Source organism: Papio anubis, chromosome 14 (genome assembly GCF_008728515.1).
Source record: "Papio anubis isolate 15944 chromosome 14, Panubis1.0, whole genome shotgun sequence".
Classification (NCBI taxonomy): domain Eukaryota; kingdom Metazoa; phylum Chordata; class Mammalia; order Primates; family Cercopithecidae; genus Papio; species Papio anubis.
This window is the reverse complement of record NC_044989.1, coordinates 45,390,811-45,462,899: the sequence shown is the minus strand read 5'-3', so window position 1 is coordinate 45,462,899 and position 72,089 is coordinate 45,390,811. Positions and strand designations below refer to the sequence as shown.

The 72,089-nt window shown below is 42.9% G+C and overlaps 1 protein-coding gene across 1 annotated transcript; it reads right to left on the bottom strand.

Annotated features, from left to right (window-relative positions):
* Positions 1-19,052: 19,052 nt before the first annotated feature.
* Positions 19,053-36,769, bottom strand: LOC103876914 (collagen alpha-1(I) chain-like). Its single transcript, XM_021924511.2, has 3 exons — positions 36,728-36,769; positions 35,839-36,562; positions 19,053-20,882 (listed from the first exon to the last, which is right to left on the bottom strand). The coding sequence occupies exons 1-3, from the start codon at positions 36,767-36,769 to the stop codon at positions 20,851-20,853; spliced, it is 798 nt and encodes a 265-aa protein (XP_021780203.2). The 3' UTR covers positions 19,053-20,850.
* Between the last annotated feature and the right edge of the window lie 35,320 nt (positions 36,770-72,089).

Sequence of the window (72,089 nt, the reverse complement as noted above, 5' to 3'; positions counted from 1 at the left end):
AGCATTCCATCAGGTATAAGTGCTTCAGACATCTTGGTTTCATCTTTCCGTCCATCCTCTGCTGAACTGTTAAAGCATTTTATTCCACAAACAAATCTGATCTTGCAACTGCTCTGACCTGAAGCTTGCTGCGAGGCAGAAGAATGGCAGGAATGCACTGGGATCAGTGTTACTGTGGGTGCATTGCAAGAGAAGGGCTGGGGTTTGGCTGTAGCATCAGACACTGGAGGCAGACCCAAATTCTTAAAGACCCAAGGCAGCAAGGCCATGTCTCGGGCTCTCTTTCTCCCAGGAACAAGAGGATCATGATCAAAGTTCGGGAAGGTGCTTCACAGAGTTTTTCCCCTGTCAAGGAGTTTTAAGATGCTGGTTTAAATTGCTGCCCTATGAAGAATTTCCAGATTATTGGTGGGGCTTTCTTTTTCTGAAGAAAAATTTCAAACATTGTTTTTCCACCTTAGTTTTATGCATTCAGGTCAAAGTTTCTGGCTCCTCTTTTTGGTAGAATGAAATATCCCAACCTGGCTGAATTCAGGATGGAAATGTTTGTGGAAATTTTGGCCTGGCCCCGCTAAGAGGAGCATGTGGCTAGAGAGGCCCCCAAAACCCAGAGGAACTGGCTACCGACCACCAGCGGGCTTGGTCATGTGTCCATCTGTCCAGACAGCAATTTTTCCTCCCTGGCTTTAGTTCATGCTTTCTGGTTTCACAATATGTTCCTGTCCCTCAAGCCCTTCCCAGTCCTTTCCATGAAGGCTTCCACAAGCTCCTCCAGGCCACAGTGGCTTGTATCTGCTCATACAAGAGTCAGACCATGTACAGTATGATCCAGGACTTAGTTGAACATTCTCGCTGCTTACCAGTGAGCCTCCTTTCCCTATGAAGATGGAAAGCTTGCTGAAAGCAAAGAGCATGTTTTGTCAGCATTGGGCTAGTATACAGTGTAGGTGCATAAAATATTAATTATACTGATTAAAAGATGGGTCAGCCAAGGCCTTTCCCCAGGATGTTGATCTAATACACACACACACACACACACACACACACACACACACACACACACGATGGAAAACATATTTACTGGATTCTTCCCAGAGACGTGAAGGGGAAGCAGTAAACTCTGATCTATCTCATGAGAAGCAAAGTGTGGCTGGGAGAGATGCTCAAGGACTCCCAATAGACAGTGGCAACACATTTTTTCCTAAGGGGTTGGTAAGTTTTGCCCAGAGCCAAACTGATTAGGAAGACAGAATGAAGACTTGGCTACTCTTTCCCTTCACCAGGCAAAGCTCAGCATGACCTTTAAATGCATGTGCCCAGATTTGTTTGAAGAGCGTTGTCTTTAGTCTGTTTTAGCTGCTATAACAAAATGCCATAAACTGGGTAGTTTATAAACAGAAGAAATTTATTTCTCACAGTTCAGGAGGCTGGGAAGTTCCAGATCAAGGCATGAGCATGTTTGGTGTATGCTTATGTCGAATAGGAGTGGTGAAAGTAGGCATCATTGTCTTGTTCTAGTTCTTAGAGGAAAGGCTTTCAGCTTTTCCCCATTCAGCATGATGTTAGCTATGTGTATGTCACACATGGTCTTTATTATGTTGAGGTATGTTCCTTCTATGCCTAATTTGTTGATAGTTTTCATCATGAAGGATGTTGAATTTTATGAAATGATTTTTCGCATCTACTGAGATGGTGGTTTTTGTCCTTAATTCTGTGGATGTGATGTATCACATTTATTGATTTGTATATGTTGAATGAGCCTAGCATCCCTGGGATAAATCCCACTTAATCATTATGTATTATCTTTTTGATGTGCTGTTGGATTTGGTTTGCAAGGTTTTGTTGAGAACCTGTGCATCTATGTTCATCAGGATATTGGCTTGTAGTTTTCTTTTTTTGTTGTTGTGTCTGTGTCTGGTTTTGGTATGAGGATAATGCTAGCTTTGTAGAATGAGTTAGGAAGAATTCATTCCTCTTTAATTTTTTGGAATAGTTTGAGGAGAATTGGTGTTAGTTCCTCTTTATAAGTTTGGTAGAATAAAGCTTCATTGCTTTATTCTACCCAGTCCTGGACCTTTCTTTGCTGGGAGACTTTTTCATTACTCCTTATGGTTTGTTCAGGTTTTCTGTTACTTCCAGATTCCATCTTGGTAAGTTGCATGTGTCCAGGAATTTTTCCATTTTATCTAGATTTTCCAGTTTGTTATCTTGTAGTTGTTCATAATAGTCTTTGAGGGGTTTTTTGTATTTCTGCAGTATCAGTTGTAATATTACCTTATTCATTTCTGATTTATTTTACTTTTTTTGAGTCTTCTCTCTTTTTTCTTGGTTAGTATAGTTCACAGTTCATTAACTTTGTTCATCTTTTCAAAAAACAACTTCTGTTGGTCCTTTTTTTTTAGTCTCTATTTGGTTTAGTTCTGCTCTAATCTTTATTATTTCTTTCTTCATGCAAATTTGGGGTTTGGTTTGTTCTTGCTCTTCTAGTTCTTTGACATGCATCATTGGGTTATTTATTTGAAATCTTTCTACTTTTTTAAATGCAGGCATTTATTGCTATAAACTTCCCTCTTAGCACTGCTTGCTATATCTCACAGGTTTGGGTATGTTATGCTTCCATCTTCATTTATTTAAATATTTTTAAATTTTATTTATAATGTCTTCCTTGACCCATTGGTTGTTCAGGAGCATGTTGTTTAACTTCCATGTATTTGTACTGGTCCCAAAGTTCCACTTTGTTATTGATTTCTAGTTTTGTTCTACTGTAGTCTGAAAAAATACTAGGTATGACTTTTGATGTTTAGGAGAATTTTTGAGACTTATTTTGTGGCACAACATATGGTCTATCCTGGAGACTGTTCCATGTGCTGATGAGAAGCATGTGTATTCTGCAACTGTTGAATAAATGTTATGTAGATGTCTGTTAGGTCCATTTGGTTTAAAGTACAGTTTAAATCCAATATTTCTTGGTTGATTTTCTGTCAAGATCATCTGTCTAATGCTGAGAGTGGAGTGTTGAAGTCCCCAACTATTATTGTATTAGAATCTATCTCCCCCTTTAGATCTGATAAGATTTGCTTTCTATATCTGGGTGCTCTGGTATTGGGTGCATATATATTTAGAATTATTAAATCCTCTTGTTAAATTAATCTCTTTATCATTATATAGATGACCTTCTTTATTTCTTTTTACTATTTTTGACTTAAAGTCTTTTTTATCTGATGTAGGTATAGCTATGCCTGCCTGGTTTTGGTTTCTATTTGCATGAAATACCACTTTCCATCCTTTCACTTTCAGACTATATGTGTCTTTACAGGTGAAGTGAGTTTCTTATAGCGTATAGTTGGGTCATGCCTTTTACAATTTTAATCCATTCAGCCAGTTTGTATCTTTTTGGTAGAATATCTTATGCTTTTACATTCAAGGTTATTGTTGATATTTGAGGACTTATTTCTGTCATTTTGTTGTTTTCTGGCTGTTTTGTATAACCTTTGTTCCTTTCTCTCATTGTTTATCAATTTGATTTGGTGTTTTTTTGTGTGTGGTGGTAACATTTGAATTCTTTCTCTTCCTCATTTGTATGTTTGTTCTACCAGTGAGTTTTATACTTCTGTGTGCTTTCATGATGGTAGATATTGTTCTTCTGCTTCCAGGTGATGGACTCCCTTGAATATTTCTTGTAGGGCTGGTCTATGATTTCCCTCAGTTTTGCTTGTCTGGAAAATATGTTATTTATTCTTTATTTTTGAAGGAAAACTTTGCTGAGTATAGTATTCTTAGCTACTAATGTTTTTCCTTCAGCACTTTGAATATATCATCCCATTCTCTCCTAGGCTTTTACTGAGCAATACACTCTTATATGTAACTAGATGCTCTTCTCTTGCTGCTTTTAGAATTCTTCCTTTGTCTTTTACTTTTTGACAATTGACTATAATGTGCTTTGGAGAAGACCTTTTTGGGTTGTATCTATGTGGGATTCCATGAACTTCCTATATCTGGATGTCTAAATTTCTTGATAGACTTAGGAAGTTTTCAGGTATTGTTTTGTTAAATAGGTTTTCTGAGCCTTTGTCCATCTCTTCTCCCTGAAAAAATCCCAAAACATGAATATTTGGTCAGTTTATAGTGTTGCTTCATATATCAGTACTCTTTCTTCATTCTCTTTTATTCTCCTCCCACTTTTTTATTTGGCAGGGGAGGGGTCTGATTGGATTGTTTCAAAAGACCTGTCTTCAAGATCAGAAATTCTTTCTTCTACTTGATCTAGTCTATTTTTGAAGCTCTTAATTGTATTTTTTATTTCATTCATTGAATTCTTCTAGGATTTCTGTTTGGTTCTTTTTTATATCTATCTCTTTGATGAATTTCTTACTCATATCCTGAGTTGTTTTCTGCTTTCTTTGTACTATTTATCTGTGTTTTTTTGTATCTCACTGAGCTTCTCTAATATCATTATTTTGAATTCTTTTCTAGGCATTTTATAAATTTCTTTTTCACTGGAATCTGTTGCTGGAGAATTATTGTGTTCCTTTGGAAGTGTCATATTTCCTTGCTGTTTCTGTTTCCTGTGTTGTTACATTGATATCTGTGCATCTGGTGTAATAATAATTTCTTCCAATTTTTTGAATTGGCTTTCATGGGGAAGACTCTTTCCTATAGATGTATCGCTGGTGTTGGTTGGGTAGAGTACATTAGCTTTGGTTCTGGGTGCATGCAGGTGTGTATTCTCTGTATGATTTCTTTGGCTGTAAACAGTGTCAGTGACGTCTGTGATTTCCTCAGTGACTTAGGCTGTGGTTGTTAGCAGAGGCCATGGTGAGGCTTTGCTGGAGACTGAGGTGCCAGGTAGGCCAGCTCTCAGGCATACCTGAGTAGTGACAGTAGTGGACCAAATGTGCCTGTCCTTGAGTTCCCAGGTAGTATACATGGACACCACTGTTAGTGGGCCCAAGTGAGCTGATTCTGGAGCTTTCAGACAGCGTATTCAGCTGCCATTAGTGGCAGTGGTGAGCCAGGCAGATGGGAAAGTCCTGCGTCCCCTGGGCAGCATGTGATGGCAATAATGGTGGTGGAACAATCCTGACATTCCCAGGTGGAAGGTGCTGGTGTTAGTAGTGGCAGCAATGGGCTGGGTGGGCCAGTCTCTAAGGCCCCAGGTAGCATGTGTGAGTTGGTGCCAGCAGTGGTGGCAGGCTGGGTGGGCCCATCCTCGGGCCCTAGGAGGAGTGCACAGATCCCCACAGTGGTGGATGGGGTGAGATGATTCCCAGGTCCCCAGGAAGCATGCTTGGGCACTGAGAGGGGTGGTGCCAACTGGGATGGGCCTGTCCCCAGGCCTACATGGGTGCAGGCTGTAATGGGCAGGGTAGGGAAATGCCCCCATCCCCAGGCAAAGTGCTTGGATGGTGGCAGCAGATGGGGAGAGCCTGTCCTCAGGGTATGTATAAGTGTGCTGCAGCCCTGCTGCTGGGGGTTGGGGTTGCTGTCAGTGGCAGTGCCCCCAGGCAGGTGACTCTCAGGTGCTGGAGAGCATGACATTCAGTTCCCTTTGTCCTGGGGTAGCCTCCCCAGTGAGCTGCAAAGTGCAGGACACTAGGTGTGCTAGAGTGTTGGTGCCCCTGTCATACTGCTGGGTCCAGCTGGCTTCGTGCCACTGCAGTCCTCTGGGTGGATGTAGGACGATGTCAATGGGGCTCTAGGGACGTGAAGACACAGCAGCTGTTGGACCCCAGGACAGGATGCAGTCTGATGGGGTCTGGGCTCTCAAAATGGTGCTGTGCTGCAGCTGTTTGGTCTTAGGGGTGTATGAACTCACCCACCATAAGCTTCCTCTCTGAAGTAATGCCATTGCATGGATTCCAGGCAGCTCCATATACTGGACTCAAGGCCTGCAATGAGTCTTTATTGAAACACACTATGTGCCTAGTCTCAAGGTAGGCACCGTAGAAAGGAAAAAAGCAGAGGCAGGAATGGTAGGAAAGGGCCCACACTGTGGATTTCAGTCCTACACCCTGCTCATCCCTCCCTGCACAAGCTCTCACTGAGGCGTAAGCTCTTGCCTAACTGCATTCACTGTAGTATAGCCCCCGGAGTGACACCAGTCACATGGACAGCCCTTGTTTTCAGCAAGAACAAGTTATCAAGATTGAGCTAGCAAATCTTCAGGGAAGACAACCTGGTCCTAACTTCTGTCATAACATTTTTCTTTGGTGATAAAGCATCGCTGGGTTTGCTGAAAGCTCATTCAGTGTTGCTAACACTCAAGCACTCAGGCATTTCTCAGGTCCAAGCAGAGGATTAGGGTGGGGAGTAGGCAGGCAGTTCTTGGCCAATTAGCTCAGAGGCACAGCTGTGCTGTTGAAGTCTATGCTCCCTACACTGTATCTTACAAGTAGAGGTGTATTAGAATACTATGCATAAAATTGTAGATTCTGGAGTCAGACTGCCCTGAGTTCATTTCTAGGCTCTGCCATTTGCTGGCTATGTGACCTGGGCGAGCCTCAATTTTTAAGCTATTAGTAAAGTGATACTTTGCTTCCTGCTTAACTTGGATATAGTCCAATTTATCTTATTTTCTTTTGCAGATTGTGTTTTTGGTTTTGTATCTAAGAAATATGGCCCAAGGTGTCTTAGTCCAATTTGGGTTGCTATAACAGTATACATGAGATTGGGTAATTTATAAAGAAGAGAAATTTACTTCTTATAGTTCTAGAGACTGGGAAGTCCAAGATCAAGGCAACAACAGGTTTGGTGTCTGGTGAAGGCCTGGTTTCCACTTCCAAGATGGTGCCTTGAACACTGTATTCTCCAGAGAAAGGAACATTGTTGCTCACATGGAAGAAGAGTGGAAAAGCAAAGGGAGAGAACCTACCCCCAAAGGCCCTTTTCAAGAGGCATTAAACCCACCTATGAGGGTGGAGCCCTTGTGGCCTAATCACCTCTCAAAGGCCCACCAATACCATTACATTGTCAATAAATTTCAATCTGAGATTTGAAGGGAATATACATTAAAACCGTAACACAAGGTCACAAACAATTTATCCTATATTTCATGCTAGATATTGTAGAGTCTAAGGTTTATATTTAGGTCTGTGATCTATTTTTAGTTTTGAATATGCTACAAGGTAAGGAGGGTAGTGAGAGGTTCCTCCTCTCTCTTTTTGTCTTTTTCCTCCCTTTCATCTTTTTCTTTCTTTCTTTTTTTTTTTTTTGAGTATATGAACATGTAATCGTTTCAGTACCATTTATTGAAACGGACATTCTTTCTTCATTGAATTACCCCTGCACCTTTGTTGAAAGCCAATCAACAGTATATTTATGGATCTATTTTGGGACCCCCTATTCCGTTCTACTGATCTACACATCTGTTCTTTGGTCAAGAAGACTATCAACTTTGTCTTTCTTTATAAAAAATGTATTGGTAATCCTAGGTCATTGGTACTTTCATATACATTTTATAATGGACTTATTAATTGTTACAAAGAGAGCCTACTAAAATTTCACATAGAATCTATAGACAAATTTGGGGAGAACTGACATCTTGACAACATGGAGTCTTGTAATCTGTGAACACAGTATATTTCTCCATACATTTATGTCTTCAACTTATTTCAGCAATATTTTGTCATTTTCAGTGTATAGGTCTTGCACATCTTTTGTTAAATTTATTCCTAAGTATTTTTGTCATTTTTGTAAATTAATGGTTTTCAATTTCATTTTCTAAGTTTTTGCTGCAAACTAATAAAATATAAAATCAAATTTTATATATTCACCGTGTAACATGTGATCTTGCTAAATTCATTCATTAGTTCTAATTGTAGTTTTGTAGATTCTTTAGAATTGTTTGCACAAAAAAATTATCGCCTGCAAATAGACACAATTTTACTTCTGTCTTTCTGATCTTTAAAAGCTTTATTTCTTTTTCTTGCCTTAGTGTAATGGCTGGGACTGATAGTACAATGTTGCATAGAAGTTGTAAGAGTGGGCATCCTTGCCTTGTTTCCAGACTTGCTAGGAAACCATTCCATATTTCATCATTAAAGATGCCCTTTATCAGGTTGAAGAAGTTCTTTTCTGTGCTAGATTGCTGAGAGTTTTTATTGTGAACATATATTAAATGTTGTCAAATACTTTTTCTGCATCTATTGAAATAATTGTATGGTTTTTCTACTTTATTCTCTTAATGGGGTATATTAATTTTTTGAATATTAAACCAACCTTGTATTCCCAGGATAAGTCTCCCTGCTCATGATGTTTTATTCCTTTTAATATATTGTTGGATATAATCTGCTGATATTTTGTTATAAATTTTAGCATCTATGTTCATGAGGGATGTTGGCCTGTAGAGTTCCCTTTTGCAATGTCTTTGTCATGCTTCGGTATTAGAGTTTTGCTGGTACCATAAACCAAATTGGGAGGTGTACCCTGTCCTCCTCTAGTTTTTAAAAGTTTGTGAAAGTTTGATATTATCTCTTCTTTAAATGTTTGATAAAATTTATCAGTGAATTACCCGGGCCTATAATTCAGATTCTCTATTTCATCTTGTGTAAATTTTGATGATTTATATTTATATAAATTTGTCCATTTCAACTATTTTGCAGAAATTATTAGTATAAAGTTCCTTAAACTATTCTTATATTCTCTTTTTAACATTTTAATGTCTGTGATTTCTGTGGTGATAAGTCATCTTTCATTCCTGATATTAGTAATTTTTGTTCTCCATTTTTCTTACAAAGTCTGACAAAATTTATCAGGTTTTATATTCTTTACAAAGAACTAACTTTAGGGTTTACTCATTTTTTTAATTGCTTATCTGTTTCTTATTACATTGACTTCTGCTCTTTATTATTTTCTTTGTTTTACTTACTTTGGTTTACTTTGGATTTGAGGTGGAATTTTAAATCACTGAATTTAAACCTTTCTTCTTTTCTAATGTAAGAATTCAAAGCCATAAAACTCCCTCTAATCACTGTTTTAGTTTATGTTGTAGTTTCCCTATCATTAAGTTTTAAATATTTTATCATTTCTCTATGATTTCTTCTTTCACCTATGGATTATTTAGAAGTGCAATATATTTATTTGGATTTGTCCTAGATAACTTGTTTTAATTGTCCTAGATAACTTATTTTAATTGATTCCTAATTTAATTACATTGTGATCAGAGGATCTATCCTACTATTATTTCAATCCTATAATTTATTTTAGGATTTGTCTTACAGCCTGGGATATGGTCCTTGTTGGTGAGTATGTACAGCTGGAAACAATGTGTATTCTCCAGTTGCTGGGTATAGTGTTCTATAGACATCAATTAGGCTAGGATGTTGATATGGCTGCTCAGATTCCCTATGACTTTACAGAATTTTTTGTCCTGCTTTCTACCAATTGCAGAGAGAGTATTCAAATACCCCACAATAATTGTAAAATGTTCTATTTCTTCTTTTATTCTGTCAAGATTTGCTTTATGTATCTTGAGGATCTATTGTTAGGCACATATGCATTTATGATTATGTCTTCCTTATTAATTGACTCTGTTTTTAAAGTTCATCTCCTCTAGTCAGCACAGAGTTGGATCTTGCTTTTTAAAGAACAGTCTATTCTGGTAATCTCTGCCCTTTAATTGGGATATTTTGTCCACTACCATTTAATGTAATTATTAATATAATTGTTAATAGACTGCATTTCTTTTTTGCTGTCCACTTTGTTTTTAGTTCCTCTGTTCCCCCTTTCCTACCTTTTTAAATTGTTTGAATACATTTTATAATTTTGTTTTAACTTATTTGTTAGATTTTTAGATCTATCACATTGGATTCGTTTTTAAATGGCTGATCTGATTATCACACAAACATCCTTCTGTTTTCACAGTATATTTAGTTAATATTGCATTTCTTTATGTAAAATGTAGAAACCTTGAAACAGTGTAAGTCCATATATCACTCCCTCACCACCACTAATAGTCCATAGTCATTTGAGTCATGGCCCCATAAGTGATGGGTCATTTTTCTCTGGGTACTTGCAAGATTTTCTCTTTATATTTGGTTTTCAGGAAGTTAATTATGATGTGCCTAGATAGGATTTTATTCAAAATTATCCTGTTTGGAATTCACTGTGCTTTTGGATCTATAATTTATGTCTTTCAACAAATTTGGAAGTTTTTCAGCCAGTATGTTCTCAGATATATTTTCTGCTCCATTATCTTTGTTATCTACATCTGGGACTGTAATTAACTGCATATGGAACATTTGGATATTGTCCCACATGTCCCTGAAGCTTGTTCATTTTTTCAACTTTTTTTTCCTCTTGTCTTTAGATAATTTCTATTGATCAATCTTCCAGCTCACACACTCAGCCATTCATTAGGAGAGTGGACTTACATTCTACCAGGCCTGTTTTCTGTTTAAATTTGAGGCCACAGCTTAGGTGTTAAAGTACAATAGAAGTTTATTATGCTAAGATTTAAGAGTTTAATAGAAGTTAAAAGTTTTAAGTTAAGAGTTTAATAGAAGTTAAATTTTTAAAACTATTTAAAAGTTTAATGGAAATATAAAGTACAATAGAAGTTTATAATGATAAGATTCATTAATATTAACCATGTAATAACATGATTTCAAATAACATGATTCAAAATCTATCCTCACCTTGACTCCTCTTTAAAGAAAAGGCTGAGATTTGGCAATGAGTTTGTAACTAGGAGCTAGGGATCTGGTTAGGAGATAGACACTCAAGCAGAGTATACAACATGGTGTAAGCAGGTGCAAAACTCTAGACATGAACAAAGCACCATGGGAGCACAGAGGTGCACTTTGTTGCCACTACCCCAGGGAGTCAGGGAAAGCCTTCAGAGAGTCGGTATTTTATTAGACAATTTAGATAGCAAGAAAAGCCAGGCTTTGCCAAAAAGAAAGAAGGACACTCTAGGTAGAAGGGCTCTGGGAAAGGCCTGTCATGGTTTGGGAAGAGGGAGAAAAGGGAAGGACATGATGCTCATGTCCCCCAAAAGGGCAGTGATGGTGTAGGAGGCCAGAAGAATAGCCTGTGTCAGGCTGCCCTGCACTGAAGACTAAGCAGAGAAGAAGTATGTTCTTGTTGCATCATATGAAGGTTCTGATGGTGAGGAGTAGTGCTCCTCCTTTATCCTGTGAAGAATAAAATAAGCTCTTTGTTCTCAAAGAACTCTCAAACTGCCTAAAAAAAACCAAATCAATCTATGTGAAACAAAAAGAAGCAGAACACTCACCATCATTCCAATTCTGGCCACCATCTCTCACTTTGGCTGCAATACCCTCTGAAGGGCCTCCCTGTTATTACCTTTGCCCGCCTCCAGTTCATTTCCATATTTGCAGAAAATCACCTTCTTAAGACATAAATCAGAATATGCCCATCCTTGGTTAAAATCCATTCAGTGGCTTCCCACTACATGTAGGATGTTCTGTGTTCGTGCCACTGCCCAACCTCACTCGTCACACTTAGTCACAACAGCCTTCTGGCTGATCCCAGTCAGGCCACACTCTCATGGGCATTAGAGCTTCATGTTGCCTATGGCATCTGTCACTGTTGCCACTTTCCTCCCAGCTCTGCATAGGGCTGGCTCCTTCTCTGCCTTTAGATCTAGCATAACTCTTCTCCTCAGACAAACCTTCCCATTAAAGCCCATTCTAATGCTCAATGTATTCCATTCAAAGCATTAACAATTTGTGGCCCTTTCATTTATTTGTTTACCTGATTCATGTCTACCTCCCTTACTGGGATTTAAATGACAATGGCAAGAACTTTGTCTGTCTTGTTCTTCATTAAATCCCCAATGCCTAGTATAATGCCCAGAATATAGTACTCAACAAATACATGTGAATAAATGGTTAAAACTCAATGCTAAGGTGGTGTTATCTACTCTGTGTGTCACAGAGAAGGGAAATGACTGGGGGTAAAGGATCAAAGCCGGGAGAGAAAATCCTATTTGAAGCAGGTGGCCCTAGTTGCCACATGATCTTGCTATGGGTTTTGTAGCTCCTTAGGGAGAGGGAGTAGCTTTGCCTGTTAAAATGATGCTTTGGGTAGACATCCACCTCTCCTGTTTCCCAGGCACACTCTGTTATACACAATTCAGGATTCCACACTCTCTAGAAGGCCCCTTGATTGCAAGTTCATTCTACCTTCCCCTCTTCTTGCTTCTAAGCCACGGGATCATTTTGAAGAACTTGCATGCTCCATCTACAACCCAACTCCTGGGAGAGGAAACCAATTCTGTTTCCTGGGAGTTTACTTCTTACTCTTGAAGACAAGAATAAGAGAAAAGATGTCATTCTTGAATCATTGAGTTGCTGTCTTTAAAAAACCGTTGCTATTTGTAAAACTGGAATACATTTTTTGAGCTCTCCTGTCTGAAACCCAGGCTGAGAAATGTAATTAGAAAATGCACACTTACCAAGAGTTGGAAGCCTGGGAGAATGCCTTCATCCATCCATCCAGTGCACTGGATAGGGAGAGACATAAACAGAGCACGTGGTATTGGCGTGCACTTTTATTGAGTGAGATGTGATGTTCAGAAAGTCTACAGCACATACGTACCCGAGTGGAAATTCCTTCAGTAACGGTGCATTAAACAATCCAGCCCTCTCTTCCCACATACCCCCACCCCCACCCGAGCCTTTGCTCTTTCTTACACATGGTTTTAGAAGAGCATCTCTCCATGGCTGGGTCAGAGTAGGGTGTCACCTTCTTGAACCCCTCAGGGAATGTTTGCAGTATATTGCTATTTTCTCTGCTGGGTGCACTTGTGGTAACACCACAGAGGCCCACTCTACCCTGCTGTCTCCTTGGTTTGCAGGGCTCATGTTAGACGCCAAGTCTTAGAATATTAAAATATAACCAACTCCTTCCTCCTTCCTTCTGCCCTCCTTTCTCTTCTCCAAGCAAGTGCTTATCTACAATCTATTGGTAAAGGGTTACTCCCTGGAATGGTGAATTTCTCTTTCTGAATGTGTTCTCCCTGCCTCGGGTTCCCTGGGTCTTTGGCATGAAGAGTACGTGTCAAGGGCAGATCAAGGCAGCTGGGGTCAGAGGCAGCCGTGCCCGTCCAGCGAATTTTCAAGCTGCCTGGCTTTGTGCCTGGTGGGTCTCCGAGCAGTTTAGATGACAATATGGGTAGCCCCAGAAAGCACTGGCAGTGGTCTTGCAAGGGGCAACAGAGCTCTGGAGGCCCTTCTGAAGCAGGCCAGGAAGCCCTCCTTAGGTCTCACACTGGACAGTAGTGACAGAGGCAGAACCATCACTGAGTCAATGTCACAAAGGTCTGCTACTGCACATCAGTGTAGTTACAAGACCTAAAAATGAACGTGCAGGGAAAGAGCCCCCTCTGTGCCTATCTGCCTCCCACTCCCCACCTCCCACTGTGCAAATGATCCGATGATGCTGATACGGTTTGGCTCTGTGTCCCCTCCCAAATCCCATCTTGTCGCTCCCATAATTCCCATGTGTTGTGGGAGGGACCCGATGGGAGATAAATGAATCACGGGGGCGGGTCTTTCCTGTGCTGTTCTCGTGATAGTGAGTAAGTCTCACAAGATCTGATGGTTTTAAAAAGGAAGTTTCCCTACACAAGCTCTCTTCTCTTGTCTGCCACCATGTGAGGGCATGACTTTCACCTTCCGCCATGATTGTGAGACCTGCCCCAGCCACATGGAACTGTAAGTTTATTAAACCTCTTAAATTGCCCAGTCTCGGGTAGACTTTATCAGCAGCATGAGAACGAACTAATACAGATGCCTCTCTGAAATTTTAGAGGTTTGTATACTTGCTAGGAAAGTTAGAAAAAACAACCAATCTTCCCTTTCCAGATTCTTCCTCTGAGTGGACTGCATGAGGAGATGTCTGTAAGAAATTGTGGGTAGATAGCTCAGACAGAAAAAAAAAAATGCACTTTAAATTGACAAATCAGTCCAAACCACGAAGGTTATAACTCTTTTTTTTTTTTTTTTTCCTTTCCAGAAGAACAGTAAAACAGACTTGTTACTGGCAGCCCATTAGTGCTCAGGAGAGGCGGTCTCCAGCATGACATCAGCCGGCCGCTCGACCCAAATCTAGTATTTCACCAGAGAGCCTTGCGCTGCCGGCTTTCCAACTGTGTGGAAGACGTACATGGGGGAGAGGGAAGAAGGCATAAATAAGATACAGACTGGAGACTTTTTGATGTGTTTAGCACATTTTTGTGATTTCCTTTAATACGATAGGCCTTGCATAATCCCCCATTAGGAGAACAAAAGACAAGCCTGAGATGGGATGGAGAGTGGGTGGAGAGGGGGATCCATGCCATAAAAAGTTCACTTTGACTAATTAGCATTTTTAATCCAAATACTTAAAAGGGGAGGTGAATTGGGAAGAGAAGAATGAATGCCACAGCCGAGTGACTGCAGATATAAAAAGTCCCTTCATTAATTCGGTTGTTTTTTAATTCCTAATTGAACTTAAATAAAGAGGACCTAGAGGCAGCTGTTTCTAATATCGAGTCCCCACCGCACATGAAAGACGCATTTATTCCTGCAGCAGCCTCCCTACCCTTGGGTGTTATCAGCTGAACATGTTTTGAACCTACCTAATGCATTTGAGGTAGCTTGGGTTTATTTTTCTTTCAATAAAATAAATGGTTTTGTAATTAAATTTCTGCACTGCCTGTGCTTAATGGTTACATTGACAAGTGCTAATGTATGGCAAGAGAATGAGTTTGAAATGAAACATGCTGTTTTCGAATCTGCAAGCAATTTTGCAGTGGGGCAATCAAACCCCTCATGCCAGCGAAACATTTTCATTAATCTGCTCACTCCGCCCCTGCCCACTCCGGCCGGGTGAGGACACTTTTTAGCTTCCCCTTTGCCCAACCCCCACCCTTGCCTTTTTCTAAACACACACACTCACGCACACACGCGCGCGCGCACACACAAATAGCATGAAGCGAGCCGTTGTTTGAAACCATTTTGTGGTCCCTGGCTGGCGGGCCTGTGGAAATTCGCTGACTTTACACCGTGAAATGTTGCAGCTGTCTCTCTTCTCCAAAAGGAAGGCCGGCCTCCATGTTTCAATCCCTGGCAGCGAGTCAATAAGAAAATCTGTCCTTCTGTTTTCCTTTTCTTTTTTTTTTTTTTAACTTTCCTCCCCCCTTAGCTAAATTTATTTTTGAATAAATCTTCTCATAGAAAATAGCGAACAGCTATTACATATCTGGACTCGGTCTGCGTAAACCACTTCAAGCCACAGCAAAGGAGGCGAAGTTCCAGCCTTGAGCCTGTAGAAGGTTCATGAATGGAAACCTGGATGGGTGGGTTGTGGTCTTGGCTGGCTCCACTTCTGCCCACAGCCCAGGAAGGGGGCCCTGTGTCTCCTGCTCAGGCTTGCACAGGTACAGACGGGGGACACAAGACTCTTGGCTCTTTCTCTGCCCCTTCCCTGGAAGCCTGCGTTTCATCTGACCGCTAGAAGGATGGCTTCCCAGGGTGGCGGCTGGCTGGAGCCTGCGAGGCCCCCTCATCAAAGGCCAAGAAGTGGGTACGAGGCCCGGAGCTGACTGAGGCATGGAGAGATGGAGAGCAGCAGGGGAGCCTCTGGTTCCATGGCTGCCCACAAGGTGTGCGACTCAGCATTTTCTCCCTAGGCTGGGGGAGGAGAGCCAGAGGGCTGACCACATGAGTGCTGACTCACCCGTGGGACGGGCCAGAATCACAGGCTGTCCTCCCCTCCGCATGGCTCCCTCTTGCTGCTTTTAGGATGGTATTTAGGGGAAGGGCTTCTGTGTGGTCCCGGCCTCCCTGAATTTATTGCAGGGCAAGATAAAGGAGAGAGACAGTTGCTTATGGCATTCAAGGAGCAGGAGGAAGGATCTCAGTCCCTCAGAATTCCCCTGCCCATTTCCGAAGTCCTGAATTGCCTTTCCTAGGAGACGATGCCTTTCATTTTATCATTCAAAAAGAAGCTTGGATGCAGAAGTCCTTGGGAAGCAGACATAGGGACTGAGATCTCCACTTAGGTGTACATGACGGGCAAAGCAAAGCCCATCATGAGAGGGAGAAAGAAAAAGAACTTGGATTAGCTGGTGTGTTAGTCTGTTCTTGCACTGCTATAAAGAAATACCTGAGACTGGGTAATTTATAAAGAAAAGAGGTTTAATTGACTCATGGTTCTGCAGGCTGTACGGAAAGCAGCAGCTTCTGCCTCTGGGGAGACCTCAGGAAGTTTCCAATCATGTCAAAAGGTGAAGGGGGAGTGAGGCTTCTACATGGTGGGAGCGGGAGCAAGACAGAGTGAGCGGGGAGGTGCTGGACGCTTTTAAACAGCCAAATCTTGTGAGAACTCACTCACTATCATGAGAACAGCACCAAGAGGATGGTGCTAAACCCTCGTGAGGAAGCCGCCCCCATGATCCAGTCACCTCCCGCCAGGCCCCAGCTCCAACACTGGGGATTACAATTTGACATGAGATTTGGTGGGGACACAGATCCAAACCATTTCAGCTAGTCTGTGAATGGTAGGAGGGGAAATCTTGGCCAGGGCAGAGGGCAAAGGGAACAAGTGTTAGGGCTAACAGACAACTTCACAGCAGCCCTGTGAAGGGGGCAAAGTTCCTCTTTTAAATGGCTGAAGATTAATGAAAGTCAAGACTTAATCTTATCCAGAGTAAAGGGGCAGAGAGGTCCAGCCCCAGGAGGAAGAATGGACAGCAGTGGGGAAGGGAAGCTGGGAGGGCTGCTCTGTGGGCCTTGGCAGGGTCTTGGCTATGCTCCTGATAAAACTGAGCTATTAATATGTGAAAGTGCTGTGATCTGCCACTCAGCATACCATGAAAGTTATCATAGTTACTATACCCATAAAACAGTGCAGTACTTCATTCATTCCTTCAGCAAATAATAATTTCACTTCTCACATTCATTCATTTATTCAGCAAATAATAAGTTGCCACTATCAAATAATAATAAGAGCCATATTGCTAGGCTCTTTCAGGATACAGGCATAAAAAAGACAAGGATGAAATAAGTCCTGTGATGGAGAGACAGGCAAAATGCTACCTGACTTCAGAGGAGGAAGAAGTGTGCTGTGCCAGGAGGAACAGGAGAAAGCTTCATGAAAGAGGTGAGCCTTACAAGCCAAATAGGATTTCAAAAGGGGAGGATAATGTTCCAAGGCAAGCAACCAGCAAAACACAAAGGAATAAAAGTAAAAATTGTATCTGGGGAATGATGAGTGGTCCCAAATTAATGGAGGAGAAAGTTAAGCACCTGCGGGGTGTGTGTAGGGGGTGTGTGTGTGTGAATGTGTTGGTGGGGGTGGAAAGTGGAATTAGGAGTTTTTAGATGGTTTGTTTTGCAAACTGGAGATAACCCTTAAAAGTTCTGGAGACTTGCGGATGGAGTGAGTGGTGATACAACCCAACCTATATATTCGTAATTGAACCTGTAAGCCATAAAAAGGACAAGCTGAGAAGGGATGATATTAGAGGCAGGTGGACCAGAGGCTATTTCAGTAACCCAGGTCAGAGAGGAGGACAGGCAAGGCAAAGGCAGTGTTCCTGGAGGGAGGGGATGGGTGCTGGGGAAACTGCAGAGGTCAGGGGCAGCCAATCAGGTGTGGTGGGAGGAAGGGAAGTGCCATCAAGTAGTCTGCTCTCTTCAGGGTGCCTGAGAAGGTGACCATGGGCAGGACAGAGACTGGGAACTCTGAGAGAGAAGTGGATTTGGGGAAAGGGAAAAGAAAACACTAGTTCCAACTGGACACATGGAGTTGGAGTTGGTAGTGGTGACTGTCATGAAGGACTATCCAGGGAATAGTAAACAGATAAATGGAACAAAACAGAAGGGAGGCAGAACTCTGAGGAATGCCCACATCTAGGGGAGCCAGTGCAACAGACAACACAGAATGGCAGGGTTAGTAGGAGACAGGCCATGAGGAAAAGGGAGGGAAGTTCCAAGAAGAAAGGCTGGAAGGTATTTCTGATGCTTCAAGGAGACCCAAGAAGGGGAGATCGTGAGGCAGTTGGGTTGGGCAATAAAGGAGAAGCTGAGTAGGGTGTGAGAAGTAGAGGCAGAAAGATTTTTGCACCTGGCTTTAAAGAATTTTCACCATGATGACTGCATGGAAAGTTTTCTTTGGGTGATGGGCCCTTGATCAATATTTAAAGAGGAATCATAAGGAAGGAGAGATTGAAAGGCACCCAAGAGGGGACTCTGATGGAGCAGGATCACGGGAGGGGCAGGAAGGGGTGGAGCAGGTGGGCTTGCAAAGCAGCAGGAAGAAGGTACGATAGACCAGAGAACAGTTAAGGTAAACACAAGGGGTGCGAGGGTGCAGGCAGCCTCCTGGGGAAGGAAACAATGAGATCCTGTGCTGAGTGAGGGGTGGGGACAAAGGTGACGGGAAGAGAGAAGTGGCTTGGAAATTTGAGGCAGGGAGGACACGGAATAGAAAGTCAGGCAGGAATGAATAATAGGGCATTGAGAAGCTGAAGATGGAAGCCTGGCTCTGCAACAGCCTGGTCTGCACAGTCATGACATTTGCTCCAGCCTTTCTGGGCAGTCTGGAAGCAGAAACAGAAGCAAAGAAGCTAGTGGTGGGAATGCTCCAGCTATGGACAGCACTGCAGCCGCAGTGGACAGCCAGAGACACAGGACCTTAGAGGATGATCAGAGAGAATTTTACAGCAGGAAGCCTTTTTGTTGATATGGGTGACCTTCACCTCCAAGACCGGTACAGCCTTGTCTTGGGTTAAATTTGGAGACCAAATTTGAAAAAGTTTTACATAAAAAATATATACCGGCCAGGAGCGGTGGCTCACACCTGTAATCCCAGCACTTCGGAAGGCCGAGGCGGGTGGATCACGAGGTCAGGAGATCGAGACCATCCTCGCTAACACGGTGAAACCCTGTCTCTACTAAAAATACAAAAAATTAACCAGGCATGGTGGCGGGCGCCTGTAGTCCCAGCTACTCAGGAGGCTGAGGCAGAAGAATGGCGTGAACCCGGGAGGCGGAGCTTGCAGTGAACCAAGATTGTGCCACTGCACTCCAGCCTGGGCAACAGAGCAAGACTCCGTCTCAAAAAAATATATATACACACACACACATACACACATATACACACACACACACAATCTTTCCCAGAAAGAATTGTGAACCAGGAATGAGAATAAATTCCTGTTGCAGAAGAAGTTGTTTTTCTTCTTTCCTTTGGCTTTCCTGTGCTGTGTGATCCAAGCAGATGACTTAAACTTTTTACCTATTCCTCCTATCTGCCTGCCTCTGGGACACATTCTGCTGATTTAATAACTTTCTGAAAGAAATTGCTGCCTAAACTAAGGCAATTGCACTATAGAATTCTGTAGTGTTTGCCCTCTCCTTACAGCAGTAAAACAAAACAAAAACAAACAAATCCAGTTTAGTCAAAACCTCACTGGTCTTTTGACTTGTTCTTGATGTTCAATGGGGTTGTTGAAGCTAAACAGATATTAAACAAATTCTACCCAGTTTAGTTTGGGAAATTAAATGCTGTCAGCCATGGTCAGGTCTGCACACTCCATGCGGATAGAGAATGCTAGCATTGGTTACAATTGCCTTAAGTGCTTATTCTCTGATCAAGAGGCAGCATCTTAGCCTCTGCCAGAGTGGAGAAAGGACTGTACCATGGGTACCATCCACCATGACCCACCTTACTGACAAGAGGCAGTGATGCATGGGATCTGTTCTTCCTGTACCCTCTTCAGGCATCTCCACATTCCTCCCCAAAGCCCTAAGGAGACTTTTGAAGCCACTCTTGGTCTCCTATTAACTTAAGGCTTGGGTGCTGGCTGTTAGCAAGCCAGGGTGGGGCAAAGAAGGCCAGAGCCCGAGAAAGGCCTCCCTGGCATCAGCAGCCCCGGGGTCTGTCCAGCCTAGAATTCATGACTACTGAGACACTCAGGTGTGGCTTGGGGATGGGACTATGAGGAGCCATCTCCACAACCCCAGAAGGCAAAGCATGGACTGAACATTCAGAGAAACAGCTATCATGGTGTAGCCAAATATTCCTGTGAGCTCTTCATATTTTTCCCTCAGGGCCACATTGAGGAAGAGTTAATTTCATGAATTGACTTCCTACTGTCTTAAGTGGATATATCTTTCTCTCCTAGCTTCCAACGGAGCCATTTTACTTTTACCAACTCGAATTTGATGACCAACCAAAGTGAGAAAGAAGCAAATGACTACTATGAGGAATCTTTGATGCACCCTTTGCTAAATGTTCACCTTTGCTAAATTGTTTCACTGCATGCCTATTATTTAGGGAGTTTTATCTCCATTTTACAGATGGAGAGTTAGGCTGTAATATTTGCACCACCTAAGTTTGTTCTCCACGTTTCATCTGATTGCCTAGCCTATAATACCATTATATGTTGCCCTATTGCAACTTCTGTCTTTCCAAATTAAAGAATCGATACTCCATGTCGGTGTATGTGGGGAAGAGGGATAGATATCTAAACATATTGGCTGGAAACCACTACATCTTTCATCAAGTATTATTAAGACCTATAATATGCTCAGCACTGTAGGGAACAACTGGAAAGAGGGCTCTCACCTGCAAAGACACTGCTACCTGTTTTGGGATACACAGAAAAACATGTCCACTTGCCTTCCACTTGTCTTCCTTGCAGCTGAGTCCCAGAGGCACAGGTCATCATTTCAAGATGCAGAACAAGCATCACAAAATAATTCTAAGGATCCAGTGAGCTCCAAGGAGACTGCTGCCACAGCACCATCCCATACTGCTGAGTCCCAGAGTAGTCTTCTTCTGTGGCGAATGTGCCAGGGGCAGAAGGCACTGTTAGGTCCTCCAACCGACTGCCCCTCACTGTGCTTCCTGGATGACTCCACAGGATCCTGGAGGAAGACAGCTAAAATGAGAAGAGCAAAATGGAAGTGGTCTGGTGAAGAGAAGCAAGTTAGCTGAGTGTGCTGAGGCAGTCTTACATAGGAGAACTCAGTCTCAATTTATGGAGTATCAGAATTCAGCCTCCCTGTGGCTCTGAACTCTCCTTAAAACTTCCAGGAAAGAAGCTTCACAGAGGAAGGAAGGGGAGAGGGAGGAAAGCAAGGACAATTCCCACAGTGAGTGGGTGCCTGGCCTGGGATGGTGGAGGGTGAAACTTGAAGGCTGGCTGCTGAAATGGGCAGGGAGGGCTGGGTGAGTTGGGGCTTATGTGCTCATTATGAGAAATGTCTTAATGACCGTGAGTCCTGAGGGAGGCTGGAGAGCAATGCCTGGCGCCAGCCACGCTTGTACAGGGGCTCCTGTCCAGGTGAAAAACATGTACAGAGTGAGTGAGAAGACAGACGGGACTGCGTGGCTGCTGAAGGTGACTGATGGCCTTGGAATGCAACTCTGACTCCTGTGGGATTGGGTTTTACTGGAATGAGACACAAAGATTAGTGACTTTCAGCTGAGAAGGAATCTTAGTTCTTGGTTTCCAGAACTGAGTTTCTTCATGGTTCTTTGGGAGTTTCATTTGTGTTCTTCAACTCTAGACCTCTGCTCAAGACATTTATTCCTTCTTCCCCTGAGTCCATATCCTACTAGGCCAGCCCAGGCCTCACCATTTCCATGAAGTCATCCTTGATGGTCTAACTTGAAGCCTCTCTCCTCAAACCTACTGACCTGCCGCGGGCAGAGGTGATGTTAGTGTGAGATTCTCCAACAGGGATATGTGTTTAAGGGGAACATTTGTCTTCACAGAACCTTGAAGTTACTCAAAAATTCTGGGACAACAAACCAATAAGATTTAATATATCAAAAGATTTTATGGAGTGAAATGCAAAGTTAACAAGCATATTTAAATTAAAGCTGAGACTTCAAAACAATTTCATGAGACTGGAGGGCCACTTTGAGCCATACTCAACTGGGCACCTGCTTGCTGTCGTCTCCATGAGAGAACTTTAGCAGATGAGTTTGAGGAGTAGGCAATGTGATGTCAGGAGGCATAGGAGGGCCTCCTCTTCCTGGAGGCTGGGCAACGGGAAGTTGAAGCCTTGCTAATTGAGAGCAAAAGGAAATTGTTTTATTAAATTGCAGTTAAAAATAACAGCAAATACTATTTATCACATACCTCCTATATGCCAGGTACTGTACTAGTTGCATTAGACGTTTTATTTCAATCAATGCTCATAAGTCAATGAGGTAAATATCACTCCCCACTCTACAGCTGATGAAATCAAGCCATGGTGAGGCAATGTAATGTCCCAAGTCAAATAGCTAGTAAGATCAAGGTCCAGGATATGATCCTGAGTCTAATGGACTCTTAGCTTCTCTGCCATGCTGCTGTGGTTATATCAAGGAAGAAACCTGAAGCTTATGTCTCCACAATGCATCACAGGCATTCCCTAAAGTTTCGTGATTTTTATGTTGGCCCCAAATGTTGACCTCTTCTGTTGCACGTCCAGACTCTAGGTCATATGGAGAGCTCGGTTTGCCCTAGCAGTTCCTCCCCATGCAGGGGATCCTGGACCAGGTGTGTGGAAACCTCACCCCCCTAGCAACATCTGGAAGGTCTTGCTCAGCCCCCAGTTGACTTATCTACCAGAAAAAGAGTGGCTGATCTGGTCTATCCTTGTATAAGTTTGGGAAATCACCAAGTCAGATTTCAACATCAATAAGCGGCCAGGTGTGGTAGCTCACGCCTATAATCCCAACACATTGGGAGGCCGAGGCGGGAGGATCGCTTGAGTCCAGGAGGTGGAGGTTGCAGTAAGCTGATATCATGCCACTGTACCCTAGCCTGGGCAAGACTCTATCTCATAAATAAATAAATAAATAAATAAATAAAGTCCATATACAAGAGATAAGGATCAGATTTGTGGGCAGCCAGGGGGATGGCTGGTTGTGATTCTTTTCTGCATAAGGACGTAAGGAAAACTCAGGGTGAGAAATCAAGGCTGGAGTCCTTTACTGGGACAGTTTATCTGCAAGAACTTTTCCATTCAGTAAGCATCCTGGTTGGTATTTTTCACTGTGGTTGCAGTGAGGAACCCTGGTTATTTTTAATAACATATACACATTCACAGCATTCATTCAGTCCTATAGCATTTTATGATGTGTCTGACTCAGAAAAATGTGTGGCCAGTTTAGGGGGATGGGGACGGTGTGTATTCATTCTCTGCCCTCTTTTAGCCTTCCCTTTCCTTGGCACTTTCCTGTAGGAAGAGTGGGTTTTGACATCCCAAGCACACTTTTCCACTGTCTCTTGGATATGCCCCATCTCCCAAAAGGCTCACGTAACTTTACACTGCACAAATTCATGTTTCAGGGACTTGCCAAATCTTGTCAAGTCCTAAAGTTTTTCTTGGCAGCGACTGCACCACTCCACGGAAATGGATCGGGTGAATCCATCGGGACTTGGTGCCACTTCTCCGGGTGCCGTGTGCAACTGCTGGGTCTTTCCTGACTCCCTTCCCAGGCTCCGTGAGTACTGGCATACCCTGTGTCCTGGCTCTTCCAAGCCCACTGATTTCCGAGAGCATCAGCAGACTTCAGCACCTCCCAGGCCAGGGCTTGCAGGAACATCAGTTAAGCAATTGCTTTATCTTTGTCACCTCTGCCCACTCACCCACCACCCCTTGCCTTCACTGCCCCAACCATCTCTTCTAGTGGCTCCAATCTTTCAAATTAGAGGGGAAAGTCATTCATCCACTCAACTAGTATTTATACAGAGTATTTATGCAACTCAGTTCCTTGTCTTAGGCACTTAATAGTGAACTTAACAGTGAACCAAACAGACAAAGGCCCTGCCCTCATGGCACTTACATTCTAACACATCTAATAATAAAGTTCTAAAATGAAGTTAGGGTGATGTATTTGCAGCTACTGTTCACTTTTCACTTTCACATGTATGATTGCACTTGTTTCTTTTAATAGCCTTTGAAGTAGGCAAGACATTTCACAGAGGAGAGAACTGAGGTTTCTTTCTTTCTTTTGTTCTTTTCTTTCTTTTTTTTTTTTTTTTTTTGAGACAAAGTCTTGCTCTGTCGCCCAGGCTGGAGTGCAGTGGTGTGATCTTGGCTCACTGCAACCTCCGCCTCCTGGGTTCAAGCAATGCTCCCCGCTCAGCCTCCTAAGTAGCTGGGAATACAAGTGCACGCCACCATGCCTGGCTAATTGATTTTGGTATTTTTCTTAGTAGAGATGGGGTTTCACCATGTTGGCCAGGTTGGTCTCAAACTCCTGACCTTGTGATCCACCCACCTCAGCCTCCCAAAGTGCTGGGATTACAGGCGTGAGCCACTGCACCCAGCCAAGAACTGAGGCTTCTTTCTAATCATCCTCCTTCGAGGATGCCTGCTTCTTAAAAAGAAGAGTCTGGAGAAGTACAGTGAAACCCAAAAGGAATGAACACCAGCCAGGAGCAGTGGAGTGTGCCTGTAGTCCCAGCTACTCAGGAGACTGAGGCAGGAGAATTGCTTGAGCTAAGGTGTTCAAGGCTACAGTGAGCTATGATTGTGCCACTGCACTCCAGCCAGGGCAACAGAGGGTAATACAGCAAGATCTGTCTGACAAAAGAGAAGAGAAGAGAAGAAAGGAATGGAGTACTGATGGTGAAACTGATGGTGAAAGTTGGAAATCCAGGTCTCTGTGGAGACAATATTTGGGACTGAGAGACCTCTTTGGTCTTTCAAACCTGTGAGCCAAACCTTGCCCAACACCTGTTTTGTATAATCCACAAGTCAAGAATGGTGTTTATATTTTTAAATACTTGAAAAAATCAGTAGAATAACATTTTGTGACATGTGAAAATTATATGAAATGCACATTTCAGTGTCCATAAAGTTTTACTGGAACGCAGCCATCCCCATCATTTATACATTGTCTATGGTGGCTTTCACGCCTCAGTGGCGGAGTTAAGTAGTTGTAACAGAAATTGCATGTGGCCTAAAAAACCTAAAACATTTACTATCTGGACCTTTATAGAAAGTTTACTGACACCAGTTCTAGAATCATGTGGTAGAGACAGCAATTTATATTCCATGTGCATAAAACTGGCCCTGTCAGGCAGGGAGGAATCCCTCTGTCTCATTATGCCTGTGGAAGAGAATCATAAAGTGGACTGAATGTTGCAGGCTGAGAACTAGTCACTGACATCTGTTTTCTCTTCAGCACACAGAGGCAGCCCTTCTGGGAAGTGTTCTGACAAATTAAGATTCCTTCCCAGCAGAATTGTCAATGTTCTCTGCCAAGTTCAGGAGCAAACCTTCACCTTCGGAGGTTCTGGGCTCCTAGATGGGGGTCTCTGCAAATTTAAATAATAATATTTATACCTATGGAAAGAACATAGGACTAACAGAAGAAGTGAGTTCAAGTCCCCCCTCTGCCACTTAATAAGTGGTATGGTATTGAGTAAATCCCTTAACCTTAGTAAGAAGCCTCAGTTCTCTCCTCTGTGAAATGGCCCACCTTGCCTACTTCAAAAGCTACTAAGAGAAACAAGTGCGACCATATAAGTGAAGGTGTTTGTAAAGTGAACAGCAGCTGCAAATACATCATTCTCTCCTTTCCTATGAGTGGGTAGTAATACTGTTGAATTCTCTTCCTTCATTCTTCTTTGTCTATGGAGACCCAGTCAGAGGGTCAAGGTGAGGGATGCCTACAACAACATTCTCCTTCCCTTCAGTCTGGGTTTCCACCTGCCCTGAACCCCACCTCCCACCCCCTCACCCCAGATTCCACCTACTCCCTGAAATCAGCTTTAGGGATTCTCGACCACATGGTGGGCAACAGACCTCACACAACCAAATGAGAACAGCCCTGCAGTCTTCCTCCACGGCCACATCTCTTAGTTTGCAGGATGCCACAGCTGCCTTCCTTCAAACAGCCGCAAACCCCCTACAACGTATGATGCAACTACCAGCCACAGCCTCCTTGGCCTATTTGGTTATTTCTCCCTGCCAATCTGTATAACCCTCTCAAAGTGCAGTTAGTTTCTATCCCACTGTGTACCCCTGATGATTCTAAACTTAACTGCCACCTTCTTTTCGTAGTTTAGGGTTGGGGAATGTGAAATGTGCAGATAGGAGTGATTTCTAAGTCAAAATCCTAGCCGGGCATGGTGACTCACACCTGTAATCCCAGCACTTTGGGAGGCCAAGGCAGGTGGATCATTTGAGGTCACGAGTTCAAGACCAGCCTGTCCAACATGGCAAAACCCTGTCTCTACTAAAAATACAAAACTTAGCTGGGCGTGGTGGCATATGCCTGTAGTCCCAGCTACCTGGGAGGCTGATGCATGAGAATTGCTTGAACCTGGAAGGTGGAGACTGTAGTGAGCCAAGATCGCACCACTGCACTCCAGCCTGGGCAATAGAGCAAGACTCCATCTCAAAAAAATAAATTAATAAATAAAATTTAAAAATAAAAGTTAAAATCTTCCTCCCTCACTGGACCATGAGCACTGTCGGGGCACAGACTCTTTCTGTTCTGCTGCTTTCTGTTGTGTCACCAACAGCCCATTTGGCATGTACTGGGCACATGGTGGAGGCTCACAAAATAATTCTCTGAGCCTCATACCATGAATGAATGAATGGTATCTTGGGATTTAATAACAATACCTTGGTCATCCTATGGATACCCTGTATGAGTTTATATACAACCCTTCTGTGATAAACACAGCATTCTACACACAGTAAGTGCCTAATACATGTCAGTGGATGATGACAACAATGAATACGAGGTTGAAAAGTCAGTCTCCCAAATCTCAAAGTCAGATGAACAGAACAAGACATGTGACTGGGGTCTAAGTTTACTAGAAACCTAAAAACAAACAAATAAAAAAACTTTATATCGCAAGAGGGCTAGTATCTTGTACATCACATTTTGTTCAAGGACTGAGTTGCCATAACTTGGAACTTTGACATGTGCCTTGGGGAGTCTGGGTGCATCATTGGTTGCATCTCCTGAGAAAATTCTCAAACAAGGAAAAAATATCCTCACAGTGAGCCACAAAGGTTGGTATTTATAGCTGCCATCCTCAGTGTTTAGGAGAAATAAGTTTTCATTATGGGACGTGGAACAGATGTCAAATCCCCAGCCATCCTTGTGCTGTTTGCTGTTTGTTATGAGTCACCCTGGAGCTTGTCCATCCCGGCACCAATTTTCATGGGAAGCATCTATGTGGGGCCAGAAGGCCATGCTGATGGATGGGCTCACAAGAGGAGAGCTGGAAGGCTGAGCCTCAGGTTTTTCTTGGCTCAAGTCTTCTTAACTTCTGTGCTCCCCTTACCCCAAGTCCCCCCTCCAGCACCTTCATCCTCCCCTCCCGAGCTGGATTCTCAACTCTGTTGCCAGGCTCCCATGCCAGTTCCTGCAGCACCGGCTTACCAGTACAGAAGTGAAGGCTGCAGAAATACCTCTGTGCAAGGCACACATGTTGTTTGTGCCACCCATGGGCAGCCAGAGCTCTAAGAAGTGATAGGCCATTTCCTGGACAGTGGTAGAAGGAGGTGAGTAGCTTTCTCAGTCTTTTCCCCTGGGGCCCCATGAGAGAAACCTTGAACCATCCTGACTTGACCACTCACTCCAGGGCTCCACAGTGTTCCCAGGTATTCTTGCTGACTCAGCCATTTCCACCAGCAGACTGGACTTCTCATTTCCCTTACTATTTTGAACGAAGCAGACAATTCCCCTTCTCCTTTAATTAAACCAATATAATGCTGGGATTTTGGAAAAAAACAAAAAAACAAAACAAAAAAAACCAAAAAACACTTTGCTAGAAATCTAAGGCAAAAAACCCCAAACATTTGAAATAGAGTTTCCTAAGCCTGGCAGACTTCATTAGACAAGATTTCTGGTCCTTCTCCCTGTTCTTATTTAACTGGGCTCCTGGACCAGTCACGCAGGGCTCTTGCCTGATAGACACATGCTTAGCGTTTGTAGATACAGCTGGTTTCCACTATGACTATGCCATTTTTCATTCCCATCAGCAGTGTGGGAGAGTTCCATTGCTCAATGCTTGCCCACCTTTGGTATTTCAGTCATTTCGTGGGTGTGTATTATTCTGTGGGATTGTGGTTTTAATTTGCATTTCCCTGACGAATCAAGATATTGAGCAACTTTCCCTACACTTATTAGCCATTTGGTTATCTTCTTTTATAAAGTTTGAGTCTTTTGCACATTTTTAACTGGATGCAAGGCCTTCATCAGATACATCTATTGCAAGAATCTTTTGCCAGTTTGTAGCTTGCCCTTGTACTCTCTTCATGCTCATATGGCCCAAGTGAAATCCTTTTGTAATATAAAACCAGAGTCAGGAGTGAATCTACAGTATGGCAGTCTGCTTTTACTTGACTGCATTTCCAAATCACTTTTCAGAAAGTCAATAATATTTATAATTCAGCACCACAGAAGGTGCCCTTGTGTCCTCTCCTAATCAATTCCCCACCCTGCAAAAGTAAATTCTATCCTGACCTTTATCACCATAGATTTGTTTTGTCTGTTCTCATCTTTCACATAAATGGAATCATACAGTGTATACTCTTTTACATCTGGCTCCTTTTGCTCTACATTATGACTATATGATTCACCCACTTTGTGTGTAGTGATAGTCTGTTCTTTTTCATTGCTATATCATATTCCCATGTATAAATATTACTGCAATTTGGGTTCTTTCCAGGTTGATGCTATAGGGAATAAAGTTGATAAATATTTATATAAATGAATATTTACATTTATAAATATATAAAATACATAAAGCTATATTCTTGTACCTGTCTTTTGGTGGACAAATCCAATCTTGGGCCTATAACTAAGAATGGAGTTACTGGGTCTTGGGCATGGATTTGTGCTTTTAGTAGATACTAAAAGCTTTCCAAAGTGGTTATACTAGTGTACATTCCCACCCACACTGTGTGAGTTTCAGTTGCTCCATATCCTCTCCAAAACTTGACATCATGAATTTCTATTGTTTTAGTCCTTCTGCAATGTGTGTATTTGAATGAAGGCTTAATTTGCATGTCCTGATGACTAATGATATTGAGCATCTTTTCAAATGCTTACTGGCCATTTGGATATCCTCTTCGTGAAGTGTCTGTTGAGTCTTTTGTACATTTATAATCTTTGAGTTGTATTTGTCTTTTTGATTTGTAAGAGCTCTTTATATATTGTGGATATGGTGGATATGAATCTTCTGTCAGATATATGTCTTGAACATTTTCCTCCCAATATGTGGTTTGCCTTTCCATTTTCTTCAATAATATCTATTGATAAGTGAAAGTTCTTAATTTGAATGAAGTTTAAATGATCAATCGTTATTTTGACTACTCCTCAGGAAGACACTCCTGCTTGGGCTCACTCTCTGCTCTCTGCTCCCAGGCTTCAGGCTGTTCTGCCCTGATCTACATGTGCCTCTCCCACCCTTACTGCAGATCCCCTACTCTCTGGGGATTTGCTCTGTTCGCTTGACGAAGACTCCCTGGATGGAGACTGAAGCTCCCTGGATGGAGGCTGAGCCACACCCTGGGCTCATTCACCAAGCAGAGGTGATTCACTCATCCTTATCAAGTCCTTCCTGGCTTTGGTTACCACTCTCCTACTTTGACAGGTGATTTTGACACTTCCTCCAGTGTCCTCTTATCAAGGGAATGCTTCTCAAGATCTCAACTCTACAGGATTACAATATAAAGTTACTTTTCATCTTAGGAACAAGATCTTATATCACAGGTTTAATGTTGACACTCCAAACTTGGGCCCGGTGTAACCCAATCAAAATCTACTCATATGGCTGTGACCATCTCATTTCATGTCTCTAAGGTACTATTAGAACTGCACCCCTCTTCCTCCAAGGGGTTCTTCGAGACGAAGTAAAGAGATTTGCAAGCGCAATCAAGGAAAAGCAGAAGTCCATAAACTTGAATGAAAAACTTACATTTTCCTTACTACCAATCATTATTTAAAAATTAGCATTTCTTTTCATTATGAATGTAGACAACAAGCTACAGATGCATTAGCAATACCTGTGACTTTCTCACCAATAGAAATCACAGATACCTTCATATCACATTATAGTTGTTGAGGATATTTTGAATTTATCATTAACACTTATCATTGTTTCAATATCACAGAAGTTATTAGACTCACCACTAGATCTTGCATTTGATGTGCTAACAAATATATCACAAACTTGTTTCTTAAAAATATCTTGATAATTTTATTTCTATATATATATTTATATATATATTTTTTTCTGAGACAGAGTCTTGTTCTGTCACCCAGGCTGGAGTGCAATGGCACGATCTTGGCTCACTGCAACCTCCACACCCCAGGTTTACGCAATTCTCCTTGCCTCAGCCTCCTAAGTAGCTGGGATTACAGGCACACACCACCACGCCTGGCTAACTTTTGTATTTTTTTAGTAGAGACAGGGTTTCACCATGTTGGCCAGGTTGGTCTCAAACTCCTGACCTCAACTGATCCGCCCACCTCGGCCTCCCAAATTTCTGGGATTACAGGCATGAACCACCGTGCCTGGCCAATTTCAATATAACTTACATGTTTAAAAACATTCTGAGAAACAGTCTGTACATTTTACAAAACTGCCAAAGGATCCCACGCAAAAAAAAAAAAAAAGATTTAAAAATTCCCATTAACTAAGAGATCCCCTTTAAACCCATAGCAACTTAAAACCATTCATTGACCTATGCTGATAAACTAGCAGCCATGTGTCTGGGTTGGGTGGTGCTGAAATCCACTCTATCTTTGTGTTTCCTTGACACACGGCTGTTGGGGAAGGGTGGTGGATCTCAGTGGACCCAGGCACGTGGCTTCAGTTTTCCTTCCCAGTTTTCCAGTGGGCCTGGGCATGTGGCATTCCAAGGATCCTGAAAGAATAGGGCATCTCTTTTGCAGGTCACAGGAAATGGGTAGCTATCCAGCTAAACAGATTTCATGCTTGACTTCAGTGGAATAACTCAAATGATGATCTGTTTGGGAGACTAAATTAAAGAGGTAAGTGGGCATGCTGGTTTTATTTGGTTTAACTTTTGCTGGTTCCATTGCTCCCCTAGGCATTTTTTAAAAATATAGATCTCTTCTCCCAGCATCCCCCTCTCCCAAATTCTGGCGAGATCCTGCTTCTCAGGTAGCAGTAACTTTGAATTAGCTTGGAGGGAAGGCCTTACCAGGATCTCCTTTCTCTGCAAGATAATGAAAACATGACCATTCTTTTCTCACAACTCTAAATATAGTCCCTTGGTATCCACTGGGGATAGGTTCCAGAAACCTTCCAAGGATACCAAAATCCATAGATGTTCAAGTCCCTTATATAAAATGATACGGTATTTGCATATAACCTATGCATATCCTCTTATGTATTGTACTTTAAGCTATCTCTAGATTACTTATAATACCTAATACAATGTAAATGATCTGTAAATAGTTGTTATACTGTATTGCTTAGGGAATAATGACAAGAAAAAAAGCCTACGATGTGTTCAGTTCAGATGAAAACATCCATTTTTTTTTTCTGAATAGTTTCCATCCGAGGTTGGTTGAATCCACAGATGTGAAACCCACAGATATAGAGGGCCAACCATACTGAGTCCTGACTTCACCCATTCCTCCTACCCCCATTTCTCCCAATCCTTAACCTTCCTTGCAATTCTTGGAGCAGAATACTCATGAAGGAGTCAGGGGTTGTCTTCCCTTCCTAGAAGCAATGCTTCTATGTTGTCATTCGATGTTGAATAAAACATTAAACAGAAAAGGTTTGATAATATCACATAAGAGTCTATTTCCTTGGTTCACACCATGAAAACTAGTGAGATCCCCAGTTCCTCAAAATCTGGGAACAATATGCTTCATATTGCTATCTAATATGACCCACCAACCCCATCTTCCACCCTCCACCTTCCCCTTGCATCCTAACCTTCCATTTCATCATGCAAGCTGCTAGAGTCGTGAGTTGTTTCTGAGATGAGTGAAGGACCACTGACATCTATGTCTTCCGTAAAGAGTAGTGTAGACATGGCTATAACCACCACCTCCTCCTCTCTTCCCCATTAATGTCACCTAAATTTTGAATGTTTGACTGTGTTATTTTCAAAGAAACTGTAGCAGATTCTGCACATGACATGCTTCCAAGGCACTGTAAGTTCTCTGTAAAAAGCTAAGGGTGTCACTTGTTATCAGGACCTCTAGCCAAGTTGTTGAAGTTGACAGAGTTTTATTAGCTCTGTTTTTGCAATAGTCTGTCTCATTCTGGAGACAAATGGGGAAACTCTGCCTTCACGCTGGGTTTGTTTTATAGCTCTTAGATGTGTAATGCAAATGAATGATGTTGAGCCATTTCCAACCTGTGGTGATGGGTGTCAGTTTCTTGGACACCACTAGGAAATCTGTAACACTGAGCCACGTCATAATGATTCAAAGGCAAGCTGTCCTGGAGACAGGGCTGGACTCTGTGACTCACATTTAGAACTCCATGGTTCTAGTTCTGACCCTTCTTATGACTGTGTGGACTTGGATAGGTCCTTTCATTTTGGTTCCATTTCCTCATCTATAAAGACAGAGACCTGGGTGAGTTCTCTAAGTCCATTCCAGCTCTGTCATTTTATTATTCTAATAAATGAATCACCAAAAAAGTCGTGAAAACATCCAATCAAGAAAAATAACTGTGATTCTGTTTTATATAGTGTTAAAGATTCCCACTTGACTTTTGAGTCTCTTTACTCAGTATGTGTACCCCAAAGTTCTACTAGATTCCCATAAACTAGTCTTTAAAATTGACCCTGGGCCAGTATAAAATCCTGTCTTATTATAAGGCCCAGATTCTGAGTTGTAAGAAGGTCTGTTTAAAATGGTATGTTTTTCTTGCAGCAATTGTTAAGTGGTCAGGTTTTATGATGTTTTAACATTCATTGCCATTCATTATCTAAACACTGTTCTATAATCCAGGGAGTGTGAGGTTAATAAGTAGAATGGAATTCATTCTGGGTTTGATTTCATCTGCTGATTCTAGTGGAAGACTCTTTATATCTGTTCCTTCTTTCTCAACATGTTTAAGCAGAGAAGCTCTGGCTCTCTGTTCATGACCTTAAATCTCTTTGACTTTGGGGAAGGAAAAATGTTGCTGTTTTCAGCCCCACGTTTAACAACTGTAAAATGTGGTGACATGTCATGGAAAAGAGAAGTCCATTCATCCTCACTACATTTTTGGGTGATTTAAATATTCACCATATTGTCATATGGTGAATATTTAAGTCACTTACGTGCCTTTTTACTTTTAAAACAGAGAATTTTCCCACCTGTATAATGTTCATGAGTCCTAATGTTTTAATGTTACATTAATTCATCTGTTCCATTTCATAATGCTCCAAGAGGGAACAGTGGAGAGAAAGAAAGCTTCAGAGTACACGATGGACATTTCACAGTCCAGTTGCTTCTCAGGCAAAGGCAACCATGTTGAACCTGCTTCTAAATGTTCTATTCTACCTATTAAGATTATGGATGCCACAGATGGATTTTTGGAAGGCTGTGTCATTTTAACTAAGTCATTCTCCCATTCAACAAGGCACTCACTCTCTTATCTTCCCATTTCTGACTCCACCACCACCATTCCCTCCTAAGTACACAATAATACTTGGACTACATTCACCAAAACATATAGTTTCATTAACTGATTGCTTTGCTGCACTCCAAATGGCCTAACATTTTGTAGCTGAAGGAGTGTAAATCATGCCTTATGTGGGCTACAGTAGGATGTGATGTTTAGAGAAAGGAAAATATGCTTCCTTATAGAAGCAAGAAGCACTAAGCCATCTGGATTGTAAAGAAAAAAAATTTGGTCATTTATTCTGATGTTTTGTCTGCGTAGTACCAAACATCTGGAAGTTGGGTGACAGAATTTTTCACATCCAGATGTTTTTGCATTATACTGAAACATAGCTATATATTTTTAAGAATTTAAATAGCAAAAGCATAAAAGATGTACTAATTTCACATTTTGAGGTAGAAAAGATAAATGAAACTGAGGCAAACTTTTGGCTGGTTCTTCATGTAATACACTATTTTTTTCAAAAGTCACTTGCTGCAACTAAACTCTTAGAATTAAAATAACTATGAAGAAATATCCCCAGAAATACTGAATGTCTGCCATTAAAAGCACAATTTAGACTGTTGCTTAACAGCTGCAATGTTGACATAATGCAAATTCAGGTAACACTTGGATAGTTTAAAGCAATTATTCTGAAATATAATTACTTAGCAGTTTAAGAGAGTTTCATTCCAAGTGACTCTGAACACATTTGTTCCTTCCACACAAATGAGAATGCATGATCAAGGTTCTAATGGGACTTGCAAGGAGACTTTTCAGACCTTTTCAAGAATCAGTTTTGAGAAATGCTTTTAATGATGCAAAATAAAAAACTAAGATTCCATCTACTGGAGCCACCTTGAACGCTTGTCACAAGAACACAGGCAGAAAGGAGTATTTAAGCATTCTGTGACACGACCATTTGAAAAAAAGTAAAATATTTTGTGTCGTTTTGAGAACTGCATTTTTCTTGTCCTCTCACATTAAGTGGCCTTGGATCTAAGGCTTGTTGGAAGACATGTTCAGAACCTGTTTCCTTGTATTAGAAGACACAGAAATCTGGCTCTCAACTGCCAACAGGCTTCGTGGGCATTGCTATGCCATGAGAATTCTAATATATTTTTCATTATTTCCACAAAGGCATATAGAGTGTGTGCATTACACACAGCAGTATAATTGAGCTGAACTGGCCTGGTGCCGCGTTTTTGCTGACTCAGCACATGGTTTCTCTTTCCCAGATTACTAAAACAACTTTCCTCTGAGGTAAAAGCTTCGCAGGAAAGCAAAGGGGAATAGAAATACAGAGGGGCCTTATTTTCACCCTTAATTATACCAAGTCCAAAGGCAAATGCAAACTCAGACCGAACTTTTTGAGGCTTCAAAAATAAAAAAGGTCCCCCTTTGCTTCTCTTCCCAACCCCTGCACCCGTGGGAGTCACAGTAAATTAGAACCCAGCTTGTTTTTCAACGATGAATTTGCACCGGGCCTCTTCCGCTTGGAGTGGCGTCCTTGATGCGGACTGCCCGTGCCTTTTTTACGCTTTGTCTACAGTATTTTAAGCGAGACAAGCCAACTTCGTTTTGTATGGACTTGCACCAGCAAACATTTAAGAGTTTCGCATCAAGGATACTGCATATCCCAGACACTGCGTACAAATTTTTAGGACTTGGGGTCACAACACTTGTTCCCCTTCTCCGCCCGCTTCAGCGCTAGAGCCTGCAGAGATTTAGGGTCGTGTGTGCACACCGGCCCACAACATACTACTAAGTGGCAATGGCCGGTTCCCAGACGCATCGAACGTCCTTCAAGTTCGGTTCTCTGCTCCCTGACACACTCAGCCATTAGTGCAGCGGGAATCACTGGGCTCCGATTAGCTCGCGGGACCGAGGCAGGCGGAATACTGTGAAACTCCGGTCTTCCCCCCCACTCCACAAGGTCCCCATCTCCCCCATGACCCGCTCGCTAATCAGTGCAAATGCCGTAGGAGGCCAGGCCCGCAACTGGCATTCCAGAGAGCGCGGACCACCAGCCGAGCTTTAAATAAGTGCAGATGTGACAGACAGGGGAGACCCAGGGAGGGCCGCCTCTCCCGCCCAGCACCTCCCTCCGGGCTCAGGCCGGTGCGCCGCGGGCAGCAGCCATGCACACAGGGCGCCCGCGGGCCTTAATGTCGCCGGGGACTGGGGCGCATACCAAGTGACGGCAAAGGGAACAGAGGCCCGCGAGTTCGAGGGCAGCGCGGGAATGGTGTGAGCCCTGTCACCCATACCTTCCGTGGCCCCACGGCTTCTTCCTGAAGAGGCTGGGGGATAGCCGCCCACCCTCGCCTCCACCGGTCCGACCGTCGAGAAATCCCGAACCCGGCTGGCTGGAAAGCCGCGAAGGCCTGGCTCTTCCGCCGCAAGGCCTAGCCCCACCGCCGACAGCCGGGAATCGCCCCCACCCCACACGGAAATGCACCCTTCCCGTTCCCAGCCCCGAGCTGGGCGCCTGGTGAGAAGCGAGGTTGTAGGCGTCCCTGCCTGCGGGCGGCGGTGTGCTGTCCTGGGCGTGCGGGCCGCGGCGCGGGCACAGCTCAACTCCAGGACGGCGCCACGCGACCGCCACCGCGGGGTGGGGCCTAACCCGGGGCGAGAGACCTCCCGCGGAACGGCGACCCTCAGCCTCCGCTCCAGCCCGACTGCTGGCTCCGCATCTACAGGGCCGGTGGGAAAACGGAGAAAAGGAGGAAATGGACCCTGGCGCGCCCCGGTGTTTCGTCTGCCCGGAGCCCGACTCCGACTGTCTTCACAACCACCACCCCCAACTCCCCTACCTCGGGCGGCTCCATTCACCCCATCCCGGGGCGGGGCTCCCAGGCCATTCTCGCCTACGGTATCACCCTCCAAACCGGGCTTGGCTTCGGGTCCGAGCAAACCCGCTTTCGCCCGTCTCCGCGGGTGCCATTCCGTTCGCCCGGAGGGTGCAGGGGTTCGAAGCTGCACACCACTTGGCTACTGCCCGCCGCCCTCACCCCCCCAGACCCCGTCTCCGCGTCCCCCCGGTTCCCCGGGCCGTGGCACTTCCCTCCCTCCAGTCCGCGCGCCCGTCCGCCGCAGGAGCGGCTCCCCGCCTTAGCCCGCAAGCCGCGAGGTGCACGGCCCTCTCTACCGAGAAGCCTGGCCGCCCCGGGCCTCGCCGTCGGCCTCCAGCGCCGGCATCCGTTTCGGCGCCCACTCTTCGTTCTGCGCCCCTAGACGCCCATCGGCTGCGGGAGAGGCTCCCGGGAAGCTCGGTGGGGCCCCACGCAGAGCCCGCCCGCCGGAGCCGCAGTGCTGCGAGCGCTTCCCCGCGCCACCAGTCAGGCAGGTCGCGGCGCTAAGGGCTCTGGGCGGAAGCCGTCGACACCGGCGGGCGCTGCACCCTACACTCCCCGCCGGCCGGCCTCTGTGCGCAGCGCCCACAGCCACGTGCGCGGAGCCGAGCGGCACCCGGCCCGGGGCCGCCCAGCCCCCGGCGCCGGAAGGGGCCGCCGCGCCCGCCCCGCACCTGCACCCTCCTCTCCCACTTGCCTTTCCATCTGCGCGCGGAAATGCCACGGGCTTAGAACAAACTTTTTTTTTTTTTTCCAGCGACATTCACGAGAGAGACGAAGAGGACACGGTCATTCGAGTGCCGAGGCGCGGAAGTGCGAACTGCGCGGAGCGACCTGGCTTGGCGCACAGACTCATTTACCAAGCTCGAGAGGCGGCAGCTATGCGTGTGCGGGAAGGGGAGCGGTTCTCAAAATACAAAGTGATAAAACAGCTTCCAATTGTGTTGAAAAACGATGCAAACCCTCAATTCCTTTTTTTCTTTTTTGGACCTGGTCGGACCTGAAAGTGCCGGTTATAAACAAGAACAAAACCTTGAATCTATTGGTGGAAGTCCTATTAAAAGAGCCCAACACAGGCATATGAGACAAACTGCAAGGTGATCAGACGACCATGCTATACATTGAGGGGACAGTCAAATGAATTTTTCTATTATTTTGTAAAGTGCAAAATTTAGCTAAACAATTTTAGCTAGTGCAAAATTTGCTGTAGGTTTCCCTAGAGCAAACGATCTCGGATAATATGGTTACTTTCCTAATGTAAGAATTCTTGATGATGTATCACCTAAAACAGGACTCACAAGGCTTCTGATCGTGTAACATAAACAGCAGGACATAACCAAGCTAAAGACCTTAGTCTCCTTGTGTAAATACTTAATTCCATCATTCAAAAATAGTTGTTGGTTTGTATATAATTCACCGCAGGGCTAAACATAGCTGCCTTTTTATGAATAGTATCCCAACTTTCCTCCGACCCCAAAGAAGACAAACTCAGTGTCAGTATTTTGTTCTTTAGTGGGGAATGAATTGTCCTCTTCAGCCGCCTGAGGTGCTCCGGAATGAGATGTTCGAAGCGTTCCTGTAAGGATAGCCTGGGTGATGGTGCAGGTGTGGGCTGATTTAAATTACTTGCTTTTGTGGTGTTCCACAGGGTCAAATGTAGGCACTGGTTTTAGGGAAGGCAGAGAGAGTAAGACTTCCTGAGTTAAAATGCCCATGTGCCCAGCCTCAGATAAAAAAGATAATACAAACCTGACAAGGCATTAGCTGATGCATCAAATGATGTGCCTGTCAGCATGAATGTCATCAATAAAAAAATTATTTAATATTTGCACTCAATTAGTCAAATGATTCCACCATTTTAAGAATTTTCACACATAAGAAATTAGTAAAATAATCAGTCAAATATTCTACACTCATTTAATGGTAAATTATCTAGCAGCAGTATACTTATTTAATTTGTTGGCATATTTAATAGGGAATTGGTGTGGTTAAAATGGGGTGCAAGAATTTCAGTTAATTTTTCTAGACTAGTAGAAAATACTAACAAAATTACTCAAGAATTTTTTTAAAAAATCATTTTGGAACAAAAGACAAACGTCAGGAAACAATATCAGAATAGACTTAACATCTGAAGATATTAGGGAACTGAGTATATGGTTTCTTAAATGACAAAACCTCTTAGTGGCTTTTTAAAATCTCTGCTAAAACACATAAAATGGGCTTTAGGTTATTTTGTCTTAGGTAAGTAGAATTTCTTGTATACCATCATAAGAAACTAAAAGCTCTGTTGGTTTTATTCCCTAAGTATCAGTAATTTAAATTCTCTGAATATAATTGACCTTATTATGTTGAATCATAGGACATAAAAGCTACCGGGGAATCTCTTTATATATAATTATGCAGATCAGTAGAAGTTTTTAAGTCACTAATAACTAGACATACAAATTTTCTGGGTTGAAGGAGTGACTGTAAATCTATCTTATATAATTTTCTAGCCATCTTTTAGTATGAGATAAATTATAGCATATAAACATCCTTGGGATCAGTTTTATTATAAGGAAATTATTTTCTTTGCTGTCAGGCATTCCCATGAGGGCAAATTTTTATTATATTTTTGAGAGCTGTTAAATTTGATGATTAAACAAATAACTCCACACCAGTGCTCAGAAAAGTTCTCAGACTATTAATAATATTTTACTTTTGAGAAATGCATTTAAAAATATAAAATTAGTGGCATTAATATTGAATTTTCATAACCAAGAATCTGTGCATGGAACAGGAAATATGTGCAAATAAAAACCAAATATCGAGGTCCAGGTGGAGAAGGACATTAAAAATTATGCTTGGCAGAAAAATAATCTATTTTACCAACAGTTCTTAAGGTCTGCCCTTTACGATGATGAAACTGCCCAGGCACCCCCTCACCAGCCTCGAACAATTGCAGCTGTGTGTATGTGTTGTGTGGTGTTTTTTTTTCTCCCCATTTCAATCTCCACTTAGCCTTTGCAGAGTAAAGAAATAAAGGAAGAATGAAAATCTTGAGCTAGCCTGATACCTATAAGGACTTATAGTTTATTAATTGGAGAATTTAGTTTATCCCCCCTCTCTATTCATCTGAAATTAATTAAGTGTATAGCATTACAAGGTGGGTGTATCCGAGACAGCAGGCCCTGCTCGGACTAATCAAAAGGGCACATGTTGAATGAGTACAATTTAGTTAAGGTTAATCCAGTGAAGATGATACCTCCCTGGTCTTAATTACTCTAGGTGATAGATTGTGGAATGGGAAAGTAGGAAGGAAAGGAAATTCAGTCCTACTGAATACCAGGATTTTCTAATTTAATTTAGTTCTCTGTTTTCACAGAAGCAAATGGTCTCCATTGAGAGAGCAGGACCACACTCTCTGGGTTCTTGTTTAAGGTGGGTCAAAGAAAAAAAATTATTTGCTTGTATGTTTTTAAGAAAAAGACATGGGAACCAAACATGAAGGTTTCAAAGGTGTTTGTGATAACGCGCCTTTCATTACAGACATGTCAGTTTGAGAATTTTGTCACAGCTCAGTGGATTCTTTGTGATTTCTGCTGGTGGTTGCTTACTTTGTTGAACTCTCTTCTGAGTGCTGAGACTGGTCAATATGCTGAAATAAATCGACATGTTTCTGTACCTACAAGACTGCATTAAAGAAATGAATGTATCCATATTATTAAAAACAATACCATCTGAATATCAATAAATACAGAACTAACCACCATGGATGAATCGCATACACATAATACTAAAAGAAGCCAAACGCAAGAATACGTACTTTATGCTTCTGTTTATATAAAGCTCAAAAACATGCACTAATCCCTAGTGTTACGCTAGCCCAACTATAGTGAGGGTAGTGGTTACCCTCAGAGGAGTAGTCACTGATAATGTTCTGTTACATAGGTGTGTTCGCCTTATGAAAACTCATTGAGCTTACACATTTGTGAACTTAAGACATGCATTTTTTCTGTATATATGTTTTATTTCAATAAAACACATACTTCACAAAATGAAAATAAGGGAAAAAATACTAAGAAGTAAAGGCATGGAATTGTGAGCCAATGTATTTTTAAAAGGCAGAGAGGTTGAAGCTGAGGGCTGAGGATATAATTCCCAAAGAGAAAAAATGTACGAAAACATCTGGCAAAATGTTATTAGCAAGGTTTGAATGTGTTCACTTTGCCATTTTAATATCCACCCACCCACAAACAGAATACTACTCAGTATTCATTCTTCACCAAATATAGGAATCTTTCTTGTTTCTTTTGCATGTGTTAAAGTCAAAGTCTGGTTAAGGTGTTTAAGAATCTTATTCTTTGTCTCTAAGACGCAGCACTCCCTGATCCTAAAAAACAAAAACAAAAAAAGCTTATTTTCTCCATGCACATGCATTAAAAAATCATCAGATGATTTTCTCATTTTCAGTTTTGTGATATATTTTCTTCTCAAGAGGGGATATCTGTTTCTGATTTATTAGCATTTGATCTCCTAGTTTCCTGCCATTGATCAAGCCTAATACTTAGCTCAGCTGATGAGTTTTATATGAAATCTGATATTTTAGGAAGATGGAAGGTTGAACCCATTTTTAATATTTGTTTGTCCTTCATCTCTTTCAGCGTTTGACGTGCACATGAGGCACCTAACAAAGCCTAAAACTACATTTATTTTTCACTACATCTCTCTGGTATCAAACTTTTGGAAGTAAAACATGTATTTATCAATAAAACAGATGTTTGCCCAGCATCATCCACATCCTGTCTACTGTATGTATACATTTACACTCTCCCGCCAAAACATGCCTTCACCCCACTCTTAACCGGCTGTCCGCCATTCAATCTCCAGTGAAGTCTCGGTCAATAAGGTCAACTCCCTGGAAACATCTGCATTTGATCAGTTTGTACAAAACGGGGGCCTTCTTAATACTGGACTTCCCTGAAGTCAGCTACGACAATAGTTGATTCACCACTCCTGCCCAGGCCTTCCTCAGGAAACCTTTTTTTTTTTTTTTTTAATCCCCCTCGGAGACTATACAATGCCGAGACTAACTCCTGCTCTAATGAGCGGAGGGGCATTTGCAGCTCTGCGTCTCCCAAGCTGGCTTCACACTGGGGGAAGAATTTCACATTAACTGGAAAGATGTTCTGTCTGTTATTGCTAAAGCTAGGACGACTTGCTGTCCTTGATCCATTTCGGTACTGGGAAAGAGTAACAAATGGAATCTGATCAGAAAGTTGTCAACATGTTGTCAGCGTTTCAACCCTTCCAGACCTGGTAGGGTCAGTTCTCTGCTCCCAGGTGCGCATCAGGGAGGGATTAGCATTATCCTGTATGTTGTTCTTTTCTCTCTCTTTTTTGATCACATTTTCAGCATTTTGTGGTCAACATGTTATTCCAACGGAAATTCTAAAGGATAACTCTAGAACCTCTTTGTCTTTAAAGCAAAAAATAACTCTTAGGATAATCAGATAGCCCCAAGATTGTATTTTTATAGGCAGAATATAAATTTTTAAACACTTCAGTAGAATGACAAATACAAAAGAGAAATTGACCAAAAGTCTAGTGTAACCTTTTAAATTAAACACCAAACCTATGACAGAATGAAAAGAGTTTCATTAAAATGTGGGGCATCATTAAATTCATTCTACTGGTATATCATTTAGAAAATCCCCAATCACGTTATTTACAAAATTTGCTTGCCACATTTTTTAAATGTTTGGGGTTTTACCGTCCTTCATTTACAGAGAGGGTAGAACAAGAGACTGAAAAGATTAATCAGCTCCGTTTCCAATGAAGGCTTTTTGAGCTTAGTCATAGGTACCAAGCAGGAGGCAGGAGACCCACAGCACAGACCCGGTCTTCAGGAGCTGTTGGTCTAGTTGAGGGAACAAAACATGAATACCTGAAAATATACATATGGAAAAGCAAGAAGTCTCAGGTAGCCAATAAGTGGTACAGCTACAAACATGCAGATTGTCCATCGTTCCCCATGTGAAACGCATCAAAACTTGTTTCTAGTTTAAGCCAAGACTGGCTCTTGGTTTAAGCCGTCTCTGTATGTGGTCCCCTCTCAGATCTCAGTGCTGCCTGTCACTATTGCTTCCCCATCACCCCATCCTCAGCTGTGTATTGGGGTTCAGACCAACCTGCATTATACCCCCAGCAGTGCTGGGCTGTAGGGCAAGTTACTGCATCACTCTGTACCCTAGGTCCCTCACTCATGAGTAGTAGAACTGTCTCACAAGACAGACTGTCAGGAGGATTAAGTGACACGGTGTATGCAGAGTGCTTAAAGCAATGCCGAGTGTGTACATGGTGCTCAGTGCAGTCAGTGATGACCAGTGTTCATATTTCTGCCGTTGTCCATCCCTCCCACATGAGCCAGTCCTGCTGTGGTCAATATCTACTGATTCTATTTGAATGAAAATGAATTTGTTCTGAAATACCTCCATAAACTGTTTTTTGAATGTTCACGGCTTTCATGTCTATTAGCTCTCCTAAACACAACCTTCTTCCCCAGAGATGGAAGACACAGGGTGATTCACATCACTGTGTTTTCCCCGAAGTGCAAAATAACAGACTGTACAAATAAAGGGACAACTTTTCCCACCACACCAGGATTAACTTTCAAAGGTCTTGCAATGGATGTAGAAACCCTTCTTGGCACCAAGGCTGGCATTTGGTCCAAATGTCACCATTCTGGAAAACTCGATTTCTTGCAGTTTTCACTGGCCTTTATTCATGCAACTCAAATGCTTTTTCTCACGTCAGATTTTCACCTCAATCTAGTCCCACAGTCTCTTAGTCATCCCTGCTTCTGAACTGCCTGATGGCCAAAGGACCCCTGTGACTTTTCTCCAGGATTCTCCCTTCTTACCCCTTGGATGGGGCTCTTTTCTTCCCCATATCTTCTGGGGCTGCCTTTTGCTTTTCAAGATGATGTGCATCCCCTCCCCTGACTCAGCAGCTTTCTCCCTGTGGTCCAAGTTACTCCTCGTTCCTTCTCTCTTGGCAATATGCACTTTCCTGCATCACCAGCCTCTGTAACCAACTGGCTTCCAAATAAAATCCTAGTTGTCACCTTTAGGGTTATAAGCCTTGGCCATCCTGGGAGCTCTTCTTTCTAAAACAGCCTTTCCCAAGTTTCTCCCTCAGGCTTTCTCCTCAAACCAAGCTCACTGTACCCTTGGCCTTGCTCTGTCTTCCTTCTCAGGCTTTCTTCATACCTGAGGAAAGGCATACTTGTCTGGCCCTGAGTGAAGGTGTGGGGGGTTTCAGGGACTGAGGAAGGAGAGGCTGGAGCCTTGACTCCTGGCCTCCCTTGGTTTGTTGTGTCTTCCTCCTTATAATGATCTATTAAAACAGTTCTGGAGCCTGTCGTAACCACCTCTTTCAGAATCTCTCCTGGGACACCTGCCTGCCAGCACCATCCAAAAGCACAGTACTTTCCAGGTGAGTGTGTTGAGACTCTCTCCTCTCTGGCAATGGAAACACCTTCCCTTTTGTGTCATGTCCTCAGGGATGTTTCTTGACAAGAGCTGCACCTAATTCAGTTCTTTGTAGAACCTGGTCTCTTGCTGTCATTGGGTTAAAAGTCTCATTCAATTATGTTAAATGCAATTAATTTAAAATGTAAAGATAACTTGGGGTTGCTCTTAGCAGTGAAGGATAAAAAAGAGAGGATACTGAATCTCTGCTCCCACAATGGAAAATGAATGTGATCAAGGGAGGTGTTAGGGTGACCAGCCCTAGAGTGGGGAACTCCCCCGGGAGAATTCAAAGCTTGTTATGTCCCAGCAACTTTGGGAGATGGAAAGAAGTGTTCACAACAACTCCTACCTACTTTGATGTGCAATTTACTAATCTTTAAGCAATTAAGATTTTGAAAATATTCACACACTAATGAGTAATTAATTACTCAAAAACATCCACTTAACTAGATTCTCCCTAACAAGTAAACATTTCATGCACACATAAGCAATTAAAGTCTTCACAATTCTAATATATCAAATTCCCCTGATTGTTTTAAATGCCTTAACAAATAAATCGACAATAAGTTGATGATTACAAAACTCATCAGTTTACTTACACAATCTGTTATAAAAGGGCTAACATCGCACACTTAAATGTGATTCTTCTTTTTCTTTGTTTTTATTCAGGTCTTCTTTTGTCGAGTTGGGTATGATTTCTACTCAACTATCCTAATGAGCCATAATTACCTTTTCAGCTGAGCTAATGTTGCAAATACAGGTGGATGGTCTTAATTCATGACAGGAGACAAGGGACTGGAGTATGCTTTCCAAAATGCTGTGGCTGAAGGGCAGTGTCACACAGGCTGGGCACTTTGTGACACAGAGACTTTGTTCATTACAGCAGAACTATTCAAACTATAGGCTCTAGCCAAACAGATTCATTTATTTATTTATTTGAGATGCAGTCTTGCTCTGTTGCTCAGGTTGGAGTTCAGTGGTGCGATCTTGGCTCACTGCAACCTCCACCTCCCGAGTTCAAGCAATTTTCCTGCCTTAGCCTCCCAGGTAGCTGGGATTACGAGCATGCTCCACCATGCCTGACTAATTTTTGTATTTTTAGTAGAGATGGGTTTTCACTGTGTTGGGCAAGCGAGTCTCGAATTCCTGTGATCCTCCCTCCTGGGCCTCTCAAAGTGCTGGGATTACAGGTGTGAGCTATCACACCTGGCCAACAGATATGTTTTTATGTTTTTGATCTTAATATTTTCCCCAGATAATGCTTGTTCTGAATATCTTCCCTTGCCAAACATATAGTCTGATAGAAATCAGCTTTGTAACTGCCCCCTCTGAGTGTCTTCTCTTTGTTTTACAGCAGGCATAAGCCCATTTTGCAGTTGCTGGTTCCCAATGGGCTCTGTCCTGATTCTATTTTTAATTCAGGTACTTGGTAAATTTGGATTACCAAAACTATAGAGTTGCAGTGTTGATGTTCTGTATTCCATTAACTAACTACAAGACAAGTAGTTAGTTGTCAAATAGTTAGTTAGTGATTTGCCTAGGCAAGTTACTTTCCCTGAGCTCCAGTTTCCTGTCTTAGACACCATCTCTGAAGTCCAGTCACATCTAGCCATCTGTGATGCTGATGCTTGAATTCTCAGTGGCAAAGTGTATGCCACATATCACATATGCTGAGGCCGTGGACTTTCAGGGGAGGGTGTAACCAGTGCGAGCTGGAGTTAGAAAAGCCCTGTGATGGAGACCATGGGCCAAGCAGAATCTTGAAGAAGGGTAGAATTAGATTGAAAGAGAAAAAAGGAAAGGACAGTCTAGAGAAGGGGAAAAACATGAGCAAGCGCTGGCAGCAAGAATTAGTTGGCCCCATGGAAGTGGCCTGCAAAGTAAAAATATTCAAGAGGAACCACAGTGGGTGCAATTACCACCAGGATGGATATGCTCATTTAGTGATGTTGAACTTGGACATGTCTCTCCTGGCAGCTCTGTTATCTGTTACCTAACATTCTTCCAACTTCACAATTGCTTGTAAGATTTTCTTTAAGGATATAATTTTAAATCCAGACATACCTTCGTAAAAGGGTGTTGCGTCTATGTTCTCTGTGCCAGAGGTTGGAGGGGAAGGCTGCCATCTACCAGACCCTGAGGTTTATGAGTGCCACAGCTCTGCCACCTTTCCCTCTTTGTACCCAGCCCCTGTCCTCCTGTTGCAGTTTTCTGTTGTGGCATAAGCAATGCCCCCGCAACACACAAGGGCTTAAGACAACAATTCATTATCTCTCATGATTCTGCAGTGTGTCAGGGTTCAGTGAGGTGGTTCTGCTCCACTTAGTAAGTGGGGTCACTCCTTGACTACAGTCAGCTGCTAGATGTGCTGGGCTGGAAGGTCAAGGCAGGCTTCTTGCAATGTCTGGTGCCTTGGTGCTTCTCCATATGGCCCTTCCTTCTGTCTGGCTTTCTTCCCACATGGTGGCTCTATTAGGGTGGTCAGACTTCTTACTCAGCTGCTGAGTTCCAAGAGAAAAGAAGCAAAAGTTGTCTTAAGAGAGAACTGTGGCCGAGTGCGGCAACTCACGCTTGTAATCCCAGCACTTTGGGAGGCTGAAGCGGGTGGATCACCTGAGGTCAGGAGTTTGAGACCAGCCTGGCCAACATGGTGAAACCTTTGTCTCTACTAAAAATACAAAAATTAGCTGGGTATGGTGGTGTGCACTTATAATCCCAGCTTCTCAGGAGGCTGAAGGGGGAGAATCTCTTGAACCCAGAAGGCAGAAGTTGCAGTGAGCCGAGATCATGCTATTGCACTCCAGCCTGGGCAATAGAAGAAGACTTTGTCAAGAAAAGAAAAAAAAAGAAAAGAAAAGAAAAGAAAGGGAAAAGAAAAAAGAAAGAAACTAACTGTATTTGGGAGTTTCAGAATGTCATTTCCACGGCATTCTATTGTTAAAGCAAGTCACGAGGCCAGCCCAGATCAAATAGAGATCTTGATGGGAGGAGAAGTATGCCAGGAAGAATTGATGGTAACTATATATATATATATATATATACACACACACACACACACACACACACTCTTAATAAATATATATAAATATAATAAATACATATATATATATATATATATATATATATATATATGTGTGTGTGTGTGACAGTCTTGCTCTGTCGCCCAGGCTGGAGTGCAGTGGTGCAATCTCGGCTCACTGCAACCTCCACCTCCTGGGTTCAAGCAATTCTCCTGCCTTAGCCTCCCAAGTAGCTGGGATTACAGGCAGGTGCCACCATGCCCAGCTAATTTTTGTAGTTTTTGTAGAGACAGGGTTTCGCCATGTTGGCCAGGCTGGTCTCAAATTCCTGGGCTCAAGTGATCCTGATGGTAACCATCTTTGAGGACTGTCTACTCCGTCTCCTCCAACTGCATGGTTGTTCATGCAAGTTGCTAGAATAATTCAAACAGCAGTGGGCAAATAGACCTCAAAGCCAACACCAATCCCCATGCCAGGTGTTGGAATTTCCCATCTGTGACCAATGGCAATAAATGCTGGTGGTCCTGCTCATTTCAACTCTTCACCCTACACCTTTGTTACTGCTCTATTTCTTAAGTATCAGTCTTTCCTCCCCCTAATTAGGCCAAAAGCTCACAGGGGTAGGGGCCACCTGTTCTTCTCTCATATGACTAAATTTACCTCGAGTCAGGATGGTAGGTTCTGAAGGAAGTTGAATTTGTATAAAAGTTCATGCATTCATATTTCCTGAGCACTAACTAAAGGTGTAGAGTTTAGTTATAGCAGTGAACAAACAAAACCCACCACACTCATGTAGCTTACACTGTTATTGAGTAATAATAACAACAATGATCATAATCATATCTACTATGTATTAAGCACCTATTCTTTCTCTACCAGATATTATGCCTGTTGTTTGACATACATTGTGCTCTTGATCCTCCCAACAGCTCTATTGTTGTCTCCATTTTACTGAAGAAGAAAATGAGGCTTTAAAGAGATTATGTAGGCCGGGCGCGGTGGCTCAAGCCTGTAATCCCAGCACTTTGGGAGGCTGAGACGGGCGGATCACGAGGTCAGGAGATCGAGACCATCCTGGCTGACACGGTGAAACCCCGTCTCTACTAAAAAATACAAAAAAACTAGCCGGGCGAGGTGGCGGGCGCCTGTAGTCCCAGCTACTCGGGAGGCTGAGGCAGGAGAATGGCATGAACCCGGGAGGCGGAGCTTGCAGTAAGCCAAGATCACGCCACTGCACTCCAGCCTGGGCAGCAGAGCGAGACTCTGTCTCAAAAAAAAAAAAAAAAAAAAGAGATTATGTAATTTTCCTCCAGGTCACAGAGTTTAGTAGTGACAGAGACAGGATCCAAATCCAGGAGTATGAGGCTCTAAAGTGAGGTCCATAACTTCTCTTCTGATCCTAGTTAGCAGAGCAGAATGCTGATTCTCAGTGCAGTTTTCAGTTATCCCAAGAACATAATGATATTGCCAAAATAAAAATAGTAGGCAAGCACATGCAAGCATGCACGTGTGTGTGTGTTCATGCACATGGGTGAGGTGGTTGGTGTTGGGAAGCCTAACAACTCTAACACTATAAAGCAGTGGTTCCCAAAGTGGTCCATGAGTCAAAACTATCTTCATGACAATACTAAGACATGATTTGCCTTTTTCATTCTCTCATGAGTATACACTGGCATTTTCCACAGCTCATATGATGTGTTATATCACAACACCCTGGATTCAGAAGCATATATGAGAATCCAGCTGGCTTCTAATAAATCGGACATTTAAAAGATTTTCAAAAATTGAAGTCTGTGCCAGGCTTCTCACTAGATTTTGCTGCTATTTCCGAAGATGTAGTTATTTTTCATAAAAGCGTTATTTGTGTTAATACATAATGGGTTTATTATTGTTATTTTTAATGAAGTCATAAATGTTCAATTTTTAATGAAGTCATAAATGTTCAATTTTTCTCAGTCTTACTTGCTAATATGGAAATTATTGATAGACATAATTCATATAAGCAAAAGCTCATTGGAATCTTTGGTAATTATTAGAGCATGAAAAAGAGTCCTGAAACCAAAGAGTTTGAAAATGCTGGTGTAATGTGTTGCAACTGGGAGAGAAAAAAGGACGCTAAAGATGTAAGTCTTCTTCCTGAGTTTTGGGGAGCATTTTCAGAGATCTAAAGGAGGTGAAATGAGATTCTTCAGGGTTAAGAGGAGAGAGCTTCCTGGAACCATGAAGAATGCTCTGAAAGTTAGAGTCAAGCTGCATGTTCTGTCCTCTCCTACCCCTGCAGTCCAGAAGCCCTGGCAGAAGCTTAAAGGTGAGACATGCTGTGCCCATTGCAGATTATGGCAGTAGCTGTTTGCTAAACAGACTGAAGCTCTCTTTTGTGCTGGAGAGCCAATGCTTTAGAAAACACCACATTGGGGGAGAAGTGCATGGCCCTGACATCTGAGAGTGTTAGGTCAGGGCTGATCTTCATACACCCAATATCTACAAACAGATTTGATTCAGAAAAGAACACAGGCAAAGCAACATCTGCTTATCGTCCTGATTCTCCAGAGCAGTTAATCCTTGGCTCTGAATGAGAACTGGAAAAACAGAGGCTTGGAAGCCAGATGATACAAATGAGGAAATGCATTGCTTTGTCATTGCTGAATGAACCCCCATCTTTAACTCCAGCTCCCTGCATTTGGGGTAAATAATCTCACTGAGCAACTTGATTAGGTCTAAGCCACACATTTAGTTTTTCCTAAACCTTCTTTGTCACAGCTGTGAAGATGTGAACAAAACATCTACACAAGTGACTAGGTGTACCCAGCCCAGCCTCACCTGATGTAACCTTCATCAGAGAAGCAGAAGATGCTTGCAGACTGCCAATTGCATGGAACCAGCCCCAGGCTAAACAGTGACTGTTTGCTAAAAGGCTGTTAAGTCTGCAAAGGAGCTCATCCCTGAAGCTGGAATTCCAGGCCCTGAGACAAACTGGAATAAGGTGAGTCCAGGGAGAAAAGATTCATAGCTCATGAGGAACAAATCATTGCTTCCCTGTAGAAAATGGGCACCATAGTTCTCTTTGCTGTCTCCACCACCAGCATCTCCTTTTCCGCTCTTCTTTCCTACTCCTTGCTTGTTTCTTGTTTCACACTCTAATTTCTAGGCCATTTTTAATTTCTTCACTCTTCCTTCCTTTTCTAGGCTTGGGGCCTGGAATTCATGACACTTCTGGAGACATGAAGTACCTTCAGTTTCAGAAAATAAGAAGCATGTGAATCTCCTCTTGGGTAGGTTTTCTTTAATTTGGTTAGGATAGTGATACTATCTTTACACAACCCCAGTAACGGAGATGCATGTATCTGAATATTTAGTGTCATGCCAACCACATGTTGAATTGTTGACAACGCTTATCTCAAAGGCTCTTAAGATGACAAGGTAGTGCCCCTCCAATGGCAGGATCCCAGGCAATGAGACAGAACAGTGTGAGTGACATTCAGGGTAGAGGAGATATTCCAGCCCTTCTCCAGTTACACCAAATGGCCAACCATCTAGTTCAATTATGTAAAAGGCAGCCTGCATCAATGTTCATCTGCATATGAGATTTGCTTGTAAACTACAATGACTTCTGATAAAATTAGCTTCTATAGCCAAGAGATATGGGGCCGTTAAGTCTCACAGTAGTAATCTTTTTTTTTTTTTTTTTTTTAAATTGAGCATTGCTCCAGCAGAAAGTGACTTCTTAAGCTCTTAAGAACCCATCTGTAAGAATGAGTTGACTGGGTGACTTAGCTCCATGAACAAAGAGGTAGAGCAGGATTCATTTATTTATGCAACAAATACTTAATAAGGGGTTGGGGGAACTTTCTGGCGGAATGTGGGGAGGGGGCGAATATTACTAGCTTTATTCACACTTCAGATTGAGCCTCCTGGGCAGCAGGACCTGCTTTGCAACCACAGCCAGAGTCTCTGAGAGAGGCCTCTCTGCCTCACAGAGAAGAATTAACCTCCAGAAATCAAGAGATGAGGAAGAGAAGAAGAGCCTACAGGCTCCATAATGTCAGCTTGCCACTCAGAATGGTACAGCAAGCAAGTCTTCCTTCCCTTGCTTTGCCTTCTAGAATTTGGCAGAAAAGAGCCCTCAGAAGCTCTGCATGAGCATGACTCACTTCTCTCTTGAGCAGGTCAAGCAGGAGCCCTCTGCTCTGAAGCTGCTTGGAAGGGAGTTGGAAAGGCCCTTCCAGGCTCGCTCCTCAGCCACTCTCTAATGCTGGCTTACTATCCTGGTCCAAGCACTGGATCAAACCCCACTGGGAAAAGAACCAGATTAAGTCCTGTGCAGGCATTAACCCTCAGTGGGGCAGTGGTGAGGAAGCAACAGCTAGTAAAAAGTAAAAGAGAGAAGAAGGAAAGAAAGAGAAAGAAAAGAAAGAGAGAAAGAAAGAAAGAAAAAGAAAGAAAGAAAGAAAAGAGAGAGGAAGAGAGAAAGGAAGGGAGAGAAAGGAAGGGAGAGAAAGGAAGAGAGCAAGAGAAAGAAAAAGAAGAAAGAAAGAGAGAAAGGAAGAGAGAAAGTAAAAGAGAGAGAGAGAAAGAAAAGAAAAAGAAAGAAGAAAAAGAAAAAGGAAGAAAGAAAAAGAAAGAAGAAAGAAGGAAAGGAAGGAAGAAGAAGAAGAGGAAGAAGGAAGAAGAAAAGGAAGGAAGGAAGGAAAGAAGGAAGGAAGGAAAGAAGGAAGGAAGGCAGGAAGGAAGGAAGGAAGGGCAAGTCAGGTATTTAGAATGAGAAGACTTGGATTCAAATCTTAACACTTAGTTGCATGATCTGGGACAGGTCACTTAACCTCTTAGAGAGATGGATATTTATTTCCTTCATTACTGGTGAAACAAGGAGAATAATATCGCAGGCTGATGTGAGAATTCAGAGAGAATGTTTGTTAAATACATTTTTCTGTTATAGAAAGTTTGGTTATAGTGGTGGTCATTATTAATTGATTTTATCAGATCTTTCTTTGAGTGACAGCTGGCTGGGAGGAAGTCTGGCAGGAGGCCTGGAGAGGAGGGATGGAGGAGGGGAAGGTGAGGCCTTCCCCATGAGAGTGTGGTCCGAGGCAGGCTGGCCTGCAAGGGCTGCTGGGATCTAGAAAGCACAGGAAGCCACAGGGAAATAGAAGAGGAATAGAGGGGAAAAGGGGGATGTAGAAAAGAAGTGAGAAAGATCCCCAAATCAAAGTACTGATCTGGGGACTCACATGAGACCCTTGGGCTTGGCTTCTGTTGGTGAAACACAGACCATTGAAGATCCAGAAGTGATAAGTAGAGGCCTGGGGCCTGCCCTGTGAAACAGCTCAGGGAGGGGGGAAAGGAAGTCATGGGAACCTCAGGCTTCCATTCTAGGGTGACTTGTAGAGAAACTCTTGGGGTTCTCCATTCTCCGGGTGAGGGTCTGTCTTGCACCTTGCAATGGGTTGGAGAACTCTCTAGGCATTGCTTTGGTGGGAGAGGAGCAGTGGGCAGGCGGTTGGTGGTCAGCCTTAGACATTGGGAACCAGCACTTTGCCCACTCACTGGGAACCTAAAGACCAGGATGAGGTGAGCCATAGGACCCCCAGATTTAGCTCACAGCTGATTAAGAAACCACTTCTAATAAAGACCACTCATTTTCTTCTTCTGTAAAATGGAGACAGCAATAGAACTGTTGGGAGGATCAAGAGCACAATGTATGTCAAACAACAGGCATAAAACAGTCTATTAAAGTCTTGGGCATCCCAGGTTATCTAGACTTCTGAGGCATTCACAGTTTTACCCAGGGAAGCATAGCCAGTTCCTTGGGGAAGAGGGAGAACTCCTGAAACTCACTGTAAATTAACTTTAGACTGATTCGTATAGGCCCCAACTATGCTAATGCAGCCTCGAGGGTTGAACAGGTCTCCCCAAACATGAACAACCACAGTAAACGCTCTCAGAGTTCACTCACGCTCCCTGGCCGCCAGGTTCTTACCACATTGTAAACTATACATTTGCAAATCTCACAGCTAATCCACAGTACAGCCTGTGTGCAATCTAATATGGGTCTGAGAGCCCGGAGGCACCCATGTGGCACAAGCAGACCCTGTCTTAAGCCTCACACTGAAAAGTACAACCCGTTAGCCAGACTGCAAAGTATGTAACTTGAAGTCCCCTTGCCATGAGAACAGCGTCTCTGGAATTTCCTGGCTTCGGGAGGGGTGGCGTTCAATTTCTAACCTTTGCTTTATGTTGGTGGAGCCCTTGCATTTTATTCCTGGGGTCGTTTCTGTATTCAGTAGGGAGGTGAGGGGGCAGGGAGAAAGGAATGAAAGAATCTCCCTAGAAAAATGAGGAGCCGGAGGCTGCCGAGTGTGCACCACGGAGCCCCATCCGGACCTCGCACGGTGAGCTAGTGGACCACGCAATGCAGACACAAGCCGTTGATGTGCTCCTTCTGCCCCCTCCCCACAATGCCAGGGTTTTCCCACAGCCCGGTAATTGTGGCAGAGAGTGAACAGCTGTCGTATCAGGACAAGAAGGCCAGGCTTGGGGTCAGAAAACCTTGCTGCCAGCCCTGATTTTGTCATTTGGTCTCTGAGGGATCTTGGGCAAATCACTTTATCTGAGTTGCAGCTTCCTCCTTGGTAAAGGGGTTAATGGACCCTCACAGTGAATTGGAGGATTGAATGAATTAAATGAGGGAATAGAGGGCACCCAGAAGTCAGTCTAGAGAGTTCTTTGCAATATCTAGATGCAGGAATTCTTCTTCTACAATTGCGTACAGAAATAAATGAAATAATCTCTTGAGCAGCCCCTGTGCTCGGAACACTTCGCTTGGTTATGAGGGTGATGCTGAGGAGAATAAGCAAGGCCACCATGAATGCACCACTGAGTGCTGAGGACAGGCCACCAAGGCGCTCAGAAGATGACTGACACAAGAAGGCATCTTTTGCTAACAGTCAATGAATGTTAAAAAGAGCTCAGAGAGAAGAACGAGCACTAAATAATGCATGATAGATTTTTTTCACAGAGAAAAGAGACTTTGAAAATGCTTCATCTTGTTCTCTTTGGCCCCCTGGGAATATTTTTCGTGCCCCAGAAGTCTAGCAAAATGTACCCAAATTGGAACAGTCACAAAATGTCCCCAAATTGGAACACAGTGGCAGCAATATGTTTACAGTGGCTAGCTTTGGGAAAATGATAGGGTGGGTGATTTTTTTTTTTCCATACTTTTTTATGCAGTGAAAATTGGTCATTAGAAAAATTCCCAGTAACTATTCATTTAAAAATAAAGCAAAATACGAATTTTTAAAAAATCTTAACCAGGGAGTTTAGTTCTGTATGGTCTTGGGCAGGTTATTTAACCCTTTTTAACACTGGTTCGTTTTCATAAGTGGAAAAACAACAGTAATCCCGCTAACGTCAAAGGATTCTTGTAAGGATCAAATAAAGTAAAGCAGGTAAAGCACTGAAAGGAGCAACGGGTGCTTGGTAAATCTCAATCAAGTTTAGTTATTGTTATCGATGTATATTATCATAATGATCAGCTAGTTCTTGAAATTAAAAAATAATGGAATGAGGTTGTATTCGTTGTTCTTGCACTGCTATAAAGAAATACCTGAGACTGGGTTAATTTATAAAGAAAAGAGTTTTAATTGGCTTATGATTCTGCAGGCTGTATAGGAAGTATAGTGGCTTCTACCTCTGGGGAGGCCTCGGGAAGCTTCTAATCATGGCAAAAGGTGAAGGGAGAGTGAAGCTTCCACATGGTGGGAGCAGGAGCAAAAGAGAGTGAGTGGGGAGGTGCTGCACACTTTCAAATAACCAGATCTCATGAGAACTCACTCACTGTCATGAGAACAGCACCAAGAGGATGGTGCTAAACCATCGTGAGGAAGCCGCCCCCGTGATCCACTCACCTCCTGCCAGGCCTCAGCTCCAACACTGGGGATTATAATTGAGCATGAGATTTGGGTGCGGACACAGATCCAAACCATTTCAGAGGAGTTGGTGTCCTCCTTCCTGGATGGCAAAAGAAGAGGAATATGAGCAGGCGTAGGCAGAACAAGGAAGAATCCAGTTCTCCTTAACAGGAATAACAAGGTCTATTGTTTCTGAACAGACAGAGCCAAAGTTTGCTAGGTGAGAAATAGTCCTCCCACCACGTGAGAGTAAGCTGGGCTGCCTTTCCATTTTAAAGACTTGCCTTGGCTAGATGTCTTCAGTTCTTCTGGTAAGTAAAATAGCCAGTCTTTCTTTTTAGGAAGGAAATTGAACTGGAATTGGAGACTCCGCATTCACCCTGATAAGAGCAGAGCACAATCCACCCCTTTGGAGTGTGTGTGACAAGCAAAAGAAAGCCTCATGAGCATCTGACCCAAGTTCTGCAAGGAACAAGGTGCTAAGGGGCAGTATCTCCTCTTTGTTGGGACGGGATGCTACTGAAGGGAGAACAGAAGTACCTGACTCTGGAAATTTAAGAAGATGGTGGCCGAGATCACTAGTTGCCTCCCAATATCCATCTCTTTTTTTGCTTTAGTAACAGATCCCGGAGTTTTAGCTGGGCACGTGGTGCTCAGATTAAAGGCGACATTTCCCAACTCCCCTGTCTGTCAGTGTTGCCATGTGACTAGGCTTTGGCCACTTGGATGTGAGCAGAAGTAATATGTGCAACTTCTGGGTCATGTCCCTAGAAGGAGGAGCATGGTCTCCTCTTCTCCCTTCATCCTTCTTCCCCCTGCTAGACTGTAGACATGATGACAAGGAAGCTGGAATGGCTCCTAGATCACGAAAAGGGAGCTGTGTGCTGAGGACTGCAGAGCTGCAAGACAGGAGTCAGGGTTCACACACTGCCAAGATGTCTGATAGCCACAAACTGTTCATGCTCAGACTGTTAAAGAGAGAAATACTCCTACCTTATTTAAGCCATTCTTATTTTTGTCTTTATTACTGGAGCTAGACCTATTTTCTACTTAATATGGAGAATAAGATGAATAAAAGACAAGAAACTAGATTTGGAGGAGAAAGGTTGGAAGAGTGAGAATGTTCATGGGGGACCCTCCTTGCAAAAGTCTAAGCCTAGAAGGGCCATTGGTTCAGAACAAGGAAGAGATTGAAACATTCGGAGATTCAGCCCTTGCCCCTCCCATACTCTGTACTACTTAATGAAAGCTGCACAACCTCAGGAAAGAACCGTGTAGACTTGGGCCTTTTTGGTCTGGTGGGATTTTACAGGACAAGTTGGCCCAGGGAATTTAAGTCTTTTCTGCACTTTTAATAAAGCAGTACTTCTCAAAATGTGAACTGCAGACTGGTGTCAGCCCTAAAACTGTCTGTAACCATGAGATAAGTATACAAATTCAGAGTTAGCATTTAACAGCTTCTATAATGTTGTGAAATCTGAGCATATGATTATTTTTCTAGTAATTCACTTTTATTGTATTTGACAAAAATGTTATTCTGCAGTGGATTGGAGATAAAAATACTGGTTCTTTATCACAGATAGTTTGAGAGGGAGAGAAGAGCTAAAAATGCATTGGGAAGGTACTCCAAGTATAAAGATTTCTTGATTATTCCCATAGATTTTGAGGTATGACAGCTGAAAGAGAAAAATAAGAGGCCCTGCATCCACTGCCATTTGTGAGCTCAGGATTATGCCATCACCAGTGGGCAGAAAGTGAAGCAGAAGTCATCACTAGATGCCCTCAGCTAGCCAAACACACTGACCCTCATACAGAAACTAAATGAGCATGTGTTAAATATTTTGTTTAACACATTAAATTAAAGAGCTAGTAAGATGTGAAAACTGATTCAAAGCAGGATGTAAAGAACTGGTGTGTGTGTATATTTTTAAAAATATTTTTTATTTTCCCATAGGTTATTGGTGTACAGGTGATGTTTGGTTACATGAGTAAGTTCTTTAGTGGTGATTTGTGAGATTTTAGTGCACCCATCACCCAAGCAGTACACACTGAACCCTATTTGTAGTCTTTTGTCTGTCGCCCCCTCCCACAATTCCCCCCAAGTCCCCAAAGTCCATCGTATCATTCTAATGTCTTTGTGTCCTTATAGCTTAGCTCCCACATATCAGTGAGAACATACAATGTTTGGTTTTGCATTCCTGAGTTACTTCACTTAGAATAATAGTCTCCAATCTCATCCAGGTCACTGCAAATGCCAGCAATGCATTCCTTTTAATGGCTGAGTAGTAGTCCATTGTATGTATTACCACAGTTTCTTTATCCATTCATTGATTGATGGACGTTTGGATTGGTTCCATGATTTTGCAATTGTGAATTGTGCTGCTATAAATATGCGTGTGCAAGTATCTTTTTTGTATAATGACTTATTTTCCTCTGGGTAGATACCCAGTAGTGGGATTGCTGGATGAAATGGTAGTTCTACTATTAGTTCTTTAAGGAATCTCCACACTGTTTTCCACAGTGGCTGTAGTAGTTTACATTCCCACCAGCAGTGTAGAAGTATTACCTCATCACCGCATTCGTGCCAACATCTACTGTTTTTTGATTTTTTCATTATGGCCATTCTTGCAGGAGTAAGGTGGTATTGCATTGTGGTTTTGATTTCCATTTCCCTTTCCCTGATCATTAGTGATGTCGAGCATTTTTTCACATGTCTGTTGACTATCTGTATATCTTCTTTTGAGAATTGTCTATTCATGTCCTTAGCCCACTTTTTGATGGGATTGTTTGTTTATTTCTTGCTGATTTGTTTGAGTTTGTTGCAGCTTCCGAATATTAGTCCCTTGTCAGATGTATAGATTGTGAAGATTTTTCTCTCACTCTGTGGGTTGTGTGTTTACTCTGGTGACTGTTCCTTTTGCCATGCAAAAGCTCTTTAGTTTAATTAAGTTCCAGCTATTTATCTTTGTTTTTGTTGCATTTGCTTTTGAGTTATTGGTCATAAAATATTTGCCTAAGCCAATGTCTAGAAGGGTTTTTCCAATGTTATTTTCTAGAATTTTTATAGTTTCTAGTCTTAGATTTAAGTTCTCAATCCATCTTGTGTTGATTTTTGTATAAGGTGAGAGATGAGGATCCAGTTTCATTCTTCTACATGTGGCTAGCCAATTATCCCAGCACCATTTGTTGAAAAGGGTGTCCTTCCCCCACTTTATGTTTTTGTTTGCTGTGTCAAAGATCTGGCTGTAAGTATTTGGGTTTATTTCTGGGTTCTCTATTCTGTTCCATTGGTCTATGTGCCTATTTTTATAGCAGTACCATGCTGTTTTGTTGACTGTGGCCTTAAAGTATAGTTTGAAATCAGGTAGTGTGATGCCTCCAGACTTGTTCTTTTTGCTTAGTCTTGCTTTGGCTATGTGGGCTCTTTTTTTGTTCCACATGAATTTTAGAATTGCTTTTTCTAATTCTGTCAAGAATGATGGTGGTATTTTGATGGGAACTGGATTGAATTCGTAGATTGCTTTTGGCAGTATGGTCATTTACACAATATTGATTCTACCCATCTATGAACATGGGATGTGTTTCCATTTGTTTATGTCATCTATGATTTCTTTCAGCAGGGTTTTGTAGTTTTCCTTGTAGAGGTCTTTTGAATCCTTCATTAGGTATATTCCTAAGTATTTTATTTTATTTTATTTTTTGGCAGCTGTTTTAAAAGGGGTTGAGTTCTTGATTTGATTCTCTGCTTGGTTGCTGTTGGTGTATAGAAGAGCTAGTGACGTGTGTACATTAATCTTGTATCTGGAAACTTTGCTGAATTCTTTTATCAATTTTAGGAGCTTTCTGGAGAAGGCTTTAGGGTTTTCAAGGTAAACGATCATATTATCAGCAAAGAGTGACAGTTTGACTTTCTCTTTACCGATTTGGATGCCCTTTATTTCTTTCTCTTGTCTGATTGCTCTGGCTAGGACTTCCAGTACTATGTTGAAGAGGAGTGGTGAGAGTGGGCATCCTTGTTTTGTTCCACTTCTCAGAGGGAATGCTTTCAACTTTTCCCCATTCAGTCTTATGTTAGCTGTGAGTTTGTTATAGATGGCTTTTATTACATTGTGTTATGTCCCTTGTATGCCGATTTTGCTAAGAGTTTTAATCATAAAGGGATGCTGGATTTTGTCAAATGCTTTTTCTGCATCTATTGAGATGATCATGCGATTTTTGTTTTTAATTCTGTTTATGTGGTGTATCACATTTATTGACTTGCATATGTTAAGCCATCCCTGCATCCCTGGTATGAAACCCACTTGATCATGGTAAATTATCTTTTTGATATGTTGTTGGATTCAGTTAGCTAGTATTTTGTTAATGATTTTAGCATTTATGTTCATCAGGCCTGTAGTTTTCTCTTTTGGTTGTCCTTTCCTGGTTTTGGTATTAGTGTGATGCTGGCTTCATAGAATGAATTAGGGAGGGTTCCCTCTTTCTCTATCTTGTAGAATATTGTCAAAAGGATTGGTATCAATTCTTATCTGAATGTCTGGTAGAATTCTGCTGTAAATACGTCTGGTCCTGGACTTTTTCATGTTGGTAATTTTTAAATTACCATTTCAATCTTGCTGCTTGTTATTGGTCTATTCAGGATTTCTAATTCTTCCTGATTTAAGTTAGGAGGGTTGTATTTTCCCAGGAATTTATCCATCTCTTCTAGGTTTTCTAGTTTATGTGTGTAAAGGTGTTCATAGTAGTCTTGAATGATCTTTTGTACTTCTGTGGTGTCAGTTGTAACAGCTCCCGTTTCATTTCTTATTGATGTTATTTGGATTTTTCTCTCTTCTTTTCACTTTTTTTCTTTTCTTGTTTGTAATCTTGCTTATGGTCTATCAGTTTTATTTATCTTTTAAAAGAACCAGCTTTTTCTTTCATTTATCTTTTGTGTGTTTTTTTTCATTTGACAACTTTTTCAACTCATCAAATTGTTTCAATTTCATTTAGTTTTGCTCTGATCTTGGTTACTTCCTTTCTTCTGCTGGGTTTGAATTTGGTTTGTTCTTGTTTCTCTAGTTCCTTGAGATGTGACCTTAGAATGTCAGTTTGTGCTCTTTCAGTCTTTTTGATGTAGGCGTTTAGGGCTATGAACTTTCCTCTTAAGGTTTTGGTAAGTTTTGTCACTATTGTCATTCACTGTGCCAAATTTTTAAATTTCCATCTTGATTTCAATTTTGACCCAATGATCATCTAGAAGCAGGTTATTTAATTTCCATGTATTTGCATGGTTTTGAAGGCTCCTTTTGGAGTTGATTTCCAGTTTTATTCCACTGTGGTCAGAGAGAGTGCTTGATATAATTTTAATTTTCTTAAATTGATTGAGGCTCCTTTTGTGGCCTATGATATCGTCTATCTTGGAGAAAGTTCCATGTGCTGTTGAATAGAATGTGTATTCTATGTGAGCTGTAGTGACTGTCATCTCTCTTCTGGGTCTAGCCACTCAGCAAGTCTACCAGGCTTTGGGCTGGTACCGGGGGTTGTCTGCACACGGAGTCCTGCGATATGAACTGTCTATGGGTCTCTCAGCCGAGGATACAAGCACCTGTTTTGGTGTAGGTGGCAGCAGGGTGAAATGTACTCTTTGAGTGCTCTTAACCTTGGTGGTTTAATGCTCTATTATTGTGCTGGTTGGCCTCCTACCGAGAGGTGGCACATTCCAGAAAGCATCAGCTGTGAAGAGTATAGAGAGGAACTGGCGGTGGGTGGGGCCCTAGAACTCCCAAGAGTATATGCCCTTTGTCTTCAGCTACCAGGGTGGGTAGGGAAGGACCATCAGGTGGGGGCAGGGCTAGGCGTGTCTGAGCTCAGACTCTCCTTGAGTGGGTCTTGCTGTGGCTGCTCTCAGGGATGGGGGTAAGGTTCCCAGGTCGGTGGAGTTGTGTACCTAGGAGGATTATGGCTGCCTTTGCTTAGTCATGCAGGTTGTCAGGGAAGTGGGAGAAAACTGGCAGTCACAGGCTTCACCCAGCTCCCATACAATCCGAAGGGTTGGTCTGACTCCCACCATGCCACCCCTAACAGCACTGGGTCTGTTTGCAGGCAGTGGGTCAGCGGTGCTGAGAACTTGCCCCAGGCTATCCGCCTCCCAGCTGGGAAAGAAAAGGGCTTTAGTTCTCCTCCCGCCTGTAGAGTCTGTACACCAAATTCGTGCCCTCCCCAAAGTTCTGGCCAGGAGGCTTCTGGACCAGTTACAATTGTTACAAAGTTCAGCTGGAGATTTCCTTCTCCCTGTGGTGTCTTCCCCACGCCTCTGGCTGCCCTCCCAAAGGATCCCTGTGATGCTGGGGACGAATGGCCTGCTTGGGTACCCAGCGAGCTCCCAGGGCCTTTCTGGCTGCTTCCTCTGCCCCTGCATTTCACTCAGCTCTCTAAATTGACTCAGCTGCAGGTAAGGTCAGAATTTTCTCCTGCAAACTAGACCTTCAGTTTCCCTAGTTGGGGTGTGTGTTCAGAGGCAGAGGATCCCCCTTTCCCACTTCCACAGTTTGGGCACTCACAATCTTTGGGGTATCTCCTGGGTTCTGCAGGAGCAGTCTGCTTCCTTCAGAGGGTCTGTGGGTCCTTTCGGGTTTCCTGGTTTATTCCTGCAGTAGTTTTGGAGCAAAAATTCACGATGCAAGCCTCTGCATGCCGCTCTGTCCCTCTGAGTGGGAGCTGCAATCTAGTTCTCCCTCCCGTCTGCCATGATGATCGCTTTCGTCTCCTGCTGTTCTTTATCAAACCTCCCTAAGATGTCTGATGATAAACCAAAGATAAACAGAGGGTTCTTCACACGATAGGATTTATGAAGTTTTCAGGGTGGTATTTTTTGACAGGTTTTGGTCTTATCAAAATGATCAGCATACAGATGATCGTTTGTCTTCATTTCAGTTTGCCTCTTTTGGCGCTTCTCTTTTCTACACGGCTCCAGCAGCTGCACCAACCCCTCAGCGCTGGCGCGTCCTGTATATATTGTTATACGCGCGCACACACACATGAAATCAGAACTCTGAGCCAAGTTTGCTAAATATTTGCAAAACTGGTTATTATCCTGTAACACAACAAAGTGTAATGATGTTGGAGATCATTTTATCAACCGAGGAGGGAATAATTGTTATTGGAAAAATTTTATTTGACTCCTATAGATTCAAATCATTGGCATCTAAAAATTTTCTACCACTTAACTTCTACCTCTAAGAGCTGTTAATTTGAATCAACAGACAGACAAAGGAGCAATCCCCTACTGGGTCAGAGGATCCCTAGATGGTCCACTCAGTTACATGCACTACCCACTCAAAGGACACCCAGTCATCTCTTTTGCCCATTTTCAAGTCTAGGACAATTTTTCCTGACGCTTAAACTAAATATAAAACAGTTCAAACAAATGAACAACTCCTCTTTTTCAGGTAGAGCTTTCACCCACAGCCTGTACTGGAATGAGAACTCAGGAGTAGCTCCCCTGCCTATTCAGCCTCTGTTGAGAATGCGTGGAAGATCAGCAGATTCTTTCTTTGATCATGGCTCTTTGGGTAGCCCCATTGGCTGTCCCTCTGTCTATCCTGAGGAACCAAGTCATTACTGTCTATGGAGTCTCTTCACTTTGACTCTTTGTCTCCTAATCCTTACATCCAACAGCCTCTCCCTAGCTTTGATAAATGCTGTCAGCCTTTCACTTCCATCTCATTCTTTTCCGAGTAGGTTCGGGTCTTTAGCTCATAGAGTTGGAACATCTGCAAGACAACCTGAGGATAATTTTGCTAAAGAGCTCCAATTGTCTCATTCCTTGAGTTACGTTACCAAGGGCCCTTTCCACAGTGTGTACCAGGTTCCAAGGTGGGGAGGGATGGAAGCAGCATATGGAGAGTAGAAAAACCCCATCCCATCACAATGGACTTTCATTTCCAGAACCCACCCCCATAGCCATGCTCTCTACTACAGCACAATGTATGCTTATGACTTAGGAGCATTTAGCACTCTGTGAGGCTAAACTTCTATTTCTTCTCTCTCTATGTGGGCAAAGCTGTTTGCATATTAGCCCTGAAGCTTGTGCAATGAGGCAGGGTAGAGGAATGGGAACAGCTAGAGCCAGAGAGACCTGCTGGGAATCTGGGCTCAGCCACTTTTTACCTGCATGGTTTCTTGCAAGTCACGTGAAACTTCTCAGGACCTCAACTTCTTCAGATTACTTACCTGCAAAGGACACTGCAAGGATGATCAATCACTCGTGTGTGTAAATTGCCAGGCATACCCTTTATGCTCAATACATGATAATTACTATTATTATGAGAAGAGAGAGTTCAGTGAGAGCCAGGATAGTTCTGTAAGCCAGGGGCTTCAACTAGGCAGTGAAGAAAAGGCAAAGAGTAGAGATGCAGAAGGAAAATGGGGCCAGGTATGGTGGCTCACCCCTGTAATCTGAACACTTTGGGATGTGGGAGGATTGCTTGAGGTCAGGAGTTCAAGACCAGCCTGGGCAACACAGTGAGACCTCATCTCTACAAAAAATCAACAAATTACCTGGGTGTGGTGGTGCATGCCTCTAGTCGTGACTACTCAGAAGGCTGAGACGGGAAGATTGCTTGAACCTAGGAGATTGAGGCTGCAGTGAGCCATATTTGCACCACTACACTCCAGCCTGGGCGACAGAGTGAGATCCTGTCTCAAAAAAAAAAAAGAAAAAATAAAAGAAGGAAACTGGGATGAAAGAGGACATTCCAGACAGGGGACACCCCGTGAGCAGAGGCAGGTAAGCAGGAATGAGCATGCCCCTCCAGAGGATGAGTGGGAGAGATAAATGGGATTAAAGGTGGGGCAGACAGAAAGCTGAGGTGAGAGGCTTGAAATTGAGGCAGCAGGAAGAAGGGATCTGTGGAAGATTCTGGTGTTCACGTAGGTCTTGTGTTCTACAGTTGAGTCCCCTTCTAGTCTGTGTGCCCACAGTGTAAATACCAGCATCTGTAAAACACCTCCTGTTATTCTCACTTCCTCCTCCACCAGACAGGGGTCTGGTCAAGTCCTGTTGCTCTTTGGTGTAGAGCTGCGGTCCAGCAGCCAGTCTCCTTGCAACTCCTCTAGGGGAATTTAGGTCATAGTACTATTTCATGGTATTTCTGGGAAGATGGTAAGGTCAAATGAGGCTTATTTCACCAAACTTTGAAAGCTTTAGCCAAAGCTGTCACCGTAATTGCTTCTGTGTAACACAAACCTGCAACTGTACTCTGTTACCATTTCCACAGCACACCTAATAGAAGTGGCCTCCAGGAAAATGGAAATCTATAAAATTTGTAGTTTTGACCATCAAATTTGCATTTGTGCTAACATTGACTAACCACTCAGCCACAGATCAAGTTTAAAAAACCATGAAGGGGCCGGGCGCGGTGGCTCACACCTGTAATCCCAACAGTTTGGGAGGCAGAGGCGGGCGGATCACGAGGTCAAGAGATAGAGAACATCCTGGCTAACACGGTGAAAACCCGTCTCTACTAAAGATACAAAAAATTAGCTGGGGGTGGTGGCACACGCCTGTAGTCCCAGCTACTCAGGAGGCTGAGGCAGGAGAATTGCTCGAACCCGAGAGGCGGAGGTTGCAGCGAGCGGAGTTCACGCCACTGCACTCCAGCCTAGGTGACAGAGCAAGACTCCGTCTCAAAAACAAACAAACAAACAAAAAAACAAAACCATGAAGGTACCTATGATGTACTCCCTACATGTCAGGTGGAGATCATGAATCTGATGGCAATAAATTCTTAAATAGAGAAAGTGATGGCAAATCTGACATCAGCAATAGTGTATGTGTTCAGTAGGCTTTATGGGTGAATTTCTATTTCTGAGATCTATTTTATGTCCCAGCACTTCCTGAAACAATATCAGAGTAGGTGATTTCAAAGATAGCAATGTCAACTTTCAAGCAGATTCATGCAAGAAACGGGAGTTGCATTTTATATTTAATTTTTCTTTGGTGCTCTCTTAATAGTGTTGATAGTGTGAAAACATTCTGATGAAAATGGATAACCTAAGTCAATACCGCAGATATTTTTGACATTGCTATTTAGCCTATACTATGTGGCACTTTGCACATGAACATGTGACACTGGGCAGTCATTCTCATGTTGCACTTGTAGGTATATTTTATTTATCTCAATAGATTATGATCTCATTGAAAGAAATAAATGTTTTCTGTTTCCTTTTAATCCCCCTGTTAGTACCCAATACAAAGTCCTTCATCTACTCTGTATGTTGTTAATTAGTGGATGCTCTTCGTTGGGAGGGATGCTCTTAAAACAAAATGCAAGGCCAGGTGTGGTGGTTATGCCTGTAATCCAAGCACTTTGTGAGGCTGAGGCGGGTGGATCACCTGACGTCAGGAGTTTGAGACCAGCTTGGGCAACATGGCGAAACCCATCTCTACTAAAAATACAAAAAATTAGCCAGGCATGGTGGCATGCGCCTGTAGTCCCAGCTACTCAGGAGGCTGAGGCACGAGAATCACTTGAACCTGGGAGGTGGAGGTTGCAGTGAGCCAAGATTACACCACTGCGCTACAGCCTGGGTGACAGAGTGAGACGCCATCTCAAACAAAGCCAAAAAAAACAAAAAAGCAAAATGCAAAGCCAAAAGCATCTTGAACAACATGGGCATTTAGGAGTTCACGCAGCAAGAAGCGGAGAGGCAGGGCAGGAGCAGGAGTGGGCACTGCAGAGACTTGGTACAACATTAAAGACCCAGGCTCTTGCCATTTCCCTGCTCCATCATCCTCGGTCTGTGCATTTTCTTAGTCACCATGCTCCACATCCAAGTGTAGGAATTGTCGTTTCCCCTTGCTACTCTTTTGAAGGGGGAAATTTTTCCCAGAAGCCCCAAGCCTACTTCCTCTCAGGTCCCACAACCAGGACTGGGTCACATGCCCAGGCCCAGACTGCTGCATGGAACCTTCATGATGGGGGAGGTAGGCACTATTCACCAGGAAGCAATGGAGGGGGTGATACTGGAGAGGCCACTGAGAGTCTGTTCCTCTTTCTGTATGTAGAGGATATCTCTAATTTGAGATGAGTGATAACAGTGGAGAAAACAAATTTCAGAAGTAGTGGGGTGGGTGGAGGTGGGGGATAGGTTGGGAATTATGGATACTAAGTGCCTTGTTTGAAGAAAATCCCCCAACCCCTCCAAACCTGAAAACTTGTAAGTAAAGTCATGACAGAAAGTAGTAGAGTATCTGCCGGGTGTGGTGTGCGATGGCTTACGCCTGTAATCCCAGCGCTTTGGGAGGCCAAGGTGGGAGGATCACTTGAGGTCAGGAGTTTGAGAACAGTCTGGCCAACATGACAAAACCCCATCTCTACTAAAAATACAAAAATTAGCCGGGCATGGTGGTGCGGGCCTGTAGTCCCAGCTACTCAGGAGGCTGAGGTGGGAGGATTACTTGAGCCTTGGAGGCAGAGGTTGCAGTGAACCGAAATTGTGCCACTGCATCTAGCCTGGGTGATAGAGTGAGACCCTGTCAAAAGAGAGAGAGAGAGAGAGAGAGAGAAAGAAAGAAAGGGTATCAAGTTGGTCCTGTACCAAGTTCTGTTTACTACTCAGTTCTGTAAATTGGCTAAAACCATGGAGATGGCTGCGATTGTTGTGGTCACCCCTGAGACACTGGCTGCTGTGCATATGTGTTCCATTACCTGCCCTGTCTGTAAAGACATGAAGTACTTTGCAGCTAATCTTCCTTACAGATGAAATGAGTACTGGTAAGCTATTTGCAAAGATAAAGAGCAAATGATAATCTGTTGACATATGCTGTTATGTAATTGTGTCACTTTAAAATGGGATAGAATGCCTAGTGATCTGATAAAGCTACCAGCTGAAAAACTAAACCTCTCTTCTTCAGTGGGTGCCTGTGACATCAAGGCACTGATCAGGACAGAAGGTATTTGAAACTCTGGAAAAAGGAAATCCAAGTTATCTCTAAGTAACTTAAATCAATGAACTGCTATCATATATATTAATATATTTCACATATATACCATATATGTGAAATATATTATTATATTATATTATATGTGAAATATATTATTAATATATAAGATATACAACATTGACATTTAACACATGACATATATGACAATATATAACATATGTATTACATAGAATAAAATAGTATTTCAATTTATAACAAATTACTTTCTTTGTTATGCCTCCTTTATGTAAGTTAGATATGTCAGTTTATGTTATCAAAGTAAAACCTGTACAATAATTCCAATACTGTATGTTGATGTGTTTGACATACAGAAATCACATCAGAGGAAATGTATTGCCACAAAGGGAATAGAAGGGAATAGAATGTGAAGGGAATAGAAGTACCTACATGCAGCGAAAGGACATTATGTTTTCTAGGCTCCTGCAAACAGGAGGCTCATCTCCCTGTCTTATCTGGCTTTTTTGGGCCTTCACCCTCAAAAGCAGAGTTTTCTTAGGTATTATGCACTCAGACAGACTGAATCCTTAGGAAAACCTTGGTGCCTCTGTGGGAACTTCACAAAGCTGTTAAGTGCTTATTCCTCTTAAAGTATTTGGCAAAAGTCAACACCTGAATTCCGGCCAGCAGGGTCTGCCTCGAGGAGCTAAGGATGAATGGGTCTCAGGAAAAGCAGATTCTCCCGGGCCCTGGTCACTCACCACCCTCTAGCCCAACTCCTAAGGCCCAAAGTACTTAGCATAAGAGAGTGACCTCCTGGCCTCCGTTCCTCCCCTCCTCTTCTGTTCTGTAAACTGAGCACCTTCATATGGCCCAGAGGCTGAGGGGCAGAGATGAAAGACAAGGTGTGGACCCTGCTCTCCTCTCAAAGAGCTCAGGGGAGACACAAAACACTCACGAGCTCAATGCTCTTGGGCAAATGGAACCAGCATAAGTATCCTCTTCCCCTCCCCGTTCTTGGACACAGCAAAAGTTTGAAGGTATTGGGTCTCCCTGGGTGTTCTCCCACTGGGGTGCACCCCATTCTTGTTTCAAACCAGAACACTCTCAGTGGACAAAAGAAGCTGCTCCTGAGGGTAAAGATCGAGAAAAATAAAGCCCTGCCATTCTCAGAATGTAGAGCTCCCCAGGGCAACAGTGAAATAAATATTGTCATGGCAAGGCTGATTCCTCCTGCGCACACCCAGTGTAGAGTTGCAGGCAGGTCTTAGTCACGCTCCGTGACGATGGGGTGGAATAAACACAGACTGTGTTGAACATTTCCATCCGGGGGTGGTGGGCTTCCCCTGAGGGCACACACGCAGGTCCTGCCAGCAAGCCTTCTTCCCACGCTGCTGTTAGCCTGATGCCTCCCTTCCTCCCCTGTCCCTGAGTCCCAGGTGCACTGAGGAGTTCAGATGTATGAGTGGTGAGTTGATGTGCCATGCCCAAGTTGGGAGGAGATCCTGGATTTGTTGCAGGGCCAGCTTCAAGCACATGAAGCCCGGGCAGTACAGGGCCCCACCCTCAGATGGGCCTGCACTTGGCTTAATGCTCTACAGTCACCATCTTAAAATTCTGAACAATTTTTGGTCAAGCAGCCTCACAGTTTCATTTTGCACCAGGTCCCACAGAGTACGCAGCTGGCCTGATCTGCTGTGTGGTTGGTCCTTAAAGAGGTTGGGCTCATATGCAGAAAACTGAAACTGGATCCCTTCCTTATGCCAATTAACTCAAGATGGATTAAAGACTTAAATGTAAAACATAAAATTATTAAAACCCCGGAAAACAACCTAGGCAATACCATTTAGGACGTAGGCACGGGCAAAGATTTCATGACGAAGACACATAAAGCAATTGCAACAAAAGCAAAAACTGACAAATGGGATCTAATTAAACTAAAGAGCATCTGCACAGCAGAAGAAACTATCATCAGAGTAAACAGAGAATCTACTGAACGGGAGAAAATTTTTGCAAACGATGCATCTGACAAAGGTCTAATATCCAGCATCTATAAGGAACTTTAACAAATTTACAAGAAAAACAAACAACCCCATTCAAAAATGGGCAAAAAACACAAACAGACACTTCTCAACAGAAGACATACATGTAACCAACAATCATATGAAAAAAAGCTCAACATCCCTGGTCATTAGAGAAATGGAAATCAAAACCACAATGAGATACCATATCATACCACTTAGAATGGCTACTATTTAAAAAGTCAATAACTAATGGATGCTGGCAAGGTTGTGGAGAAAAAGGAATGCTTATACATTGTTGGTGGGAGTGTAAATTAGTTCCACTATTGTGGAAGACAGTGTGGCGATTCCTCAAAAACCTAAAGACAGAAATACCATTCGACCCAGCAATCCTATTATTGGGTATATACCCAAGGGAATAGAAATCATTTTATTATAAAGACACATGCATGTGTATGTTCATTAGAGGACTCTTCACAATAGCGAGACATGGAATCAACCTAAATGTCCATCAATGATAGACTGGATAAAGAAAATGTGGTACATATACACCATGGAATACTATACAGCCATAGAAAGGAATGAGATCATGTCCTTTGCAGGGACTTGGATGGAGCTGGAGGCCATTATCCTAAGCAAACTAATGCAGGAACAGAACACCAAATACCACATGTTCTCACTTATAAGTGGGAATTAAATGATGAGAACACATGGACATGTAGAGGGAAACAGCACACACCGGGGCCTATCAGAGGGTGGAAGGTGGGAGGAGGGAGAGGATCAGGAAAAAATAGTGAATGAGTACTAGCTTAATACCTGGGTGACAAAATAATCTGTATAACAAACCCTCATGACACATGTTTACCTGTGTAACAAACCTGCACATCCTGCACATGTACTCCTGAACTTAAAATAAAACTTAAAAAAAAAAAGAGGTTAGGCTCTTTCCTCCCACTGTCTCAAAAAAAGCACCCCTGCCATTTCCAACTTTCATTTTCATAGAACCATGAAGTCACCCAAGACACATTCCCAGGCAGACCCTATGGGAAGTGGTAAATTCTGTCCAGACTACCAGTTATAGGGATAAAGGTGAGTTAGGTGCAGGCTCTAGGTATGCAAGCTGCACCCTCACCTCTGGGATATTCCCAGCCCAAGACCTTTAATCCCACCTCCCTAAGAGGTCCCTCCTCTCAATCATTCAGTAGGTTCTTTCTGCTTACAGCTATGGGGAGCCCACTGTGTGAGCAGTAAGACAGGAAAGGATGGTGCTGTACCCTCATGGAAGGGAACGTCTGCCTATGGGGACAAGGGTTGGCAGGTAAAGTCGTGTTACATGCTGAGTGCCAACAAGAGCTAGTGGTAGATCTGGCCACTGCACTCCAGCCTGGGCGACAGAGCAAGACTCCGTCTCAAAAAAAAAAAAAAAAAAAAAAAAAAAAGAGAAACCAGGGAAGGAAGAGCTCACTGTGGGCTGGGGCAGTCAGAACTTCACAGACAAGGCCATGCTCTCCAACTCCTCCCACAGATCATCCCTTAACCCCAGCCAGCCCTCTCACAAAAGCACTCTCCTAATAAAAAGAAGGAAGAGTGAGCAGGGTTGGGAGAGGATCTGAATACCCCCATCCCTATAAATAAAATAGCCATCAATGTACCCCCTGTTGGTGAAGAGAGATGAAAGGAAGCTCCTTGTTATTACAAATAATTAACTCCTTGGTGTCTCATGAAGATGAGAACAATTAATTCTGGTGAGGAGGAAGTGGGAGCCCACAGATAGATGGTCCTCTAAAGCGTCCGCTGGGCATAGAGGTCTGCTGACCAATAATGTCTTTGATGTTCAATTCTTTATACTAGCAGCCAACACAAATTTCTGTACTGCACAATTTAGGATTGAATTCATTTATTTAGATAGCGGTGAAAATCTGATTCTCTGGAACTTTCTGCATGAATGTGAATACTTCCCCTCCCCCCACCCACTAATTGTTTTCTAATAACAAACATTTATAGAGCAGTCAGTATATGCCAGAGACTTGCAAAGGGCTTTATATAGCTTATGACTTGTGGGCCCTCACCACTGTGTAAGTAGATATTATTATCTTTATTTTACAAATGAGGCAACTGAGGCATGAGCAGGACGGTAACTCTGGATAGTAACCAGGGTCCCGCAGATTCAAGGTAGCAGTTTGACGCAGAGCTTGCCTCCTAAGCTATTTGCAGCCCCACTGTTACATCATCTGACTTCAAATTATACTGCAATGCTACATAATAAACATAATACACAAGAAACACAGAACACAATAAACCATTCAGCTAGGAAGCTTCCCCCTAACTCACACACCTCCATTTTGCCCAGGTTGTGCATAAAATAAATGCTTTAGATTGATTTGTTCACCTGAGAAATGAAAGACAGTTGGAAATTCAGAACCAGTCTGTGCTGTAAGCCTTTGACCACCCTCTGCAGAAATCTTCTTTTGAGAGTAAGATGAGGGTGGGGCTCGCTTCAGGATCTTGAACCTGCCCAGAAACTTTCTGTCTCTTCTACTGTCAGTCAAGTTCAATGTGGGATTTGAAAGATTCCACCAAATGCCAAGCATTTGAAGATGCTAAGAAAGCATTTGCAAATTTCCACCAGCCATGTTGCCTGTTGTTTGCAGATTTATTTGCTCCAGGTCGAATGTTCTTTGGGTAAGGCCAGCCAGCTCAGGACCTTCCCTTCCCTTATTGTCTCAGACTTTCTTCAGCCAGGTTCTCATCTGATGGGTGAGGAAAAAGAGCAATGGAAGAGTCAACAGATCCCTCATGAATGGCTTGGTGCTTCTTGCTCAATTAGTTCCCATGAGAACTGGTTGTTAAGAAGAGCCTGGCACCTCCCAGGTCTCGGTCACTTCCTCTCTCTTGCTCTGTCTCTGGACTTCCTGAGCCAATATAATCATGAAGGCAGCAACCATTTAGCAGTATCTAACTTTAGCTGCAGACAGCCCTCGATATGCATGAAAGTGGGGGACTGTAAAAATGAAGTATAAGCTGAAACCCTGCAAGGCAATCTTAACAATCATGAGGGGGGATTTATAACTGGTCTGTGACCTTTAAAATTTTTGTCAAACATTAAAAACTCTCTTACCCTCAGTTATAAAAGTGTAGTGAAATAAAAACTATAGTTAAACCAATATTTACTCAATACACTATAATTTAAAACATTAAAAACATAAAAATTAAAATTTTTTTTCTTTGTTTTTAAAAAACCTAGTAAATGTAGACAGTGCTTGCTGGCTTCTCATTGTAGA

Coding starts and splice junctions, on each gene's coding strand:
- LOC103876914 (XM_021924511.2), bottom strand. CDS start 36,769: ATGCCGGCGCTGGAGGCCGACGGCGAGGCCCGGGGCGGCCAG. Junction 36,563..36,727: donor GCGAGGCCCGGGGCGGCCAG/GCTTCTCGGTAG, acceptor GGCGGGCAGTAG/CCAAGTGGTGTGCAGCTTCG. Junction 20,883..35,838: donor AAGCCGTGGGGCCACGGAAG/GTATGGGTGACA, acceptor GTCTTCCTCCAG/GATCCTGTGGAGTCATCCAG.